The sequence below is a fragment of the Coptis chinensis genome, chromosome 1, assembly GCF_015680905.1.
Source record: "Coptis chinensis isolate HL-2020 chromosome 1, ASM1568090v1, whole genome shotgun sequence".
NCBI classification, from domain to species: Eukaryota; Viridiplantae; Streptophyta; class Magnoliopsida; order Ranunculales; family Ranunculaceae; genus Coptis; species Coptis chinensis.
Genome location: NC_141456.1, coordinates 7,049,600 through 7,121,688, shown reverse-complemented (window position 1 = coordinate 7,121,688; position 72,089 = coordinate 7,049,600). Strand labels below are relative to the sequence as shown.

At 36.8% G+C, this 72,089-nt stretch overlaps 3 protein-coding genes, 3 long non-coding RNA genes and 2 pseudogenes across 12 annotated transcripts; 5 read left to right on the top strand and 3 right to left on the bottom strand.

Moving 5' to 3' along the window:
- Positions 1 to 13,014: 13,014 nt before the first annotated feature.
- LOC147521767 (uncharacterized) lies at positions 13,015 to 14,300 on the bottom strand. Its single transcript, XR_015194513.1, has 3 exons — positions 14,166 to 14,300; positions 13,914 to 14,081; positions 13,015 to 13,831 (listed from the first exon to the last, which is right to left on the bottom strand). It is a non-coding gene; the product is annotated as an uncharacterized LOC147521767 (long non-coding RNA).
- A 2,760-nt stretch (positions 14,301 to 17,060) lies between these two features.
- LOC147521766 (putative pentatricopeptide repeat-containing protein At1g68930 pseudogene) lies at positions 17,061 to 20,093 on the top strand (annotated as a pseudogene).
- A 330-nt stretch (positions 20,094 to 20,423) lies between these two features.
- On the bottom strand, positions 20,424 to 23,229 carry LOC147521765 (uncharacterized). Its single transcript, XM_086586171.1, has 5 exons — positions 22,844 to 23,229; positions 21,696 to 22,321; positions 21,159 to 21,267; positions 20,723 to 21,043; positions 20,424 to 20,648 (listed from the first exon to the last, which is right to left on the bottom strand). The coding sequence occupies exons 1-5, from the start codon at positions 22,994 to 22,996 to the stop codon at positions 20,598 to 20,600; spliced, it is 1,260 nt and encodes a 419-aa protein (XP_086442297.1). The 5' UTR covers positions 22,997 to 23,229; the 3' UTR covers positions 20,424 to 20,597.
- Positions 23,230 to 24,239: 1,010 nt separating this feature from the next.
- On the bottom strand, positions 24,240 to 28,745 carry LOC147521764 (Armadillo/beta-catenin-like repeat family protein). 2 transcript variants are annotated; one of them, XM_086586036.1, is made up of 4 exons: positions 28,410 to 28,745; positions 26,822 to 27,979; positions 26,278 to 26,587; positions 24,240 to 25,969 (listed from the first exon to the last, which is right to left on the bottom strand). In XM_086586036.1, exons 1-4 carry the CDS (start codon positions 28,413 to 28,415, stop codon positions 24,378 to 24,380), a joined length of 3,066 nt encoding a protein of 1,021 aa, XP_086442162.1. In that variant the 5' UTR covers positions 28,416 to 28,745; the 3' UTR covers positions 24,240 to 24,377. The 2 variants fall into 2 exon arrangements, with proteins under 2 accessions (XP_086442162.1, XP_086442189.1); XM_086586063.1 differs by lacking the exon at positions 28,410 to 28,745 and having other exon boundaries at positions 26,822 to 27,702; positions 27,767 to 27,901.
- A 9,908-nt stretch (positions 28,746 to 38,653) lies between these two features.
- Positions 38,654 to 39,241, top strand: LOC147521763 (uncharacterized). The gene is made up of 2 exons (XR_015194508.1): positions 38,654 to 38,822; positions 38,912 to 39,241. It is a non-coding gene; the product is annotated as an uncharacterized LOC147521763 (long non-coding RNA).
- Positions 39,242 to 42,045: 2,804 nt separating this feature from the next.
- On the top strand, positions 42,046 to 47,480 carry LOC147521762 (protein neprosin-like). Its single transcript, XM_086559155.1, has 7 exons — positions 42,046 to 42,222; positions 42,956 to 43,039; positions 43,327 to 43,536; positions 43,677 to 43,844; positions 46,312 to 46,365; positions 46,479 to 46,634; positions 46,733 to 47,480. Exons 1-7 carry the CDS (start codon positions 42,061 to 42,063, stop codon positions 47,111 to 47,113), a joined length of 1,215 nt encoding a protein of 404 aa, XP_086415281.1. The 5' UTR covers positions 42,046 to 42,060; the 3' UTR covers positions 47,114 to 47,480.
- Positions 47,481 to 52,133: 4,653 nt separating this feature from the next.
- LOC147521761 (accelerated cell death 11 pseudogene) lies at positions 52,134 to 53,329 on the top strand (annotated as a pseudogene).
- Positions 53,330 to 65,654: 12,325 nt separating this feature from the next.
- On the top strand, positions 65,655 to 70,733 carry LOC147521760 (uncharacterized). 6 transcript variants are annotated; one of them, XR_015209802.1, is made up of 7 exons: positions 65,655 to 65,923; positions 66,755 to 66,867; positions 68,106 to 68,320; positions 68,864 to 68,934; positions 69,599 to 69,670; positions 69,924 to 70,059; positions 70,160 to 70,733. It is a non-coding gene; the product is annotated as an uncharacterized LOC147521760 (long non-coding RNA). The 6 variants fall into 6 exon arrangements; XR_015209793.1 differs by having other exon boundaries at positions 66,744 to 66,861; XR_015209790.1 differs by having other exon boundaries at positions 66,727 to 66,861.
- Positions 70,734 to 72,089: the final 1,356 nt, after the last annotated feature.

Genomic DNA, 72,089 nt, shown 5'->3' with positions numbered 1-72,089 from the left:
AAACTTTAAAAGCCGCCTTAACCTCTGCACCCATTATACAGCCTCCCGATTGGTCTAAACCTTTCGAACTCATGTGTGATGCTAGTGATTATGTTGTTGGTGCTGTCTTGGGACAGAAACTAGATAATAATTCTACTGTTATTTATTATGCTAGTAAAACTTTAAATGATGCTCAAAAGAATTATACAACTACGGAAAAAGAATTCTTAGCTGTCGTTTATGCTCTAGATAAGTTTCGACCTTATTTGGTTGGTTATAAAACTTTCGTTTACACGACCATGCAGCCGCCTTTAGGGTACCTTCTTGCAAAGAAGGATGCTAAAAATAGAGACTAATCCGATGGATTCTTCTCTCCGCAAGAGTTCACATTAGAAATAAAGGACAAAAGAGGGGTTGAAAACGTTGTTGCCGACCACTTATCTAGACTTACAAATGACGATGATAGTGATTCTGAGTCCATACCTGACGCTTTTCCTGATGAGCACCTGTATGCTATTTTTTCTGCACCATGGTATGCTGATATTGTGAACTATTTAGCTTCTGATATTATTCCTGATAATTGGTCAAGAAATGAACGTAAGAAATTCTTGGCCGAATTAAAACTATATACTTGGGATGAGCCCTACCTTTTTAAGTATTGTGCGGATCAGATTATTCGTCGTTGTATTCCCCAGTGGGAATACAATGAGGTTCTATCATTCTGCCATGATAAAGAGTGTGGTGGCCATTTTAGTGGTATGAAAACAGCTGCTAAAGTTCTTCAATGTGGATTTTATTGGCCTACCCTTTTTAAGGATGCCCAAGTGCATTGCAAAACATGTATTCGTTGCCAACAACTGGGGCGAATTACGAAGCGTAATATGATGCCATTAAATCCAATCATGGTGGTAGAAGTTTTTGATGTATGGGGCATTGATTTCATGGGTTCCTTTCTTGTTTCCCACGGTTTCATTTATATTCTAGTTATCGTGGACTATGTGTCTGAATGGATAGAGGCCATGGCTTGCCGTAGTAATGACCATAAGACAGTTGTGTTTTTTATTAAGGAATATATTTTCTATCATTTTGGCATCCTTAAAGCCATCATTAGTGATGGTGGAACACATTTTTGCAACAGAGTTGTTGCATCCTTAGTGAAAAAGTATGGAGTTACACGCAAAGTAGCAACTCCTTATCATCCACAAACTAGCGGACAAGTAGAAGTTTCTAATAGGAAAATCAAAAAGATTTTAGAAACAACTGTAAATCCTAATAGGAAAGATTGGTCGAAGCGTCTATCGGATGCCTTATGGGCGTATAGGACTGCTTTCAAAACTCCTATAGGTATGTCTCCCTTTAGACTTGTGTTTGGGAAACCTTGTCATTTGCCCATTGAAATAGAGCACCGTGCTCTGTGGGCTATAAAAAGCCTTAATTTTAATATTGATGAGGCGGGTGTCAAACACAAGTTGCAATTGAATGAGCTTGAAGAAATCCGTAGCGATTCTTATGATCTCGCGAAGGATTATAAAGCTAACATGAAACGTGTTCATGATAAGCAAATCTTGCGCAAAGAGTTTGTGGTCGGTCAAAAGGTCTTGCTTTACAACTCCCGTCTACATATTTTCCCAGGAAAACTAAAAACCTGTTGGTTTGGTCCTTTTCTGGTTACTGAAGTCACCCCTTACGGGGCAATCACCTTGGTAAATCCCAAGGACAACAATACCTTTCAAGTCAATGGCCAACGGTTAAAACATTTTCACGAGCTTCTGTCCCCTGATGTAGAGGAAGTCCTTTTACAGGACCCTGTCTATGAGGATTGACCTTTGTCATTTGGTGTACTTCCTTTCACTTCCATATAGTGGTAAGTCCACCATTCAGGTAATCGGACCCTCCCTATGGACTGTGTGGCTGTAAGTACCGAATCCTAAGTCCACGTTTAACATAATTCACGTTTTCCACTCTTGCATGTTTTCTCGGTTTTTGAGTCATGTTCCTCTATGGTGTGAATTATGTACTTATTATTTTTCATTTTTCTTATAATAAACTATAATAAAAAAAAAAAATCAAAACTCATAAAAATAGTATTCTAACAAGTCTCGGGAATCTAACTTTAAAAGACCCACGTTTAAAACAAATTTTCTAAAAACTATTCTGTCTAAAAAATTTGTTTGGGGGTGGGCAGTCAGTCTTTCCATTTGGATTGCTCAAACTTTCCTTTTTATATTGCTCATGCCGGTTAATCGTAGTTCATTCGGGTTGACACCATCTATAAATTAGGATTTCTTTTGTTCGCATAACTTACGTCACACACGCACTTCGAGGTATTTTCCCACCTTCTTATATGTCACCCACGTTTGGAATTAAGTGTTTTATGGATCATTGGATTGGAAATCCTCTCCTGATCATTTCCATCGCTCATTCGCAAAAATCGGACCGGTAACGAAGCGGCAATGTTATTTTGAAGTTACGCGAAAAATCGAAAATTGTCGGAATTCGAATTGGGCTTGGGCCTCAACTCGCGCGCACGTGCGCCCCCTTCCTTCCCAAAACAAATAGTATCGCGATTTCTAATTCCACCACCGCCATTAACAAGTTTTTAACCTAAAAAAAAAAAAACCCCATGCCAAGCATTTAAATCAATTCCAAATCTTCTCCAAACCATTATCACCACCAACCCCAACAATTTTAAAACTCCGAAAACCACCAAAAATCTAAAAATTTGGAGCTGCTGCGCCACTGCCGCGCCACCACCATCGTTTCTTTTTAGTAAAGTTGTCTAAATTCCATCCCCACACTCCATTATACAAACCCGTAGATTGTTTCAATATTTCCCATGGTTATTTTAAGACGTCGGATTTTGCCCGAAAGCACGATTTGCCGCCGACAGCTTAGCCATTTTACTGACGCGAGATGATTAGGAGAAATTGGAATAGACTGTGGTACTCGACAGAGGATTTTTACCACTATGATTTGGTAGAACAATTCTATAGGAAGAGAGAGGTGGAGGGGGATCGAATTTTTGTTAAGGTTGCGGGGAGAAAGAGGGAAGTCTCGCGAGAGTTATTGGCTGAGCTGTTAGGCATTACACCGGAACGCCACCTTGAAGCCACCATTTAGGAATCGCAGTATACTAGAGTTCCTGCTTTAATGAAAGATACTGTCGTGGAGGGTGAATACAATCCGAGTTCTCATTCGTCCCGCCATCAAAACGAGAACCAACCAACCGATCAGTAGCTTCGATTGGATTGGTAGGAACGCCCCTCGAAAAAAAAAAAAGTCGGCGACATCGATGCTGCGCAATGTCCGTTCGCTCGGATTTTGCAAAGCGAATAGGTATAATTTCTGCATCCTCGAAGTTAATTTTAAATGTGATTAGAGGAGTGGGATGAAAGACTGCACCCGCTTCCAATTATTGATCACTAAGATCATCTTTGTCTTTTAGAGTCGTCGCAAAATCTGCTCCTATTATGATCAAATTGCATTCTAATGCATGCAAGTATTTATACGGATTACATCCAAGAGACTTGGCCGTTGTCTGAAGAAAATGTAGTTGAGTCGGAGGATGAAATGGAAGATATGACATGTTTGGATGAAGATGCATTGGATAGTTGTAGTTCTAATTTAGAACGCATGCAAATGCTGCAAACTGGCTTGCGTTGCGTTATGGTATTTGTGAAGATATCCGAGATAGACAGATTGTAGTTCGAAATAAACAAACGAACCTTCAGACGAGAGTTGAAATGCTCGAAAAGGGTCAAGAAGATATCTTGTCTAACATGGAGACTATCCACCAGCGTCACCAAGCCCAGTATACAGTTCTCAGGGCTGAGATGGAAGCACAGTGCTTGTTCCGAATAGAGATGCTACGACACATGCCACCCTTGGAGGGTTCTATTTCAGATGAGTCTGAGAGGCATGAGCGTCGTCGCCGAAGAACGGATGGCGCAGGCATTCATCATTCTAGGACTAATCTCCATCTCCGGGTCCAGCTTCATCACATGGCTAGGTGTTTCGAAGAATGTTGTGTTTCGCTGTTATTTTGTCTTTATTTACTTTATGGTTTTATTAGTTCGGATATTAGTTCAGTAATTAAATTAGAATTTGGTTGTTTTATGTTGTTTGAATTACATTTTTTAATATAATTTTGGTTATGTTCAAATTGTGCGTGTTTTTATCATTAATCCCACCTTCCCGAATTGTTTGGGAGTGGTATTATTTCACCCTAGCACAATTCATTATATGCTCATCTTTTGTAAAATTGTTTTGGAGTGAGGGTTGACAATTTGGCCGATATCGGCATATCTATGATTATATGTGAAGTTATTATTTGGCCGATATCGACATATTTAAGAGAATTTAGAAGTTACTATTCTAGATTCAGCCTAAGATATATTACGTTTATAATAGAATCAAGAATATGGGTTGTTTCCGTTTTCGGTTTGGAAACTTGTTGTTTCTGGCAATTGCCTTAAACTTTTTTGGTAACTTGCCAAATCTGTTTGGGAACCCAAAGCCTATATAAACTTCATTCATTCTCTACACAAAACTCACACCTCCCACATTCAACCATCACCCTTCACTCCCACGTTTTCCCTTCTTTTCCTTCTCACATTCCGCGGTTCAAGAACTTCGGGCCTTTTGCCCCGTGGAGCGCCACTTAGCCTTAAATCTTGCCAAATTCTAGTCGAGGCGCGCTTTGCCCTGACAAAGCGCACCTGCGCTTAGAGTATTGTAACTCGAAAACCATCAGAGCACACCTGCGCCCCAGAGGAGCGCCACCTGCGCCCAAGTGCCTAGAAGTCCAATTCTTTGGGCTACTGCGCCCCATCGGCGCCTGCCTGGCCTACGATTTTAAATGAGCCAGCGCAATTTCTGATTTTTGGGTGAGTTGTTCCAGGATTGTTGCAGCTGTTCCAGAGAGTAGTTTTGAGATGACATCTACTATAGTCATACCTGAACAGTCTTTCGAAGCCTTGATGGGAACCGATACCTATGGAGCATCGTTCCGCGAGCGGATCGTGCAGTTAGGATGGCGACATCTTCTGGTGAGTGATGACAATTCCTTTTCACCTCAGCTAACTGATTTTTCTACAATAATATTACTTTCTATTGTAACCAAGAAGGAGAACAAAAATTTTCCCTTGCAATTAATGACACGACTATGGAATTCAATAAGAATTTGGTAGCTTTGGTTTCGGGATTGCCCTTGCCTGACCCTATGCTCATGTGGGGGTATATGACTGATAACTCATACCTCTATGAATATGCATATTTCCAAGCGTATTATGGAGGAGGGGTATTTCGTGTCATGGACCAAAAGCGATATAACATAGCCCTGAGTAGCCTATCGCTGAATGTAGGCACAACCATGTTATTCATTATGATGAATATTTTAGGGGAACGACAGTTTACTTCTGCCAATAGTACCGCTGGTAACGTGTTTCTCGCTCTAGCTGAGGGACATCGCCAATATGACATTCCCCGAGTTTTAGTGGCTACTCTGAAGAGAGCCCATACCATGAGGCATAAGTATCTTCTTATGCCTGTTTTGGTTTGCCGCATTATGCGCGGTTGCTTACCGGAATTATGTACCCAATTCACGGATTGGAAAAAGGTTGAAATCATGAGACCCACCAATCGCGTGGTCAGATCATTCCGAGCCATGACTTGGCCGGGATGGCAGGTGCAACCTCATTTGGTTGCCCCTTACACCCTATCAGACCAAGTAACACTCGAGAGGTTAGCAATGGTTGATGATACACGATGGAAGGCGTGGCAAGTTGTTATGGCATGGCAGAATGCGAAAGAACCTCGCCCCTTTGAAGAAGAAGATGATGACGAGTAAGCAGGAGAGGAGGTAAGTTTTTAATTTCAGTTAGTGTCTGCTTATGTCCCAAGCAATTTTATTCTTGTTAACCCTATAATGGGTGGAACTCCTATAGAGTTGCGTCAGTTTTATTTCCTATATTAGTATGTTTTAACCTTGTTTTGTAGATGTTCCAAAATTTCACGCATTTCCATGGTATTTTTCCTACCCTCTTTATTTACTTTGAGGACAAAGCATGTTTCTTGTTTGGGGGTGGGCATAGAAACACGTGTAATTAAAGCATCTGTTAGGATATAGATATGTATAATATACACTTGTTTTCTAGTTAAAAATTCAAAAATTTCAAAATTTCAAAAATATAAATAAAAAGTTTATGCTATACACTTAGGAATGTTGGTATTGTTTTCTTTCTCTATGCCCTTAATAATCTAGAAGTCTCACGTAGCTTTTGCATTAGAATAATTTTTAGAAACTTAGGTTAATATGTAGGTAATAATCTTTGCATCTATCTATAAATATATTACATGAGTATCTATGATTGTTTGGCAATAAGTTTCTGAAATCTAGGCTAGAATACTTATTCTACAAATCCTGTGAGAATATAGCCTAAAGCCTTAGATGAGTGAAACATTTGAGAAATGACACAAGGGAGAAGTAAAATCCGGATAGAGAAATCACACGTCCACTTGCTCGATCACTAAACCATATCCTAAGCAAGAATTTAGGCCCTCTTTGGATCGATATAGCCAGAAATTCAAACCTATAAATTATTTTCCGCTAGTCGCCCCTCTGAGCCTTTCTTTAGCCTTTCATAAACCACAATCCTTTACCCTGTTACAAAAACAAAACAAAATAAAAAAATCAACCTACACAATTTAGAATAAGTCTGAGAATAGAATAAGTGAAGAAAGAAGAAGAGAAAAACCTGGTAAACAAAAATTAGTTAGTTGCTTTAGAAAATGAAAGAAAAGAAGTTTCCATCCAAAGAAAAGAAAAATAAAAATAGAAATAAAATAAAAACTCTAAAAATAGAATAAAAGGGAGTCAAAAGCCAAAGAAAAAGAAAAATATGGCTAAGGATGGAAACAAAGTGTAGAAGCAAAAGTAAATAACAAGGTTTTCTCTAGTTACATAATATGAAGACTCTATTATCTCAGACTTGTCCTTTTTGATTATCCATTTCCTTCCTTCTTAAACCATCTCCTAATCCCCGCAACACCTAATAAAGACATCTAGCTCAATTAGGAATAGGTTAGTGTGATAGTAAGTGGTAGATGTGTTTGATCGACTCCGGCTTCCTTGTGTGTCATTGAGATTGTAAGGTAAAGTGTGCCCACTGCACACTGGAGTAGCGAAATTTGAGCGGAAAAATCAGAGTGGTTTTTGTCTTGACGTTTATGTAAGGACCTACTTAAGGACGCTATTCCGAGTTTTCATAAACGGACCTGTTACTGCAATTCATAGTATTACTCATTGTATATATGTTTATTCATAGATAATTGATTATTATGCATGTATTAGTTTAGGGTTCGACTTGATTATTCTTATTTATTGCTAGTGAGAGGTATAGATAATTGAAGCATGAAGAAGGAAACAATAGTTTTATTTCTTAGTCGTTGTAGTATAGATGAAGTTGTGAGTACCTTCACTGGAAAACTCTCACGAGACTATAACTCGTCCACTAGGGAATTCCTAGTGGTTTAATGCCTTGTTGCATATGGTCAATGCAATCGCACTCAGCGAAACGAGATTAGTTAGAACTCCATTTTTGGTCAATGCTAATTTCTCATATTTGCTTGAGGACAAGCAAAATGCTGTTTGGGGGTGGTTTGATAAGAGCCCAAAATTATAGTTTTAACCCCTTAACAATCATACTTTTAGACCAATTATATGAGTAATAAATAAGAGTTAGTACTAGATTACGTGTTTTTATGTATTTCAGGCAGTAAAGTCAATTATGTGCAGAACTGTGCTACCTTTGCGAGATAAAGGAGCAAGGGTTGGTTGCTAAGAAGTTCTATGAGTAAAGGCCAAGATTCGAGGAGAAAAAAGCCTTTCTAAAGCCCGGTCAAAGCTGAAAAGTCAAAGTCAACGCGGGCAGAAACAATACACAAAGTCAGTAGAACTTCCGAAGGCCGTATCTTTGGACTCAGACCTCGGAATTGGGTCTACCTTATGTCAAAACGACCGGCTCGGGAAGAGCTTTCCAATGGTCCAAGCCTTGACCCAATCAGAGAAGTAAAAGTGGATAAAAAGTCTGTTAAAGCCAAATCCAGCTAAAGAGCCCTTTTCGGACTGAAAGAATTGGGTTTTGGGCCTGATTTTTAGGTCCAAAACATGGCTCCAAACCCATGCACAATTTTTGGATCTGAAGCATATAAAAACAAAAGCTTAGCTCTTTGTTAAGGGTAGCTAATTAGACCTAAACTATAGATAATTCTAGATCTAGTTTTAATTGTTTTTAATTAAGTTTAGTTTCATTTCATTCATTTTTTTAGATTAAACCTTTAAATCATTGATCTTCATTGATTAGATAAATAAAATAGTAGATTCTTGTTCATTTCGATTTTGTCATTTACAATTGTTTAGATCTAAATTCCTTTATTACTTGTTATTCATTTCCTAGTTATTACCTGAGATTTCAATTATTGTTTAGATAAATTGCATAAAGATAGAATTTTTATATGATGTCTAGTTTTAAATCAATGGGAAATGATAGTAGTATGAATCAAGGTTAAACCTCCATTAGAGGGGTTGAAGAAGCCTTGATGAAGCTTGATCTTTGTTTAACTTAGAAATCGTCGTGATAGTTATTCCACTCTAGAGGTCGTTGATTCGCCATGAGAATGGGTGGACGACCGCACATGCTAGTTATTGATTGGTAGAGATGTCATGTATAATTAGGGATTAGAATTACTATTTTGATATGCGAAGCATTCAATTTGGATCACGACGAGTCTTTGTTAGTTGATTAAGTCGAGTTAAGGTGGATTCAATTCCCTTTAATTCTTTGTCTAGATTCAAACCCTTAGCATTCTATCATTTCGTTATTCGTAACTTGTTAATTGAATTCACCCCGTAGTATAGAATTCCCCTCGTAAATCTCTCATTAAACTTTGGACTGATTAGTTGACACGAAACCATCGCATGCTAAAGAACTAGGAGTGGAACGAATCATCTACTCCACTATATCTCAATAGGATTGAAAGTAGAATCTTTGATAAAGCATCCCTATTAGCAAAGTAATACTCTAGTTTTACTAGCGTTTTGAGTTCTCGCAAGCTTTATTTATTGGTAAAACTAGCGTTTTACATTTTATCAACCCTCTATGGAACTACATGACTGGGTCGTTTGGACTAAATTTAGTGAGAAATTCATTTTTTTGGTGACTTTAAAATCCCTCATTACCTAAATGCAAATTGTTTGAGACTCTTGTTTTATTCTATATGTAGGATTCTTTGCTGCTATCCGAGAACCAATCCTCTGCAAACTCAAATGACGTGGATTGTCAACCGATTTTAAGTGATACAACAGAAATTTTTATTACGGAAGAGGTATGATGGAGTAGGCATTGATTTCATTTTTTAAAATAATTTTCTAAATATAATTTTATTAGTGTATTAATAATAGTTGTTGTTTTTTATGTGTTTAGGTCTTTCATACACGTAGCGAGGCAATCGGTTGGGCAACCGCTAGAGGAAAACAAGTTAATGTTGTTGTGGTCATTGAAAAGTCGGAGTGTGCTAAGGGAAACCGAGTAGCAAGATTGAATTTGGCTGGTGAATGCTTGGGTGTGTATCGGTCACACAAGAAGGAAGGCGAAGGGAAGGCTAATAAGAGAAGGTCGGGAACCAAAAAATCGGGATGTCCATTTAAGTTAAAAGGTGTTTTCCAACGCGGCACTGTTGATAGTTGGAAAATAGAAGTTAGAAATGGTATTCACAACCATGTATTGGCGAAGACCCCTAAAGGAAATGCATTTGCTACTCGTCTGACCGTTCCAGAGTTCGAGTACTTGTCAGAGATGAGTAAGTGTGGAATAAAGCCTAAACAAATTTTGGATTCTATCAAGAATAGGTATCATGAAAACATATATAGTATATCCCAAGTCTACACTGCAAGGCAGAAGGTGAGGAAATTGGATATGAACGGTCTCACATAATTGCAGAGATTGCGTGAGTTGTTAGCAAAAGAACATTATTTTAAGGAGTTGAGACAGGATGAGAATACCGAGGAGATAACGGGATTGTTATGGGCCCATCCATAAGGTGTTAAGTTGGCTCGGACTTCTTCAACAGTTTTCATGTTAGACGCTACCTACAAAACTAACAGGTATCGGTGGCCTTTCGTACAGTTTGTTGGGGTGAGTTCAACGTGGAAGTCTTTCACCGTGTGTCAGGTGTTGCTTTAGTCTGAAACAATAGTCGACTATAAGTGTGCCCTGTGTCAGTTTAGTGACTTGCTTGGTGACATAAGCCCATCCGTGATCGTGTCTGACAGGGACTTGGCCCTGATGAGTGCCGCTGAACAAAGTTTTCCCTAACGCACACAAGCATCTATGTAGATGGCATATCGCTACGTGCGTCCTTTTAAAATGTTACGATATTTTTCCAACTACAGAACTTGTAGAGAAGGCCCAGTTCTCGTGGAATACTGTAGTCAAATCGAAGATAGAGGTTATTTTCCAGCGTAAATGGGATGCTTTGGAAAAATATTACAGGGTTGAGTTCTCTAATTTTGTTAGTTATTTGCGAGACACTTGGTTTCCTCACAGGGATCGATTCGTATGTTGTTGGACTAACCAACACATTCACTTTGGGAGTACAACGACCAATAGAGTTGAAGGGTCTCGTGCTCAGGTGAAGCGTGTACTAGGAAATGCAAACTGTCATGATTTTTTTAGTATGTTTAGCTTAATCCACCCGATTCTAGAGATCCAGATATCCGAGATTAGAGCTACCTTCGAGAGGAGTATGATTGTAACTCAGCACCATCACCAGATTCATTTGTTTCGTGAACTCAGGCCTTGTCTCACGCAAGTGTTTGGACTTGCTATTTGAAGAAATAGATACCCGCATAAAGCGTGTTAAAGATGGAGAGATCAGGTGTTGGTGTTATTTACGCATGAGCCATGGACTGCCATGTGCTCATGAATTAATTGAGTTTGAAGAGCAAGAGCGATCCATCCCTTTTACTGCTATCGAGCCCTTTTGGAAAACATTGTCTGCTTCTCCCAATGTGTCAGTGGGTGTTGGTCCCGATGTTACACCTTCGATCGACTTGTTCATGAAAAGGTTTGCAATAGTTTCTGAAGAAGAGCAGAGGGTTATGATTAGGAAGCTTAGTCATACCAGAAAGTACATGGCTAGTACCGCCTCGTGAGGAAGCAAAAACCAAAGGTCGGCCAAAAGATAGCTGCAGGAGAAAGCTTCCAACTGGAGATGAGAACTCTTCAAAGCGAGATCCATCTCATTTTGAACATTCTCAACGTGACCATGAGGAGTGGGTCTCGTTACAACCAAACACTACGCCCACCCAAAACACTCACACCACACCAAGAAAGAAGCATTCTCCAAAAATACCAACCCAAAACACCCACACCACACTAAGAAATAAGGCTTCTCCAAAAACAACCACACCAAGAAAGAAGCCTTCTCCAAAAACACCAAAAATAACCACACCAAGAAATAAGGCTTCTCCAAAAATAGTCACACCACGAAATGTGAAAGATGGGTTAGACTTTGGAAAGACGAGGGGTTCTAAGGATTACGGGTTGGATATTCCTGAAGAAATGCATAAATACATTGTTAGAGTCGATGACCCTGTTGGTGATGGCAACTGTGGTTATAGAGCTTTCTGCATTGCATTAGGAAGAACTAAAAAGATTGGGCGCAGATGAGAAAGAACTTGTACCAAGAGCTTATTGACAACCTCCCCCTTTATTGTACTTTGTATAGTCAAAGTGACGTTGTTTATGCGATGAAGGAAATCATATCCTACATGAAGAAGGTTACGCGCCCTTAAATAAGTGGATGAGCTAGCATGCCCTTTGCTGGATAACTATTTGCTTCAAGATATAATATTGTCCTCCTGCATTTAAGAGCTCGTCAATACTTCCTTATCATGCCGCTGAGAACCCAAGAAAATCCTGAGAGAGTGAAAAAAGTGTTGGGTAGCGCACATATTGGTGGAAATCATTTTGTCAATGTTGAACTTGTTGAAGATTGTCCGATTCCTCCAGTAATGCGCCAATGGCTTAGAGCTCGATATGATATTGCTGAAAGTTGGAATTTGGCATTCACAGCAAGGCAATTGCAATTTATAGTATTGAACATTCCCAATCTAATATGGAAAAATGAGCCCGTTGAAAACCCAACAGTACATGTTATCGACTAATTTGTTCGTATGTTGCGATATGATATTTTGATGTAATTTGTAAATTCATTTTGACATGTTATTTTGGTGTAATTTGGAACAAGTGTAATTTAATTTTAATTTTATGTTATTTGGAAATAATGTTAGGGCTTTTATTTGATTTGATTTGGAAATCGAGTGATCGACTAAGTTGATTCGGACAGCAATCGAGTGATTTGGAAATAATATTGTCAATATGATATTTTGATGTAATTTGGAATAAGTGTAATTTGATTTGATTTGATTTTACTTGATTTTACCCCAAACAACATGATCAAGTCGTTTTACCTTTGAACCAAACGATGTGGGCTGGTCGTTTGACCTTTAAACCAAACGCTCTTAGCTGGTCGTTAGAGACAGAGCTCTCTGTTTTTTCATGGAACGGTCTGAGCTGGTCGTTTGGGCTTTATACCAAACGATCTGAACTGGTCGTTTGACCTTTGAGCCAAACGGTCTGAGCTGGTCGTTTGAGATAGAGCTCTCTGTTTTTTCATGAAACGGTCTAATCTGGTCGTTTGGACTTTATACCAAACGATGTTGCTGGGTCGTTTGGCCTTTATACCAAACGACATGGCTGGGTCGTTTGGACAAATTTTTTTTCAAATTTCATTTTGTTTTTACAACACTTTCATATAAAAAAAAACAAACAAATTCCACTTTCAAAACATCAAATTCATATACCAACACATCAAATTCATATACACTTTCAAATTCATTTCAAAACATCAAATTCCACTTCAAATTCAATTCGAATACGCCATCAAATTCAATTTGAATACGCCATCAAATTCAAATAATACATCAATTTCCACATCAAATTCAATTCGAATACGCCATCAAATTCAAATACATCAATTTCCACATCAAATTCAAATCGAATACATCAATTTCCACTTCAAAATACATCAAATTCAAAAATACATAAATTACATCAAAATCGGAAGCCGCACTCAAAAATCAATTATGATAATTGTACCGCCCACCACTATACTTGCACCTAGTCAAGTTGTACGCCTCCTCGAACGAGGACCTTGCTTCTTTGGGAATATTATTCCCACCCAATTGCAGACCTCTCTCTAGCAATTGACTCATTTCATCGATGACGTTGTTATATCGAAATAAGAATACAAAACAATTATTAATTACCGTTTTAAAATACCGTAACCAAAACACAATATTCACAATCGGTGCATAAGATGGAACTGTCTCCAGGGAGAAATAGATAGGAAGCCGCTCGCGATTTACTAATCAAATGTGAGAATGGCTCACATACCACTCCATGTACTTTGGATGACACTCCCATGGATAAGTACAGATGGGTCCTCGATTGTTGGGTTGGATCACGTGATTTTGCCACGACTCCCAATATACAGGCGCAACAGTTATCAATGTCCATTTCACTTCATACCCATATTCGGCTACAGTCCTAGTTATGTAATTTGGTGTTGGAGGAGTTGCAGGTATGAACTGCACATGACCCAACTAACGCATGACCCTTGCAACGCAGTAAATCTCCACAACGTCAAAAAAGCATATCACTCCCTCAAAAAAGGCAATGTCATCGACTGGGCGTATAGCTCTGACATTATCGTATGGACACCAATCAACCTTAAACAAAATAAAATGTCATTAATCACATACTCAAATAATCAATTACTAAAAAAAATTTGAAACAAACTGAAATACTTACATTGAACACCGTCATATCATCAATTATCGCTCAGTAATACTGCAATGCATGACATGGGTTCTCATAGCGCACAACGCTAACTGTGTGTCTAAGAACACGTGACCCAGCCAACTTATACTCCAAGTTTGGGATTGGCCTGAATAACGGGAAGTACTCATAGATCCACGCCTAGATATATACACACACAGTTAACATAATAATAGAATAATATAATTAACATTAAAAAAAATCTGCAAAATATTTAAGTTTTACCTGTAGAAGAGTCAGGAATCCTGAAACACCTTTCACCTTCGCACACGTGGAAGTCCCAAGTCCTCTATACAGAAAGGCCAAAATTGCTGCACCGCACGCATACTCGCCGATCTCTTTGAATTTTAGCAACTTGGTCAAATAATAAACAGGTACTCCAGTCCCAGACTTGTCGATGAAGATGGTACATCCAAAGAAAAATAGTAGATAAGCTCTTACATTCCCATATTTATACTTATCATGGACCTTCCCAGCAAACTGGCTCCGCAGGAATTCCAACCTTACCTTTGAAATAAACCGGCTCGCGTCCATCTCCACTTTAATCACAGGCTACGAGACACTTAGAGCACGGTGTAGGAGACTCTCCGATTGTTCACGGATCAACTCCGTGTTCCCTAGCACTGCTCTGCCTCTAATTGCGATGCCTAGGATTTGGGAGACATCATCCAAAGTCATAGTCATATCCCGAAATGGCATATGGAAGGTGTTGGTCTCTAGATGGCACCTCTCCACAAATGCAGAGACTAACACCGGATCTTGATGTTTGTAACACTCAAATACCAGATCATAAAACCAAGTCCTCTTAAGCTGATTTTCAAATCTGGGAGATTTTTTGAACTCATTCTTGAGATCCCATTGGCTTAACTTGGATAGATGTGGAACACACTTTAACACTCCACGCTCCGCCTGAAACAACAAAGACTCAATGAGGAGAAACAAAAGGTTTTGTAAAGACAAAGGAAAATCAAGATACTAAGTCTATGATAATACCTTATTTTCTCAAACATCGCGAGCCACATGCACCGAATAGTCATACAGAAGCTCTGACTCAGTAGGGCCACCACCATATACACCTCGTGTGTACTCTAAATCATCCTTGGATTTTCTCACATAGTCTACCACTGGAGGTGCTTTGACTTTGACCGGTGCTTCAACTTCCATCAATTCTTCCAAATCATCATCCTCCTCCTCCTCTTCATCACCCTCTTTATCACCAGACTCTTCCCCATCGTCTCCATCCTCACCTAAGTCATCCCCATCATCATCAACTATACTATTCCCACGATCCATTGCTACATTTACATATACATATAAATCTTTATCTACATCATCTAAATCTTTATCTACATTAATATCACCCTTACTCTCACTCTCACTCTCAGTATCTACATTACTCGGAACAACCTCATTGTGGTCCCCTTTACGCACTGAGGCCGAGGTGTCCGCACTCCTTTTTCTCTTCTTCTCTCCTTCTATATCACCTACATTCGTAGGATCATCATCTGCTTTTCTATCGCCTCTATGGATTGAAGCCATTGTTTTCGACCCCCTATCTCTCTTCTTCTCAGGCTCAGGCGCGTCACCGCGACCCGAAGAGGAACCGCCGCCACCAAACAACTTTTTTACACCCTTGAATGTAGTTTTCGCTACATTCTTGACATTCTTTGATCGATGACCCATTACTATAAAGAAAAATAAAACAAGTATTAGTAACTATTACAGTTCCAAAACACTAGCATAAGATGACTACAATCTTTAAGACACTAACAACGGTCACCAACGTATCCGTTGTAACTCTCATTATGCCACAAAATGAAGTACAAACTTTAGTGTATATGCTATATAAAGGTAGTCTTGACAGAGAGAAAAAGGGAGAAGGTCGTTTAGTTAGAACGACCCAAATAACAGCAATCACTCTAGATATTCGCGATAAAAGCCCAATGTGGGCTCCGTTCCAAGTGAGATAGAAAATGACAATCTCATTTTATTCCAACAAACCAACCACAAACATGCAAATTCATCGACGCCTGTAGTATTTGGTATTTGGTTCTAACATTTTACATATCAAGATTGTATTTGGTATTTGGTATTTGGTTCTGTAGTGAGATAGAATACAATAGTTGTATCAATAACTAAAACTTCAACCATACCAAGATTCTTCTAGAAATTGGCCGACTACTCCTTGTGAATCAAAAAAATAAGTAAAGGATAAACTATAGGGACACCGATTATTGTACAACGTTTTAAGGAAAACAAGCAATAAAACTTAGAAATAGTTAGTCAATTTTGGTCTTCAAATTCAACTTTTTTTTTAAACCTTTAGTCTTCATTGAATTTCAACAGGACATAGTAACCAATGCTTTTCAAACTAAGTGATTATAATGATCATCCCTTCAATCACATTATATCTAAGACATTTATAAAAACCTTCTCGGGTGAATGACCTAGATAAATGCATACATTGACAAGGAAAATCAGTTCAACTATAACCCATAATATACATAATCATACCTATCTCATATACAAAAGTCACGCATTGACCCCTTTTTGGGGGGCTCACCCGCGCACTGATTTCCAACTTTATTCTAAAACAATCTATAAGAAATAAGAGTAGGCTTTGAACAAGTAAATAATGCTTTTGCATAAGAGTAGGCATTGAACAAGTAAAGAATGTTTTGCTAGTACTTAGCAGCTCCTGGATAACAAAACAAAGATATACATTGACCAACTTATAAGAAAACTTGATGCAAGCCCAGACAACTAAAAGCTCAAGCTAAGAAAATGTAGTTTGTTGTTTATGAAGGGCAACTTTTCATCCATATATGTGATTCATAGGCTCATAGCTTAATTACCTAACTATTAGGGCCAACATATAGATATACTGGACAAGTTCGAAGTATTATTTTCAATAAATTTTAAAATAATCAGCCATATATATATGTACAATCCATAGAAATGAAGAGGAAGCTGCATCCTGAATTTGAGTAGTTCCTCAATATTCCACAATAATAATCTATGATACCCCAATCTAATTCGGAGGCTGCCCAATACTCTTAGGAATCTTTAATGAATACTTTCCTCCCAGTCGCCCATGTACCATTGTACCAAAGCTACTTGCTCTGAATAAATTCCGGAAGCTATTTCTAGACAAAGGCCCAAAAGCTAAACAACCATAAGATAATTCGTGGGCCCAGTCTACAACTAGTGGGCCAAATGATCCAGCCCATGCAATATTTCTACAAACGTTATAAATAACGTTTAACAAACCCTACCTCTTTTCCCTCCAAGTGTTTCAAAAAAAATGCAACGATGTCTTCTCTTTCAAACCATTACACTTCTCTACTTAAACTTTGCTGCGAAACCCAAAACCATAACCAAGCAAAGAAGCTTCATTGCCATATCCTCAAAACCTTTAAATACCCAGACACATTTTTATCCAACAATCTCATTAACACGTACTCAAAATTCAAAAATCTAACTTATGCTCGCAATGTGTTTGATCAAATTCCTCAACCAAATTTCTTCTCATGGAATACCCTTCTTTCTGCTTATTCTAAATCTGGGTGGGTTTCTGAAATGCAAGAGATTTTCGATAGAATGACTGTTAAAGATGGGGTTTCTTGGAATACTGTTATTTCGGGTTACGCGAATTGTAGAATGGGAGAGGAGTCAGTTAGGTTTTATAAGCTGATGTTGAGAGATGGGTCTGGGAATTTGAATAGGATTACATTTTCGACAATGCTGATATTGTCTTCGAGTTTGTCGTGTATTGTTTTGGGTAAGCAGATTCATGGGCAGATATTGAAACTTGGGTTTCAAGCTTATGTTTTTGTTGGTAGTCCGTTGGTGGATATGTACTCAAAGTCTGGATTAATGGTTGAGGCCAAACGGACTTTTGAAGAAATGTCGGAACGTAATTTGGTTATATATAATACTATGATTAGTGGGCTTTTACGATGCGGGATGGTTGAAGATTCAAAGCATTTGTTTAATGAAATGCCTGAGAAAGATTCGATTTCGTGGACAGCTATGGTTACTGGACTTACTCGGAATGGATTGGTGAGAGAAGCAGTTGATATTTTTAGAGAAATGCGATATGAAAACTTGAATATAGATCAATACACTTTTGGAAGTGTATTGACGGCTTGTGGGGGTCTTTTGGCTTTACAGCATGGCAAACAGATCCATGCTTACATTATTAGAACCGACTATAAGGACAACATATTTGTTGGTAGTGCTCTTGTCGATATGTACTCAAAGTGTGGAAGTATAAGACACGCAGAAAAAGTATTTAAACAAATGGTGCATAAGAATATTGTGTCATGGACATCATTGCTGGTGGGTTATGGTCAAAATGGGTTGAGTGAAGAAGCTATGAGAATTTTCTGTGAGATGCAGAGAAATGGGGTTGAGCCTGATGAGTTTACTTTAGGCAGTGTCATTAGTTCATGTGCTAATCTTGCAAGCTTAGAAGAGTGCGCAGTTTCATAGTCAAGCCCTGGTTTTGGGGTTGATTTCATTTATTACTGTTTCTAATGCAGCAGCATCGAGGACTCCCATAAGTTGTTTAATGAAATGCACATCAAAGATGAAGTTTCTTGGACTGCGTTAGTTTCGGGTTATGCCCAATTTGGAAAAGCGAACCAGACAATTGACTTATTTGAAAGAATGCTGGACAATGACTTGAAACCTGATGGTGTTACCTTCATTGGTGTTCTTTCAGCCTGCAGTAGAGCTGGATTGGTCGAGAAAGGACTCAAGCATTTTCAATCTATGATAAAGGAGCACAGCATTGTACCAATTCACGATCACTTTACATGTATGATTGACCTTTTAAGTCGTGCTGGGAGGTTACAAGAAGCAAAAGAGTTCATAGGACGAATGCCTTTTCAACCTGATGCAATTGGATGGGCAACCTTGCTAAGCTCATGTAGACTTCACTGTAACGTGGAAATTGGGGAATGGGCAGCTGACTCTCTAGTTAAAGTAGAGCCACATAACCCTGCCAGCTATGTGTTGCTCTCAAAGATATATGCTGCTAAAGGGAAATGGGATGATGTAGCTCGTTTGAAATATGACATGAGACGTAGGGGAATGAGGAAAGAACCTGGTTATAGTTGGATCAAGTTTAAGAATAAGGTGTACATTTTCTCAGCTGATGATAGATCAAACCAATATTCAGATCGTATATATGAAGAATTGGAAAGGTTAAACTCCAGAATGATAGATGAAGGTTATGTACCAGATACAAGTTCTATTCTTCATGATGTAGAACAGGCGGAGAAGATTAAGATGCTTGGCCACCACAGCGAGAGGCTTGCAATTGCTTTTGGATTGATTTTCATACCTCCTGGTTTGCCTATAAGAGTAGTTAAAAATCTCAGGGTCTGTGGGGATTGTCATAATGCAACTAAGTTCATTTCTAAGATCGTGCAGCGAGAAATACTCGTCAGAGATGCTGTCCGATTCCATCTGTTTAAAGATGGAACTTGTTCTTGTGAAGATTTCTGGTAATGGAGTCTATCTTGCTAGTTCCTAAGTCTCTGATCTGTGGGTGATGCTAAACCAAGGCTTCATGTGCAACATAGGGAGAATGCTCTCCTTGGAAAAATACACATTTTTTACCATTTTGATATCGGCATTGTTTGGAACGTGTTTTTTCAAGGTCAAAGTGAGAATGGTGATCCCAAATCATCTTTGCCAAGATGGTAGGGAGTGCTTGAAACAAGAACGAACAGAGCATGGTTTGCCGATTCTGGTGGTTGACAGTTAACAATTGAAGCTATTTAAAGAAGAAAGGATGTAAATCCAGTGGATGACCATTATTGCAGATCATTTTTGAAACCATGTTCACAAAATCGTGCTTGACCGAACTCAGTAAAAAAGCTCAGAAACAGAGAAGGGGGAAATATTCTTGCACCAGGGCATTTTAACGAGGGCCAAAGTTGTACTTTATGTAACATAATGTACAAATATCTAGGTTATATGGACACGCCATATTTTGAAAAAAATCTGTCGGATACGTATCCACGTGTCCATGTCCGTATCTGTGTTGGACACACACGGACACATATTGTATTTAATTTACCTCGAATTTATGATTACCATCTAATTTAATAAATTTATAATTATTAAAAAATTAATTAATTATTCCTATCCGTGTCCCTGTGTCGATCTTCAACTGCTCGCCGTATCCGACACCCCGTATCCGTGTCGGACACCGACACGCGTGCCCGTATCAATGTAACCTAGACAAATATGAGATTGAGAGGAGCTCAAATATGCTGTATTGTGTAGCCTTGTTTATCGCTGTGAAAAAGTCAGCCACACTTGAAACTTCCCAGCGGAAAAGTTCATATTTACTATATCTTTTGTCTTGTAGGATACTCTGGGATGTTAGCTATTATTGATTTTCTTCTGGAACCAGCTTTTTGGCAAGTAAAAACGCAATCAAGTATAAAGCACTAACGAGATTGACAGTTAGCTCATGGAAACACAGTTACGTTTATAGTGAGGAGCATACACACAGACAATTACGTATTTAGTATAAGAAATGAGAGGATAGTAAGGTTCTGAAGAGTGCAATATGACTATTATGACTTGGACAGTGGATACCGAACGGAACATGCAGGGCAGCATGCACCAAGGCCATGTTCAGCTTTCTGATGATTCTTCAATAGATCCAATTTGGCCTTGTTCTGGTTTCTGCACAGAGCAAAGCATGATTTATAAAGGGGTATAGAGAGGGTGGGTGTAGGATTTCATGAGCCAACAGGTACCTGTAAGCGAGTACAGATCTCAGTGATTTCAGCAAAAGGTGCCCAATCTCCAAAATTTCGCTCGATAAACTGGTAAGCAATACCACTTTTTCCACTGCCAACTATAAAGAGTCCACCCTTGATTTCACCTTCCCCTTTGAAGTTTTGTTCAAGTCCCATAGCTTTGGCACGCTTGTAATTTGCAAGAGCTCGAGGGTTGAAAACAAATCCTGTTATGAACTTGTCCTTGAGCAACACGCCGCCTCCAAGAGCTTTGAAGAAATCCATATTGCGGTCAAGGACTACGATACCACCCCAGTAACGAGGCCAGAAATCTTTGACCTGAAACCATTAAAAGAAAATGAAAAGAAGATAGAGTTCAGAAAGCAAGCTAGTAAGTTGGAGTTAAGAGAGCAAGATAGTAAGATGGGAAACCTAGAATAGTGCTATTTAGTACCTCAGAGTCTATATGTTCATGAACAACGGCAACTAGCTGAATTCCCAATGCGTCAAAGAATGGTTTTTTAGAATAGAGCTGGTGAGCTTCAGCTCTACACATGATACACCTGTTATCCCAATTATGAGCATGTAAGTAACAAAAATGAATAGCAGACACGACTTTATTTGCAAAGTTGACACCTAATATTTTGATTACTTCCTTTCTTATATTTACTTGGATTCTTATGTGATTTGAAAACTCAACAGAAACATTAGATAGTAAGGAATAGGCGCAAACGATTAATATTGTAGGCTTATAGGGAGGGTGGAATTTTATGTATATCAAGAGGAGGCCTGGGGATAGAACATAAGTGAGAGATACCTAGAAGTGTGAGGGAGAATCTCAAATGAAGAAAACAATTTTCATTAATAATTTGCTATTATTGTAGTATGAACATATTGTTGCATGAGGGCATGAGTGTCCTTGTCCAATGTATTTATATATAAGATCCATAAAAAAACTAAGCTGATGCATTTAAAAGATATCAAATTTTACCCGGGACGTCGAATACAGAGCAGTACTGTTGGTTTATCACGCCATAGTTCTGAAGCTTTCATTGGAGGTGTCTTTGTTTTCACCAAGCGCTCCATCCCAATCTTATACTCTGGAGTTAGTTTTTGAATTGAGATGTTCTCGATTACTGGGTAAGGTGCAACGTCATCAACAATAGGAAGAGGTTGTACGCAGCCACATAATCTTGGCTCAGAAGGTTCTGCTGCAACAATGCCTTTAAAGATATGTCCTTCTCTGATCTTCATTTCTGAAATGGATAACTCAAGGGATCCATTACTTGGATTGTTCCTCAATGGGGATCTTCTCAAGCTTTGCATTCTTTTCGATTTTAGTGAGAGAAGGTCACTTTCATTAACACCTCCACTCATGGAACGGATAGTTGCTCTTTTCCTTGCAGGAATAGCATATGCGGGGGGAATTGGAATCCCACATGCACTTCCTCTATCTGTAAAACGTGCAATGTGGCCCCTCTTAATTCCAAATTGAGAAGAGAGGGTTAATGTGTCAACATTAAGAAGCTCTGGAAGAGATTTCCCACAGACCTCCAGCTTATCTCCATACTTAGTCAGATCACGGTCATGCAGGTATGATCTTAATTCTAAGGCATCCTAAGATAAGATATATATGCAGAGATTGATAAATTAGTTTGTTTCTTTCTTATGGAAAGCACATGTTTAATCAGTACTAGGTGACCAAGCTAGGACAAAAAAGACAATTACTCAACTTCCATAATACTGTTTAATACAGTACATTATTAATGGTACAAAGATAAGAAGTTATTACCTCTGAAATATTGAAATCCACTACGTTTAAAAAAATGGATTTTTTTATTATCAAGGACTCTATAAGAAACAAAGCTAATAAGGTCTACGCGAAACCAGATTTTAGTAAGAAAAAATATATATCGAAGAGAACCATAGAAAGAAAGAACAAACATAAGATGACCTTTCTCCTATATATGATTGAGGTGATTATGGATTTATGGTTCTATTGCTATCACTCTTTGTGAAACTCAGCCTTGAGGTGATTATGGTATTATTGTTATCACTGTTTGTGAAATTTACCCTTAGTACGGGGATAAGCTGAATCATGCTTCTCAGATAGAGAACTCTTCGAAGAAGGTAACTAACCTTTTGGTGTTGTGTCATGCTTAGTTCATCCATATCCTCTGAATTCATCATCTTTAACGTCGGTATATCATCCCAACCTTCTTGCAACAGCTTTGGAACAAGATCTTTCAGAACACCATTTCCAACAAACTCCTCAATCGAGAAAGATGCCATTTCTTCTCCAAGATGAGACACAGTGTGATCCAGCCTTGATAACTACTGCTAAAGGGTAGGGTTTGAAGCAACAAATCCTTGTCTTAAATCTGACATCTTGACAACAACTACTTGAGTGGATTATTTAAGATAGGAAACCAAAACACGGAATCTATGTTTTATAGTGTAACATAGAGAGCTAATATATTTATAATTTTGGCATTGTCAATGATGTAACATGCTGCAGTCCTATTTCCATATTGAAAGTTTCACCCTTCGATAAACTATTAAAGATAATAGGGTACCCAAGATAATATGCTAAACCAAAATTATACAATTCAGTATTGATTCACTTATTTTAGACTTAATTATCTTTATCCAAAAACTCACACAAAAGATTTGCGTCTTTGTTTATTAACTTCGTCACATAGCACTCAATAAGGACAATTTCATTTAAGTTGTAACTACCAATTTTCAACAATATACACAACTCCTGCAGCCCTGCAGGCCATGTCAGGAGTGGAACAATCAAAATGAATATTATTAAGAAGACACCGCTTCCTAGTTGGTTTCTTACTGTCATTTTGAAGATTAAATCAAACAACTATTTGAGAATCGGGACATAAGACAACAGCTAGATACAAGGAGGTGGTTGAGGTAAACAAAGATTATAGTCAGTAGAAAACAGGTTTGGTTTAGTGAGAACGAAATGTTTCGACCAAAAAAATAAACAGTGAGGGTGTTTAGAAATTGGTTACACAGGTGTATTGGAGGCATTGGTGGCCTTGGAAACATAGGGCGTCCATTGTCGCCTAAAGAGGTTTGAAAATTGAAGAAACTAGTGCTTTTATTATTAAAATGCACCTGGGATGGTTTGTATTACAAGAGTCCCTGATTTTTGTAATTGGGAGCCTACAGTAAGATAGTGTGATCAATGTGGCGAAGCCAATTAGTGTACTATCTTAGGTAAGGTGCTTTTGTTTGGATCCGCCAAGGGGAAGAAATAGAGACTGGCATGTTAATTGTAGATGAATATACAACTTACTAAAGAAGAGTGCATTTAGCTTTTAGTTGTGCTGAAAGAAGCAGCACTAATCAAACAATTTATATGTACTTTTAATCCCAACAAGGCAACAAGGAGGTATACAGTGTTTAGATTTAGATTTTACTCAACAGGCCAGTTAATCTATCTATCAATGGAGATTACCATAAATCTTACAATTGAATTACTTTGTTTATACCTTTATAACACTTTCACTTTTAATTTTTAATCAAGAAAAATCATGATGCCTTTATATATTTATCTCAAATTATAGAACTTTCAATATGCCAACCAAATACCGTAACACTTTACTGAAGCATTACAAATTAGATTATATATTCTAGAGAGAGAGAGAGAGAGCTACTGTTGAAACTTCGCAGAGAAATCGGGGATTTTGTTAAGATGTCTCAAAATCTTCTCAGCATTCTGTCTTGTATTCACATCACCATGATGAAAAGCAGTTATTAATGTAGCAGGCAAAAACCTGTCCTGAGAAATATCCGAAGCAGAACTGTCCCCACCTTTCAACAAGAATTTCTCAATCACCCAAAATGATTTCTGCCATAGTGACTCTTCTCTGTGCTCTCTCAACACATTTAAAACATGTTGTATGGCATTCACATCACTTAACACATTCACACTCTTGTCCACATCCACCTTGTCATCCAACAAAGTACAGATAGCTGAGAGTGCAGCCTCAACTACCTGAACATTCTCGTGGTCCAAACAAGCCAACAACCTCTCAACTGCCTTTGCATCTAGTAAACAGAAGGTGGATTGTGAAGAACACACCCCTCTGTGAATTGGGCACAACGCAAGTTTCTTGTTCTTCGATGACTTAGTAGATAAAAATCTTAGTAACCGAAACAACTTAATGAACTTCAATCTCTTTATTTCTGGTGGTTTCGATAGATTTATCGATACTGCTGAGAGATTTTCCAAGCCAATTGCTGATAATTTTTGAACCTCATCGCTTGCTGTTCTCATAAGCAATTCTGTGAAAACTGCTGTAAGATGGTGGTCTCTTGCTAGACGCAGTATTTCGGGTTCATATATTGTAGTTGTGAACCTGACTAGAATACCCACGAGTCCCTCTAGGTATGAACTTGCAAACCTGCTTGTTCTTGTCCCACTTCTTTGGAATTCATTGATTGTTTGTATGACTGTGGGGACTGTCTCTTTGTGGAGCAGAGCTAGATTGAGTGTCAAGTTCTGTGCAGGAAGCTTTGCGAGAAAATTCGCGGAGACAGCATGGTTTTCGGTGATTTGGCAGGTTTCACGTGGACTCTTGATTAAGCTCTCAGGTTGGCCTTTGATCTTGCATAGCCTGTCTGCTAACGAGTGACCCATGTAGGGCGTGAGTGAGATAAGTAGCTTAGTGGCTGCTGTTCTGAGTTCCTCATGTGGAGAATTGATGAGTCCAATGAGAGTGTAGCTTGTTTCAGTTTCTTTCACCACAGAAACAACAATTGATGTCACCTTGGACGATTTCAATAAGCATAAGAAAATATTGATGAGGTTGAATTGGAGTGTTTCCGAGTTTGACTGCTTCAGCATTTCGATGAGGTTGTAGACAATGTACTTTGACCCCATTGTGTGGCCATGGGTGTTGACTTCTAAGTTATCAAGAGTGATCCCTGACTCGAGTATGTTTGCAAGGATTTCAGTAGATTCTTCCGTGGAGTTCATCAGTTCATTGTGAACTCTGGAGACGAACAACTCTTGAATTAAGATTGGTACAATGCCAGCTTCTACTATTGTTCTGTTGTTTTGATGATAGGATGAGATCTGGACAAGGGCTTTGAATGCTGCTTTCCTTGCTGAAGTGTTTCCAGTTTGCAGCAATTTCATCAATGTGGGAGAAGCTCTCTCAGCAACATACCTATTGGTGTCATGCCCCAGAACAATTTCTCCAAGGTAGCTTCCCATCTCCATCTGCGTTTCCTCTGATCCTGTTGCAGTTAGAAAAATCGTTTTAATAGAAGCAAGACTTCGATCACCTTATGCAGTGTTGTTTTGTAAGCTATTATAAATGCGTAAGCCAGATTTTTCAAAATTCGAGGTCCCAGAAATGCTGATAAATGCTAACTATAAAGCGATTTCTGTGTAAATTTATGATTAACCAGTACCATACATGTAACATGTCTATACCTCTTAACTCTAACTAATTATTTGCTTCATTTTTAGCTTGTGCACGTGCGTGTGCAGAACATTAAGTCCTTTTCAATATTGTGCTGGAGCCTGAGTACAGAGGACTTGCCTTCAATAAGATGGTTCAGAAGGGGTTCCAAGAAACCATTTCCTGCCATACACTTGATGTTCTTTGGAGACCTTTCCAAGTTCTTTAAAATGTTATCTGCTTTCTCTGAGGAGAATGCATCATACGACTTGTTAAATTTCATAGTAATGAGCAACAAAATCGCACCCGTAATGGAACCAATTTTCTCACAGAGTAATTCAGATACTGAAAGAACTAGCAGGAATGTCAAGGATGCGTGGCTTTCTGGGATGTAGTTACTAGACAGCATCTTGATTGTTGTTGTAATGGCTTTTGTTTTTGCAATCATCTCCTGCACACCCATTGAATTAAAAGTTGTATTTGCTCGCCAAATTATAGATGAGATACTATAGACTAGAGGAGATTGAGAACTATATACTAAAAATCTGCCACAATTATGAACCTAATACGCAAACAGTGAACATAACATCTGTAACGTGCTTAATTATTGTCATACTTAGGAAGCGAAGTGAGAGTGTGGAAGCGTAAAAGACATGTTGCAAGTCAGGGAAAAAGATAGGAAAACCTTTCCATCATCGCTTTCCTTCGCTAAGAACTGCAGTATTTCCAGAGATGCACACCTTACTTTTCTGTCTTTGTACTCCAGGCATTGAGCTAATAAACTTATCATTCCAATGTTACGCATCTGTACGCTGTTGGATTGTTTCTTTTGGCATATATTCTGCAAGTCCTTTAGTGCTTCTAGAATCATACTGTCTGAGCTGGCTAACGACAATGCGGTCCTTGCAGCCTTTATTCTTGATGCTTCATTTCTCTCCTTCCATGCTTCTATTGTTGTCTTTAATGCGATATTAGTGTTCAAAACCCTGCTAGTCAGTTTCTTCCATGTGATTGGACACAGCACATCTTCTGAACTGTCCTCAGAGTTGTTTAACCACACTGTTATGGCTCTCCTCTCATAGGTTACACCACTCGAAACAGTGACAGGATCTTCCATGACCCTCTTAGTTAATGGGCAGTAGAATGTCTCATATATAGGTTCCATGTACTCAGCTACTTGTGTGAATGTCTTCAGTGATCTATCATCACTGCTTCCGTCGTTCCATTGTTCTATGGTGTTCACTCCTTTGAGGAAATCAATCAGTTGTGGCTTTTTTGAAGAACAAGGATCCTCATAGGAAAGTTCGACGGAGTAAAGGTCTGTTTCTATTATTGCTGCTTCTCCCTGTAGCAATTCCTCTGAAGATGTGATTTCTAGTTTTCGCTCTTTTACTCGAGTTTTACTAATCTCAAAGTGAGCATCTTGCATCTCCCTTGACAGAGCTCGCACCGCGGTTTCTACGTACTGTTCGTCCCCAAAAGTTGACGATGGTATTGACATTAGGCTGTCCCCTATATTTCGTATCACACCTTCTAAACCTTCTATGATGTGTCTGAGTTCAGAGTCTGTAATGCAATGGACTGTGTTAAGGAATTTCTCTATTAGACGCTTGGCAAGATTGACACTTACCAATATAGGCTGTAGAGTTTCTGTTGCATTTGGCAGGGTATTTTGCGTTGTTTGCAACTCCATTATGACCGGCGTAACACGCTCGAGATAGCATGCAATTTCCATGAAAGTATCTCGTTCTGTTGTAAGGCATACAATAAAGCCTGTTATCTCCGAAATTGATCCTACTATGGATGTGTACAGAACTGTGAGTGGAATATGTTCTTCCACCAGCTACAAGAAAAGAAAAAAAGAAGTTTAGTTCAGTTGTATAACCGGATTAGGTGTAACCTTGTAACTGTCAGGCAGGCAGTGTTACTGTGTACACCACAATATCTGATTGTTATTCTTACTCAACTCTTATGGTTTATAATGAGGCAGATCAAGGGAATTCCATGTTGCAGCCAATTCATTAAGAACTAGTTAATAAGAGCTAATTTATTTATACCTATTTTAATTTACTGGACAGCTTGTGTCTTAAGAACTAGAAATGATATTATATGCTGAAACAATCTGAAATGTTTAAGGAGAATTTTGACTGTTACCGCCAAGATTGCTTTTTAGCTATGTTTTATGAGCTTGAAAACTATATCTATCCAAGGTAATTACTTAATGAAAATTAAGAAAATCATCATAAGCTTAAAAGTAAAACAGGAAAACTTACAGACATCAAACCCTGCCGGAATTGAGTTCTTTGTTAATCGAACCTGTGATTATCTTTCACCTACTAAGTAAGTATATAGCTCATATTGATGACACCACACTGAATATGTCAACCATATTGATGAAAAACAGAAACACTAACAAAAAAAAAAAGATAATTCATTGCAAGTTGTATTCTTTATTTTAATTTTAACTGAAAGTGAAAGTGAAGTTCTATTTTCATAAGTAATATCCTTGGACCTGTTCAGCCTGACTTGGACAAGATCGAGGCACAAAGTTCAACAGCTAAAATCTATTTCAGTTACAATATTAAGGATTATTCTTGTTAGAAGTTCATACTACATAGTGCATAACCAGGTTTTTGCAAAAACTCGTTTTGGAGGCGCTGGTACATCCACAGAATTGATAAATGTTTATTAGCTAGCTCCTACATACATTATTGAATACGTTAGTAACTCAGGAAATGGGAGCCTCTTTAAAGATACATATTCTCATTTTATTGGATCGTTAAATGAAATCTTATTGGATGCAATTTTCCTCTCAAACATATTGACCCAACAAATTAATTAATCTGCATGTTCGTTTACTTTATTTATTTGGAATTTTACTAGACGCCCGCTCCCTCAACTCGATGGGTTACTGTTTAGGGCCGGCTCAACTCCCTAGCAAAATAGGCAGCTGTTTAGGGCCCCGCAGCCCAAGGGTCCCCAATATAATTCAGCCCAATGCTTTCTTTTCAGCCTACAATCGTTTTTCTGGCCCTTATTTAAGGGTTAGATAACGTACATTGGAATCTATGAAATAACGTTAGATAACCATTTGTTTCTCTCACCTTCTCCAACGTTTCTGTCGCGTTCTCTGACCAAAAAAATTCCTCGCATCCATTGGCATTTGAACTTTGCCTAGGGCCCCCCTGATTGTCTTGAGCCGCCCCTGAGTCGCACTTATCAGCGTACAAAATTATAAAGGAAGTTTACGTGGTTTTCAGAACTATCACTAAATAAGTGTTAGTGCTATCAGCTATAATCAGCAAGAGAAAGTGGCCATCCCAATCAGCAAAATATTCTTTTTGTTTTCATACGTACGCTCTATTTAAAATGTCCCTGTTTTTTTTGTTTCATTCACTTCATCGATCAGCTCTATTGCATTGCCTCTGTGCCATCCATTCTCTTTTATTTGGATTTTGTTTGGTGTTGGCCTGTTGGGTTGTGCGAAAGATTGAAGCAACTGGTGATCCTTGCTCAGGTATATATTCACTACGTACTCATCTTCCTGTCTTTTCTTTTCTTCCAAGTTCATTTAACACCATGCATTCTACACATTTCAGACTTTGGTATTTTGTTATTGCTTATTTAGATATTAACGTTCACCATGTGTATCTAATATGCTCTTTGTAATGTGGGTATGTACTGCTCTCTTTTTCTTCTAGCTACATTAGTTACTTTGCAATAATTATCTCCATCTTAGAACTTTGACCGTTGCCATCAAGATTGATTTTTAGCTATGTTTTATGAGCTTGAAACTATATGCCATCAAGGAAATTACTTAATGAAAATTAAGAAAATCACCGTAAGTTTAAAAGTGAACAAGGAAAAGTTACAGACATCAAACCAGAGGCCCTGTCTGAATTAAGTTCTGTGTCAATCGAACCTGTGCACTTATTAAGTAAATATATATGCAGCTCGATCATATTGATGATAACACGCTGAATATGTCAACCATATTGATGAAAAGGGATTTTTCTTTGTAATTTGTACACTTTTGTTTTCAACTGAAAGTGAAGTTATATTTTCTTAAGTATTTTGGACCTGTTCAGCAATTCAGCTTGACTTAGACAAGATGCACATAGCTCAACTGCTGAAATCTATTTCACGATGGTCCAAAATATATGATTTTTTTTAGTATTTGGTATAGTTGGCGCCTTGGTGGTACCGCGTTGCACAAGTTGGCATAAACATGAAGAGATTATCACCATGTGTCCAGTGTTTAGAAAACCGGACCGGACCGGTGGTTGAACCGGGATCCGACCGGAACCGGTAAATTTTCGGTTCGGTTCAGTTAAAATTTGAGTTTATGGTCGGACCCTCGGTCTAAGGTTAAACCGTGGTTGAGTTGAACTTAACACCTAAACAAGATAATCCAAACTCCAAACCAACATACTACTATGTATTTCTTGTATAAGAAATTTATTTTGATACATAATACCAATTAATATTGAATTAAAACATGTATTTATTCATTTTATTATTGTAATTATTAAAAAATTTACTAAATAAACATAAATCGGTCCGACCGAGTCGAACCATGGTTGAATCTGGTTGAACCATTTTAACAAAAAATCGGTTCAATTATCGGTTCGGTTTTCAAAACATTGCATGTGTCTAATGCTAGCTTCAGTATATCAATTGGCATTAAACAAACTTGTTGAAGTGTGTTCTTGAAGAAATGTGAGTCTTTTACTAAGTCTTTTTAGGGTAAAGTTGGGAACAACACCCACAAGTCACAACACACATTCTCTCTCCATAATTGGAAATCTGATAGCCATATGAACTATGAAATTGAATGGGTCCTGTATTGGGCGCCACCAGAATTGGATTGGGCAGCCTCCAGTCCAAGCCCAAATCGCAAAGCCCAACAAAAAGCCCATATACACCCCCCACCTAATCGCGAAACCGGGAAAACTTGTTGTAACCGGTCATCTCTCTTGCGATTTCTCACCCAAAACCCTCGACAAAATCCCTCTTGCGATCCTTCAATCCAACAAAGCATTGTGATCAAATCAGCTTCAACCCCTCTCGCGATCCTTCAATCCCTCTCGTGAGTTGCTGGGCGTGTTGGTTCTCAAGTTCTTCAACTTCTTTGTCTTCAATCAGCTTCAAGTAAGTCACCTTAATTTATGATCAAATGTTTTTGATGGATGGTTGTGAATTCGATAATAGTTACATCAGTAATTCGATAATTGTTTTGGTGTCTCTGTAATTGTTTTGTGTTTTATGTTGATTTAATGTTGTTTTGAAGATTTTCAATGTGTAAGGTTAATATTAAAAGCTGTAATAAAAATGGGGAATCTTTTTGATGTGTATAGAAGTATAGTTTAAGACGGTTTAATTTTCAGCACTTTGATAAATAAAGAGTACATTGAATTTCAACATTCAGCTGTAAATTTGGTACTGAATGCTTAATGGGACACAAAAAAGTTTCTAAATGCTAAATTATCTATATTCAACACTGATGAATGCTGAAAAGTAAACAACCAAGCATCGAGAAAAAATACTCTTAAAAGTCATGTAAACAATTTAATAGTTAACTTTATAATATTAAATATACAGTGAAATATTCAAAGCAGTTTTTGTGAAAGCTTGTACAATGACACTGTCTGTCAGCCTAAAAATTGAATCATGAAAGAACCTGCCTAGAGTTAATTAGAAATGATGTGAGTAAAGTTAACAATACAATGGTACTGAATAAAGAAGATTCAAAGAAGATCTTACACTATAACTAAGCCTATTCCTTCACCAAACAAATATCTCAAAATAGAGAATACCATCAAACTGCATAGACAAACACAAATATGCGGCACCCACACAAAAAGTTCTCCCTACTGCATTTAAGCTTCTTCCCATGATTGTGAAATAAGCTCATGAAAATGTCAGATGTTATAATCAACAATGTGAGGGCACTGAATACATTATGTGGTCACGGCTAAAATGTTCATGAAAACATTATGATAATGTCAAAAGGTATTGTGAGTAAAAACTAGAAGATGGATAATTGAGCTGTTAGCAAACTTAGTATGTGAGAAAATAGTCTCATACAAACTCCCCTAACATAATGCCAACGAACGGACATAGTTTGCTTACAAGAAACTAAAGGATAACCTGAAAAAACTAAAGAGAGTGAATAAAGTTATAGCACTTCTACTGGGAAGGAAAAATATCTCAAGAAACAGAGTGGGCAAGGGTTTTCACCGCCAAAATCCTATTAAAAAAAAAGAGAGACCAAACTTTGCTGCCATTCCAAGCTGCAAAAGTTTTACAAGAAAAATACATTTTAGTGGTGGAAACACCTATCCAACTCCTTGATCTTGACTAATTATAAATGGAGGGGGTAAAAACAATCACAGTGTACATGAAAAATATTATAATTTTGGCTAGGAAGCGCACCTACAGTAGAGGCAAGGAGTCAAGTTGGAACTAAGCACAAGAGAGAGTACTAGTTCAGAGGAACGATATTGATAGGTGGCAGGAAGAATGGTTAAGCGCCGATCGGGGTTCTGGGTTCTTCCTTCGAACTCTCCGAATGTAATACTCACTATATGTTTGTTCATCCACCAATTGCACTTCCTGAACGAGCTCATTTATACAAAAAAAAAAAAACAAAATACCTCCTTCTTTTATTCTTTTTCATCATGCTTAGCTTTGAGATCGAAGAGAAGAAAATAGTCTTCTTCTAAAATAGTCATTACTATCCATTTTGTACAACCGGCGCCTTCTAGTACAAATTTAAATGCCGCCTTTCCTTTTTCTCTTGGCTATATATATATATAAAAAACAAAACATTTGTGGAGGTTCGGTACCAAGGCAAAAAGAATATAATATGGGTGTTTGTATTGAAACACTAAAATTAGATCGGGCGACCTCTAGTCCAAGCCCAAACAACAAAGCCCAATACACCCCCACCCACCAAATCGCTGAAACCGGGAAAACCCAAACTAACCGGTCATCTCTATCGCCATCGCGAGTCTAAACCCAAAAAAAAAAAAAAAAAAAAAAGTTGCCCGATGGTTTCATGAAGCGGATTCTAGATTGAGGCTTGTTGTTGAGGAAAATGTGAGAAAAGTTCGGTTTTTTTTTTTTGGAATTTGGGGGTTTTGGGAATTGAGTTTTTCTGATGTTGGGTTGGTTTTTTCGTAGGTTAAATTGTCAAAAGAACGGGATTCGTTGAATGTTACTGTGAAGAAATTGAACCGGGATTTGTCAAAGGTAATCGTGCTTTGCTTTAAGTTTTATTTTGAATATATTGGTTTAGAATACATTTAGAGTGCCAGACTAGTATTGAGTATAACAAATGTTTTAAGTTTTAGAAGTTGAACAAATTTGTATGCAGCGTTATTTCATTGTGTTTATCCAAGATCAAGAGTTGTTATTGTAAGGCTCACCATAACGATGTCGGGGAGGACACTACTGAAATGATTTTTCATATCCATTCTTGTCGATAGTAGTGCTTACATTTGAAACGACCATTCCCCGCTTCATTTTGGGGCCATGAGTCCCGAGATCTTTGCAAAGTCCGATTATCGAAACTTAAAACCATTATCACATTGCAATGTTTTGATTCAACCATTAGATAAATAGACCTTCAAATTCGAGGAGTTGACAAATAAATGCGTATATGGCATTAGCCTAGAATTTCATCATTGTTTAGCCCTTTACATGTTTGTTCATGTGGTGTTTGGTCCAATAGTGATATGGTCCGTAATTTAACAATATTCATCGTCAACAATCCTAAGTACACTAAAAAGGTGTTCCAATGGATGAAATGAGGCTATAGCCAAGAAGGAAAGAGGCGACCTCAATACCGCCATGTTAAATAACAAAAATCACCACATAAATCGGCTGCATTGCGAAAAGTTACAACTTACTTTTCGATGTAGAATAAGGATTCCGGTTCTAACCCAATTTTTCCAAATCTTTTATTTTTTGGGTCAATAAAATAACATTTTTACTATAATATGAGTGTGAGAGGTTCACAAGAATAACCATAATAAGCTACATCAAAGTTGTACTATAGGTCCCAATCCATTACAACTTAATCAAAACTCTAAAAAAGAGTCTCACCTCATTTCCAAGTACAGCCATACTTATGATTAACAACCCTACAATGAACACCACAACCTTAAAGCATGTAGTCATAACTTATGAAGCACGTGCCATAAACTAGGATGGTCGAAAGTGTTTTTCTAACTCCAAATGGCGACAAAGTTAGGAACTTCCCCTGTGAGAGTATTGAATGAGAGATCAAGTGTAGCATTTGAAAGTATTGAATGAGAGATCAAGAAACTTTCTTGGTGCAATACCAGGGCCAGGGTGCGTCATGGGTTCGCAACGACTTTAGGATAGGTCTTGGACATAGCTTCGGTTGAGCCCGACTACTTGATCCGGTTTGGGGTAGCGAGGTTTCCTAAGACAAAGTTCTAGCGTTTCACGCTATGCATATTGGCATATTGTCTGAACTCCTTATATAGGTGGAAAACTAGATTTCCACTATAAACTTAAAGGGAACACTGGAAATTCTTCTTCAGAGACTGAGTATAGAAACTAGTCTTGGTCATATCCGTGACACCGTAGCTCAAATGACTGAAAAATTCATTGCTTTGAGTTCAATGACTTCTAGATCGCCTAAAGTATTCAAATTGCACCAGCTGACTCTTGAAGGCTTTTTTTTTTTTTCTGGCATAATCCTTCTTCGGAGATGATTCTCATCAATCTTTTCTTTGTGATATTTGTAGTCGGTGGCCGGGGAGCTTTAACTCACGTTAAACTATGTTAGCCAGAGTCTATACTTAGTAAGAACAAGGCTCATAATATTTCATGTAAACTTACGAGTTCTTGTCGACAAAAAGGAAATAAGTAGCAAAGAGAAGATATACTATGTCAAACTGTACTTTAGAAAATTCATTTTCTTGTAAACTTGTCAGTTGGATAGTAAAGTGAAAGAGGTCATTTGCTAGTGTAGCAAGTATCATTATAAAATAAAGGCGATGTAAAAATTTTATTTTTCTCTTTGTTTGGCAATCACTAGTTTAGTTATATAAAAAACATCATGTAACTAAGTTGGCATCGAAGAAGGTCAGTTGAAGGTGATAGTTCAAGTGAAATTTGAAAACTGAAGACATTATTTTGAGCAAAAAAATAAAAAATAAAATAAAAATTGTTGTTAGTTATCTCCTATGATCGATTTGCTTGTTAGAATCATATCATTTCATTTCGCATATCTGGTAAAGTGTTTTGGATGTGTTAGGAGTGTCAATTTGAACTATCCATTTGCGCGATGGTATGGAACTTCATTTGAACTATCCGACCGGTAACCGTGCTTTGTTGTTCTGTATGTGTTGTGTAAAGTGAGATATTAGTGTCGAATCATATTGGTGCAAAGTGTTTAAATGTAAACCACAAAATGTAGGATTCCCAAATTGACATTATGGATTAAGTAAATCATAAGATATTTGAATTGTATAAAGACATACCTGAAATTGGTATTTTTTACCTTTTCACGCACGACTTCGACAAAAGTATATCGGTTTGACATGAAAACTTATAGTATAACTAAATACCGATTAGTAATTTGTACCGAAAGTTCAAATGTGATTTTTTATAACCCTTTAGAGTAATGTTTATGTTCTTGAAGTCTTGACTAATGAGTAATGACCTTGATCACATGCGCTTTTACGAAGTACTTGCATAAGGTCCGGATACAGGGGAACAAAACCGAAGCGAAAGCATTATAGGTGAGAAGCTCTTTCTTTGGTTATCAAACTTATTCAATGTATGTTATCAAGGTGATTTTTTTTTGGGTGGTTTCCTACGCTGCTTGACGAGGGACGAGTCAAGTTCATTTTGTTGTAGAGAGTCCGGTTATTTTGTTGTAATACTTGATGTACATAAATGACGGTTCATACGTAAAACGATTTGTATATATATACATTTTCACTGTTGTGTAAAAATTAGGTTATATGTACATATGGTTGTTCGATCTCACATGTCAGTAAAGAATCAATTGTTCGATCAATGTATTCATAATATTTACTCTTTGACATCTGTTAATAGTTTCTTGTAACTTGTAGTGGTTGTCCTTTCTTAATACTGTTAATATTGTTAACAAGTTACAAGACATATAACCATGGTGTTTTGAAAGAACAAAAACTTTTCTTTTGGAAGTCTATCTTTTCCTTCTACTTGCGTCCACCTATTATGCGGCTAGAAATTGTATTGTGGGTTGAATATTTTATAGGGTGTTATGTACATATGGTTGTTGGAAGGATGTCATTATTGATTTCCAGGTTATGACAGGTTTAAGTATACGAAATGTTGACTAAACAAAGGAAACTCTGCCCAAAATTCGATAGAATTTGGATAGTGTAACGCCTCATTCTATTTCTTCATATATACTTGGAGTTATCATAGCAAGCTTATAAGTATATTAGTTTTACGACTGGGATGATCTCTTTTTTCTAGTGGTTTTCTTTGTACATTGTTTATTTAAATATGGTTTACTAATACTTGTTTTATTTTTCTTTGTAGCGATGGGTCCTCGATCAAAGAATGTGAAAAATGTAGCGAAAACTACATTCAAGGGTGTTAAGAAATTGTTTGGTGGCGGTTCCTCTAGTGGTGACGCGGTTGGAAGAAAAAGATAAAGCGGCGGATGGCTTAATCCAAGATCGCGGTAGCGTAGGGACCATTTAGAAAAAGAGGTTCCTGAGGTTGATTCGTCTAGTGAAGATAGTGTAGATAGTATAGATAGTGATACTAATGTAGGTTTAGATGTAAATATGGACAAAGGGAAAGTATAGTAGTAAGAGGAGAGTGAGGAGAGTGAGGGAGGAGGGTGAGGAGAGGGATGAGGAGGAGGATGAGCGTAATGATGATGTGGAAGAATATGTGGTAGAAGACGCACCACCAAAGGGAAGAAGCACCTCCGGTATTGATTTCGTAAGAAAATCCAATGATGATTTGGAGTTTCAAAGAGGTGTGTATGGGGGAGGCCGTGATGAGTCGAGTTGTTGTATGACTACGGTGCATGTCGCCGCGATGTTTGGGGAGAGAAGGGTAATATTTTGTTTTTCTTGTGTACTTTGATTTTCTTTTACAAAATATTTTGGTTCTATTCATATATATCTAATGTGTGCTCGGTTGTTTCAGGAGGATCGCAGAGCGTTGAAGTGTGTTTCACACTTAGCGGGTTATCCCAATGGGATTTCAAAATGAATGTGAAAGGTCTCCGATTTTTGCCGCAAATTGAAGGATCGAAGTTGTTTGATCTCATAGAAGGTTATTACGAGCATATGGATCCACTATTGATCTCTGCGTTTGTGGAGAGATGGCATCCGGAGACCAACACCTTCCATATGCCAGTTGGGGAGATGATCGCGGACTTTGGGCGATGTTGTCCAAATCTGTGGAGTCACGCTTAGGGAAAAGCGGCAAGGGGACAATTGAGTCAACTTATAACAATCGATAAATCTCCTACATCTTGGTCCGGGGCTCCCTATTTATTTGATTTGATTAGCGTAGATGGAATCTAGTAGGTTCACTTCAAAAAGTAAGGCTAGAATTCATCCCGAAGCATTTTGCGAACAAGGTTCATGATAGCCCTATATGTGACGCTGGGAAGGAAGGTGGAGGAAGGCCTCGAAGTTTCCGGGATGTTCAACTGATCGCTAAAAGCTTTTATCCCGTTTTTCTTTGGATGTGCCGCTTTTTACTAACAAGTCCGGGACCGGAGTGCCTATATGTTATCCGGAGGTTTGTTAAACTTCAAACAGATAGAAGAGTATGCATGGGGTGCGCAATTTTTGGCGTTTTTGTATAGAGGTCTCGAGGTTGCCACACGTATGCGAAGGTGAAAGGGGTTACGTGCTATATGACTCTTATATAGGTAAAACTTGAGTATTTTAGAGTTTATTTTTTAATGTTAATTTTATTACTCTATCAATATGTTAACTATTTGTGTATATCTAGGCGGATCTATGAGTATTTTCCCAGATTCATGACAAATTCCAAACTTCAACTTTACCTCGTCTCACCCGCGCTCATAGATACATCCCGTCGCTCCACACTATTACGATACAACGATGATTTGCAGCTTTATCGGCGATAATTGATGATTTGAATGAGTTCAATGTAAGTATTAAATTCAATGTATGTAAGTATTTAAGTTTGTTTATATATTTTTTAGTAATTGATCATTGGAGTTGTTAATGACACATTTGATTTTGTTTCAGTTGTTTGGCATCCCTACAAAATGTCGAGATACAAACCCGATTGATGACATTGCATTTTTTGAGGATTGCTATGTTTTTCAATATTGTCGAGCTTTTACCGCCGCAAGGGTGGTCGCGTCGGTTGGGTCACGTGCAACTTGTACCTAAAAGATCCTCCAATACCAAATCGAGAACAAGAACCGCGGGATGCGGATATGAGGTGAGTTTGGACCAATATTGGGTCACTTTTATCGAGTCGCGGCGAATCACGTGATCCAACCCCGCAACCGAGAACCTATCTCGTCTTATCCATGGGATTGTCATCAAAACTACATGACTTGGTATGCGAGGAATTCTCATGTAGTTTTGGTGAACCCTGAGCTTCTTCCTATTCATCCCTCCCTGGAGACACTGCCTAACTGTTCACCGATTGTAAGTATTGTGATTTTTAATTGAGTTTCTCTAACTGTGATTTTTTGAATTCGATTGGTAACTTATCTTGATTTTTCTTTTTTCGACAGAATGACGTCATCGATGAAACCAGTCGTTTGCTAGAGAGGGGTCTGCAATTGGCTGGGAATGATATACCAGAGGAAGCAAGGTCCTCCTTCGAACAGGCGTACAACTTGACTAGGTGCAAGTACATTGGTGGGCGCTATAGTTCATGATTTGTTTCAGTTTAGGATTTAATTTGTAACTTTGTAATTTGTTTGATGGATGGATTATTTGAAACTTTGTGTCAGTTTTAGTTTGATGGATGTAATTTGTTTCAGTTTAGGGTTTATAATTTTGTTAACTTCGAATGAATGGATGGATATGATATTTGAATGAATGTTGGATGTTTGAATGGATGAATGATGTTTAATGTTTGAATGAAATTTGATGAATGGGTGTTTGATATTTGATGTTTGAATGAAATTAAGTGGAATTTGATGAATATGAAAGTGTTGTAAAAACAAAATGAATTTTGAAAATTTTTTTTTCTAAACAACCCAGCCGCATCATTTGGCATAAAGGCCAAACGACCTCATCAGATACTCTAGATCAAGTTGTAAGTGTCGTAACCAATTCTAGTTCTCAAAACGTGGAATGGAAGAATGTGCGCTCTAGGCTAAGGACATTAAAAGATGCCTACACAGTTGCTAGCCCAGAGTGGCTTCTCCTTTAACCATCAAACTAAGTACATTTAGGCTGATGCCGATGTATGGGAGAGGTATATTCAGGTAAATGATCTTGATTTAGCCATTTTGTATATATTTCGCTTTAATATATTTGTCATTAAAGGGAAGCTAGCTTCCTAGAGGACTTACAGTGAGTGATAAAAAAACCACGCATAGATGTGAACGACGAGAAGATAGCTGAGACATTCGAACATCTTGCAGAAGCTGCTAAGGCAATGGCGGACAATTTGAAGCGACCTCCTAGCATGATGCAAAAAGTTCATGATGCTTTGAAAGGTCTCGAGTTGTCTAAAGAAAATTTTAAGCGTGGAATGACATTCCTTGGAAATAACCCAAACATGGGTGAAATCTTTTTGAGTTTTGATGATGAAGATCTTAGGGGGGAGTGGCTTTTGGACAACCTTCCAAAGGCTTAAGGCATTTCTTTTGGATTTTGCTATTATGGTACATGTGATCGCGCGACTTGTCCGGTTTTAAGGCATTTCTTTTGGATTTTTTGTAAAACACCGGATCTTGTACTACGGTTGATTTATAAAAGTCCGACATGCCCTCAGATAAATTGTATATTATACAATTGCTTAATGATCACCAGTTGCTTTTGTTATGCGATTCCATTTTATGTGTTTGCGATTCCATTTTATTTCAAAATACTTGAATTTGATGTTAAGCGATTCCATTTTATGTGTTTGCGATTCCATTTTATTTCAAAATACTTGAATTTGATGTTATGTGATTCCATTTTATGTGTTTGGTTTTGAATTTGGAAGTGTTAGAATTGTTGGAAGTTGAATATGGAAGTTAAGAAAAAAAGAAATCGAGGTTCGGCAAATTTTAGTCCCAAACGACATTGCCACACCGTTTAGACTAGGTCCCAAACGGTGTGGCCATGTCGTTTGGGACTAAGTCCAAACAGTGTGGCCACACCGGTCAAGAGGCAAAAAAAATAGACAAGTTCATTTTTATCCAAGTTTAAATCCAAAGGATATGGCCACACCGTTTGGAATTAGTCCCAAACGGTGCGGCCATGCCGTTTGGGACTAAGTCCATATGGTGTGGCCATATCGTTTGGATTTGAACTTGGATAAAAATGACTTAATGCGTTTTTTTTTTGACCATTGACCACCGTTGATTAGTCCCAAACGACATTGCCACACCGTTTGGGACTAATTCCAAACGGTGTGGCCATATCGTTTGGGACTAAGTTCAAACGGTGTGGCCACACCGGTCAAGGGGCAAAAAAACAGACAAGTCATTTTTTATCCAAGTTCAAATCCAAACAATATGGCCACACCGTATGGACTTACACCGTTTGGGACTAATTCCAAACGGTGTGGCCATATCGTTTGGATTTGATGTGGCAAATCAGGCCTTAGTCGATCATTCGATTTCCAAATCACTCGATTGCCATCCGAATCAACTTAGTCGATCGCTCGATTTTCAAATCACTCGATTACCATCCGAATATGATGCCTTACATCTATACTAGTTTAAATGGAGCTATAAAGGTGAGGATATTTTCACATGTCAATACGCCGATTATATTAACGTTAGCATCAAATTGTTTTTGTATTTTTTTCAACTAGAGTTTAGGAGGTTTTTTTTTTTTGATTTTTCTATTCCCCTTTTCTCAGGTACTATTTTGTATGTTCTGGGTTTATTTGATGCCAATGTTAGTCAACTGTGAGCTTTCCCATCAGTCTATTAACGCGACGATCCTGGCTAAGCATCAAAACCCCTCCCCATTTCGCCACGTGGAAAATAGTATCAATTACACTGGGCACTTTCTCACTGACAGTTGGGTTATGTCTAAAATGCTTTCTCTGGTGTCATCGTCGCTGCTGTTGCATTCGTGTTGTACCAGTCAATAGTCAATTTTGACTTACGGAGACTCTCCAAAATTTTACATGTACATCCTAGTTAGTTACGAACAAATAAAATTACATTATAGTTACCTGAAGTTGCTTGAATTTACGGTACAAAATCAAAGAAATATTGCTTTCATCAAAGAAATAATGCTTTACTACTTTACTAGTATTGTGCACGTGCAAGTTCATCCACGGCATCGGCTGGCAAATGCAAGAATGGCATGTAGGCACTCCAAATCTTCTGAAATCAAAATTTTTTTGTTGGTAAGTCGGTCACTTAATTTGACAATTTTACACAGACTTTCTATAGTTGATGCAATATATTAAATGACAATTAATAGGATTTACTTTGACACCCCAATGTATTACTTTAAAAGGGCTAACCACAAATTATCTTCTAACCTAAGCATAAAATCAAGGCACAAAGATATAATGCCTATGGTTTTGAAGGTCCTTATTACAGTTTTGTTTAATTTGACAATTTTACACAGACTTTCTATAGTTGATGCAATATATTAAATGACAATTAATAGGATTTACTTTGACACTCCAATGTATTACTTTAAAAGGGCTAACCACAAATTATCTTCTAACCTAAGCATAAAATCAAGACCCAAAGAAATAATGGCTATGGTTTCGAAGGTCCTTATCACAGTTTTGTTTTTGGTTTGCTTTGGTCGGTCTAACTATGGAGTGCATGGAGGCAGAAGTATACCAGGAGAAGAAGATTTGGAATTAGAAAACCAACTCAAAGTTCTAAACAAACCACCGATTAAAACCATCAAGGTAATAACAGATTGGGAACGTTATTTCAAAAATTAGGGGTTTTGACTTGTTTGAGAAATATTTCATTTTCTTTGTAACTTAGCAGTCACAGGAATAAGATAATCATTTTAAAGGTATAATTTTTTTTTTTGAAGAATAAATTTTAAAAAGTAAGGTCCAATAAATCTATATCTTTATCTTTCCATGCATGCGACCTCTGTATTACCGGAAAAAAAAATACATTCGAGACCTTTGTGTTACCAAGTTATACAATATATGATATGGGTGATTATATATCAAGATCAAACAAGACTGGAAAAAAGAGTAAAATTATTTGGAAATATTCAAACTTTCGGCGGAAGTTTTCAATTATTTCATTGAGGAACTATAAATATTCTTGTACCTTATGTTATCTAATGTTAATTATGAGTTGTTTTTAAATAATTGATTTAATCAAATATGCGAAATCTTTTGTTGTAGCTCACTAGTACTCAATTATATCGTTATATGAAATGGGTATGAGAAATATCAAAATGAAAGGGATATAGAACTTAACAAAATTAGTTTAATTCGAGTTAGTGGGGGCGGCACATTTTATTTTATTTTACTATTAGGCCAAGTAATTTAGAAGACAATTATTAAATTGGGGATATGCCCACAATCGAGTTTGCTATTGTGGTGAGTTATTGTTTCTTTGGGTGTGATACGATCACTCCTTATAGTCCATACAGTGATCTTTTTTTCTTTTGCACAGATTAACCAGGCCATATATGACTGCATTGACGTCCATAGACAACCTGCACTTGATCATCCTTTGCTTAAAAATCATAAAATTCAGGTTCAATTCTTATTCTTATTATTCACATATTACTTTATTCTTTATCTCTCGTAACTAATCACTTAGATTGGAACAAAGACATTTGGAGAAAAAAAAAAAAATTAGTATCACGCACATAGATAAAGAGTTTTGAGTTGAAATATAGAGAATCAAGCTACAAGATTGTTTGAGCTTAATTTGGTTTAAAACCCCCTGCAATCCTCTTTGACGGCTCTTGTATGGTTTCAGGCTGAAAGAATAAATTATCTAACCTGTCTCTCACTCAATTTTTGTGTGTGTTTTTTTAGAGGAGACCAACTTTTTTTCCAGAGAAGTTGGAGCTCAAACCTTTGGCACCTGCGAAGCATAAAACGATTCTACCAGTAGCTATAAATTGTCCGGCGCGAACTGTACCCATTCGAAGAACTCAAAAAGAAGATTTAACCAGGGCTAAGTTTTTCTCTGAAATGTTTACAACAGATACTCATCCACTCACCTGGATTACACCTGGTAAACATGTACGTGCTGGACTATAATTATTTTAGAAAAAAGTTAAAAATTGTCTTTTCCTTGCTTCAGTGGATATTGATTTTGCAATTATACATTAGTTGGGTTTTGTCTATTTAAACTCAATTTTCTTGTTTTTCTACTATTCCAGCTTGCCGTTCACAGATCAATTCCTAATCCAAACATAACATACAAAGGAATCGAAGCACACATCAATGTATACGCTCCAACTGCTAAAAAAGGTCAAACTAGCTCTGCTCAAATGTGGATTGAAAATGGTGCACCACAAATTCGTAATAGTTTACAAGCTGGATGGATGGTAAGTTTTGTATGCTTATGCTAATGTTTTTTTTTCCCATTCATTTTATAATTTATTTATAACTACGTGCATAGTACAAAATCTCGCGGAATTTTGCAAAATATCACAAAATCTTTCGGTTTTTTGGTCTAATCGTCGTAATTATAAATTGCCAAATGTAGTTAGCAATTTACAAAATTTGGCTAATTGTAGACCGTTTATTTTCACCATTTTTTATACTATATTTGGCAAGTTTTGAAATTTTTGATTTTTTTGATTATTTGTGACAATGTTTAGAATAGTTAGGAAATCACATCTACAAAAAATTAGCCTAATCCAAAACTTATAAATGACACAACGATTTTGAGTTTGTTTACGTATTAAGATAAAATATGTCCCTAGAAGATTTTGAGTTTGTTTATGTATTAAGATAAAATATGTCCCTAGAACCCCTCCCTCCCTACTGATATATATTGGAATTTGGGTAGACATAGATTGCCCGACTTTGATATTTTAATCCTTGCTCTCATCATCCAATCTAAACTTAGCATGTGTTCCTAATGTCATGTCTCTTCCAATGCTCGTGATTCCGAACGAAACCTCAGAATTCCGCTCAATATTTCAGTTTTTCAAAAAAATCAGAATTCCGAATATAGAGTCGAAATATTGATTATTCTGAAATCAATCGAAATTCCAAATATGATAGGGGTCGAAATTTAATGAATTTCGGTTTTTGGATTTGTCGGATTTCCGAGAATTCCGAAATCCCGAACTATGGTCTCTTCTAATATATTTTTCTACATTGTCCTCAAATTGTTCCAAGGACACATGACCTTAGAACATCTCTAGATGGTAGTAGTATCACCTATATGTTTGAGACCGAAATTTGAGGTAAGTATCTGCAAAATTTGACCAACTCTAGATGGAGTCAAATAATAGTCGCAAATTTAGAATATGGTTTACCTTGCACGACATTGATACTGTCGCGCGACATTACCACTGTTGCCCTAGGTTGAAAAAAGTGGAAAAAAAAACTCATGTGATATTTCCACTGTCGCGGCAAATTGAAAAAGTCAAAAAAAGAACCCATGCGACATTGTCATTGATGCGCCGCATCCGCATTCGAAACTGCAAATTTGCATCCACGGATGCGGCTAAACAGGTGATACCTCCACATTTGGCTCCACCTAGAGATGGTTTTTCGCGAAATTCCGAATGGTTGAGGCAAATATACAGGTGATACCTCCACGCTCCACCTAGAGATGCTCTTAGGTACATGATAGAGTCCACGTACTACTCACATTTCAAATTGTTAGGGCATCTCCAATGGGGGGTGTAAAATTACACCTCCACATAGGCTCCACTTAGGTGCCATTAGGATTTTACAACTCCAATTACAAATTATTGTATATCCCATAAATATTCACTCTCTATTATTCCCAATGGAGAAATGTAAAAAAGTTTAATTTTAAATTCGGATGACACTTGAAGTGACGTCCCTTTTTAGTTGATACAGAGGGGGAGGGATTCCCAATCTCGCTATCAGTTGATAAATAGCCCGGGCGACACTTGAACACACATCTAAACAAAAGAAACGTTCGGGAGTCACTTGGAGTGTCGTCTCTATCTATTTCTAAAGTCACAATTTGAAAATTTAAACTCGGACGACACTTGAAGTGACATCCCCCTTTAATGATACAGGGGGTGGGGAATTCCCCATCTCGCTATTAGTTGCTAAATAGCCCGGGCGACACTTGAACACACATCTAAACAAAAGAAACGTTTGGACGTCATTTGGAGTGTCGTCCCTATCTATTTCTAAAGTCACAATTTGAAAATTTAAACTCTGACGACATTTGAAGTGACGTCCCTCTTTAAATTTCAAGGGTTGAGGAATTCCCCATCTCACTATCAGTTGATAAATAGTCCGGGCGACACTTGAACACACGTCTAAACAAAAGAAACGTTCGGACATCACTTGGAGTGTCGTCCCTATCTATTTCTAAAGTCACAATTTGAAATTTTAAACTCGAACGACACTTGAAGTGACGTCCGAACGTTTCTTTTGTTTAGACGTATGTTCAAGTGTCGCCCGGACTATTTATCAATTGATAGTGAGATGGGAAATCCCCACCCCCTTAATAGTCTATTGCCTACGGTTTAGCACTCCAATTGGATAGAGTTTTTTGACATTTAGAGTGTAAATTTTCCACTCTATACGGTTTACACTTCCCTTTGGAGATGCTCTTAGAACTTAATTAAGGTAATTAAATTTTTAGTTATTTTCTTTCATTTTTTTATAAAAATGAGAAAAAAAAAATACATTTAAGAGTAAACACACTATATATTATTCTAAATATTTCGTGGAAGACACGAGCAACCATCGTGCACGTCGGCTAGTATGAGTTGATCTTTTCAATAAAATGAGATTTCTTATTAAAGCATTTTCAAAGTAATAAAGTTAACACATATATGTTGTGATTAACAGGTAGCACCAGATCTATTTGGGGACGCACGGGCTCATCTATTTGGGTATTGGAGTGTACGTAAGATCAAGCTAATAGCTCGTCCCATATGACAAATTCCATCTTATAAAATATGGTGGTATGATGGTATCATAGGTATCATATTATAGGTTCACTTGCACATCCACAGGTACAGGTACCCAATGGGGTTCAGCGAGGTTGCTTTAATCATCTATGCCAAGGCTTCGTACAAACTAATCAGCAATATTCCCTTGGAGTTCCTTTCAATAATGGATCTACATATGGGGACAACAATCAAATGGAAATCCACTTAATGATATATCAGGTAACACCAAATTCATGTTGTTTACTTTCAATTTTTCCTTTTACTCTGACTACTAGATAGAGATTCGTTATCTCTTTATTACTTTTTATTCATTGCAGGATCCCATAAATTGGAACTGGTGGTTAACTATTCCAGAGAGAAATGTTACTATAGGTTATTGGCCCGCCGAAATAATACCAAACCTGCGACAAGGTGCTTCAATAATTGCTTGGGGAGGTCAAGCAATTGGTCTTCCGAATGGCTTTAGTCCGGAAATGGGAAGTGGGCATTTCCCGGATGGAAATTATCGCCATGGATGTTACTTTAGGCAAATCCATTTTGTGAACGCTACTAATGTCCTGGAAAAACCATATTTGAACATGGCTACATTTGTAGACAACAATAACTGCTATGATGTAAAATACGACGGGATTGCACTAAACCCAGATTTTAATTACGGGTTTGTGTTTGGTGGACCTGGAGGGTGGTGTGGGAGATAAACAAACCACAGTTCAAGTATATAAGAAATAATAAAACTTTAGTGATGTATTTTTTTTAAAAAAATAAGACTAGTCTTCTAGCACGGGCAACGATGCGGTACCATTCTGAATTTCACCAAAAACCATTTCTAGTGGATGCAAATGTGGAGGTATCAACTGTATAGCGACATCCATAAAGGCAGATTTACAGTTTCGGATGCAGATGTACAGTGCGGTAGTGTCGCGTGGATTACTTTTTGAACTTTTCAACGGTATGCGCAAGTAGGAGTGTCGCACGGATTATTTTTTGACTTTTTCAACTATATGCGTGGTAGTGGTAATGTTGCGCAATTGTCGTAATGTCAGAGTAATACTACATTGACACAGAAAAAAATGACACAGTCAGTATACAGGGACGTGGTATATTGTAACATTAATGTTGCAGTGGTGAAAATATGAACCAAAAATCTCTTTTCTCTATCTCAAAACACTTATTCTATTCCAATATCATCTTTCCATTCTCTTTTTTCTATTCTCATCTTTTCTTCATAACAAACAATTCATTCCATTGATTTTTCATGGTGCAACAATGATGTTGCAGTGGTTTTTGTGATGCAACATTGATGTTGCAGTTTTATTTCTCGGTGCAACATTAATGTTGCAGTGGTTTTCATGGTGCCACATTGATGTTGCAGTGATTTTCATAATGTAACATTGATGTTGCAGTGTTATTTTTCGGTGCAGTATTGATGTTGTAGTGGTAGTTTTTCATAGTGCAACATTGATGTTGCAATACCACGTCACTGTGTCGATCAACTGTCAGTTTTTCTGTGTCAGTGTAGAATTATTGATACCTCTTAGCACTAACTAATTATGCACATCATTTTTTGCTTGTGCACGTGCATGAGCAGAACATTTAGTCCTTTTCAATATTGTGTTGGATCCTGAATACAGAGGGCTTGCCTTCAATGAGATGGTTCAGAAGGGGTTCAAGAAAGGATAAAACGTGCGAAGTTGATTCTGATTGGCTGTGAGCATTAAAATAACGAGTCAAACTCTCTCTCTCCTCTTTTCTCTCTCTTAACCAGCCAATCACAACCGACTTCGAAAATGATTTTTTGTGCTAGGTCATGTGTTGTAGTTGCCCTCTTCAAGAGACTATTTCCTACCACATTTGATATTATTTAGAGCAAGGCCTAAAATTTTGAAGTTGGACAATATTTCGTGTACCCAAAAACTGATATATTTCAAAAATATCGGAGATATATATCATTTTGTTGACAGGTCAAAATTATTTTGTGTATGTCAATATATACTGATACATATCGGAAATATTAATAAGAAATGGGTCAAAATCAACAAAGTCAATATCGGATATGTTGGTCGATATGTATCGATATCTCAGGAAATCCAATATATATCAGTTCAAAATTATATCAATATATCCATCCGATAAATCATAATATATTCATATCGTGTACCCAAATTTCGATATATATTGTTGATATTTCTGATATTTTCGGCCCTGCTTTGGAGACCATTCCAAGTTCTTTAAAAAGTTAGTTGCTATTTCCAAGGAGAGTGTGTTGTACGACTTGTTAAATATTTACTACGTAATAAAGAGGCTTTGCCGAGCCAGCCGGATAAGCTGTCATGGTGTCCGCATTTTTTGTTTTGTTTCTTTTGTCTTTTTCAGTTTTAATATTGATTTTGTCTCTCTGGCCCACATGTGTAACACGTGCTAAATGCTAGTTTCATAGTAATGAGGCATCAAAATCGCCACCCATAATGGAACAAATTTTCTCACAGAGTAATTCAAATACTGAAAGTGCTAGCACGAATTATGTCAAGGATGCATGCCTCTACGGGAGGTAGTTACTAGACAACATCTTGATTGTTGTTGTAATGGCTTTTGTTTTTGCAATCATCTCCTGCACACCCATTTAATTAAAATTAGAATTTTCTCGCCATATTATTGAGATATTGTAGAGTAGAGGAAAGTGAGAACTGCATGCTAAAATTCTTCCACAAGTATGTACATACTGTACATAATATGCAAACATTGAATAAAACATCTGTAATGTGTTTAAACGTCATACTTAGAGCATTTCTAGGTGGTGGTAGCATACTCTTCATATTTGAAGAAAAAGTTTGGAGAATCAGATTGCAAATTTTGACAAACTCTAGGTGGCCGCAAATATCATTCGCAAATTTGGAATAGGGCTACCTTGCGCGACATTGATACTGTCGCGCGACATTACCACTGTCGCCCCCAAGTTGAAAAAAAAATTCACGCGACATTCCCAATGTCGCACCAAATTGAAAAAGTAAAAAAAAAATAACTCGCGCGACATTAGTAGTGGCGCGGGACAGTACTACTGGCGCGTGGTGCGGTCAAAGTCAAAAAAAAAATTGGGGCTACATTTGCAATGGCGCGCGACATTACCAATGTCGCTCCGCATCCGCATCCAAATTGCCAAATTTGCGAACAAGAATACGAACGAACATGTTATACGACCGAATTTACTACCACCTAGAGTTGAAATTCCGGAAAATTCCGAATTATTCCTTCAAATTTGAAGGATTTGACAGGTTATACTACCACCTAGAGATGCTCTTAGGAAGCAAAGTGAGAGTGTGGAAGCTTAAAATAAATGTTGCAAGTAAGGGAAAAAGATAGGAAAACCTTTCCATCATCGCTTTCCTTCACTTAAGAACTGTAGTATTTCCAGAGGTGCACACCTTACATTTCTGTCTTTGTACTCCAGGCATTGAGCTAAATAGCTAATAATAAACTTATCATTCCAATGTTATGCATCTGTACGTTGTTGGATTCTTTCCTTTGGCATATATTCTACAAGTCCTTCAATGCTTCTAAAATCATATTGTCTGAGCTCGCTAACGATTTAAAAACACGCAAACCCTAGACATGCATGCTTCTCGGTCTTATACATTTATAATTTTATGTTTTTGCCTAGGGTTTGTGTGCTTTTGTTTAGGGTTTGCGTGTTTTCTTATACATGTATCTTATACACACTATTGGTAACATCAATTTTGTAATTGATTTGATGGACATAAAACAGGTTGAATCAAATGTATATGATTCTCAATATTCAATTTAAATCCTGGAGAAAAACATAAAATGAAATCACTTAGATTGAAAATTGAAACTGGGAGGCAAATCCCAAAAGTTTATTATTTTCATTATTTTGGCTACTCTTTTAGCTATATTTGATGACAGTCGTGGTCACGTGTTCCGAGTCTTCTCACTCGGACTCTTAATTTGTGAAGTTTTATTAATTATTCCTTTAATTTGTGAAGTTTCAGATAAAATTGATTATATTAACATTATCAGCACCACATTGTTCTTCTATTTTCTTACACACAAATTATGAATTCTAGTCAATTTTGGGACATTACTCAACATTTATATATAACTTTGGGACAACATTACTCAACATTTATAAGATGTTGAGGATTTCTTGATTTTGTGATGTTACATCTTAGTTGAAAATTATGAGTTTTTTTTTTTAAATTATTTTATGATGATTTCTCATGAACTATTTTTAGTATTTTGGCTTTGTTTGATGACAATTGTAGTCATGTATTTTGAGCCTTCTCACTCGATTTGACTCTTAATTTGTGAAGTTTTATTAATTATCTCAATTAGTAGAGTACACCATAATTAACATGAGCTTTTAAATTGGACCAACTTTTTTTCTACCACTAAATATCTTTGATAAAATATTCAAACAAATTATTCAATGCCTTTAAAAAGGACTATTTCGTCATTTCAATTTTTACTACCGTTTATACCCTTAACTTAGCATAAGAAAAAGAGGGCATTTGTGTAAATTCAAGTCGAAAACCAAATACCCGCAATATATGAATTATATACCCCTATATTAATTATTCATAAATTAGACTTTAATTACCATACATACACTCTGCTTCTTTCCTCTTCCGTCTCCCCTCTTTCCGAAAAAAAAAAAAAAAAAAAAAGTTTTGCAACAAACTTTATTACCATTAATATCGACTTTATTGCAGGAAACCCATCATTCTCGCCTTCTTCTCCCTTTCTCTCTCTCAAATCTCCCCTCACAATGAAAACATTCTTCAAAACAAAAACAAAAAGAAAGTCTGGATAAGAAAAACATAATTTTCTTCTCTAGATCAGGTATGACTCTCAATTTCAAATCTAAAAATTAAAAGACCTGAGATTTTCAATACCGTTTCGTTGGACAGCAAGTGAACGTAACTTCTTTAGAGGATGTGTTTCTCGATATTCTTCGCAACAGCTCCAAATTGGAAGCATTATATGCAATAAGTCATCTTTCCTACTCACCAGTTACTTGATTAGTTTTAATTTGCAATTGCATGTCTGAAGTGGTGCACATGTCGTCTCTTAGTTGAATAACTCATTATCATATTGAATATAAGATCTGAAAACTGTATGCTACCCCAACCACCAAGATTGGAAAATATTTTGTGTGCGATATAAATTTTCTCCCTAATCAATTTTATATGCAATGATAGTTTTCGGGTTATGCCTAATGGTTACTAGAACTTTTGCACAGACGGTTTCATTTGGATTTACGAGGAATTTTAGAATCATCGTCGACAAGTACATTAAGCGCATCTTTGGGGGATTTAAAGCCCCCAAATGTTTTGGTTGTGAGTTTGCCAATTAGTTCTGTTGAGAACACAAGAAGATCAAAATGCAACCATAAAGATTGGTGACCTAGGTTTGATACCCTCTGTGTGCTGCACTCTTGAAGTGTTTAATTATAATGTTAGCCCGATAAGTGGCATTATCATAATTTATTAAGGTTTTATTTGCGTGAATTGAGGGAATGGTGCTACTTTGGTTTCTTACTGTAGCAAAAATACTGAAAATTTGTTGGTCTGCTAATCTCAGTCATGTTGGTGGTTCTTTTCCGTGGGCTATTCATAATGAAATCAAAATCAGCTAGAATAATTGTTTACCTCATTCACTAGGTGGTTAATCTCAATTGTGGAAATTGTTTTGTTCCCCTGGATAATGACCCTATATGTACTGCTTCAGAGGCGTAGCTGTCGTGCAGTATCCACCTGTATCAACACAAATTCTACGCCTCCTTTCCTAGAGTAGGGAAGATGATACATGCTTCTAATGTATCCCTGGTCCTTGGATGCATGTTTTGGTCATAGGATGTTGATTTGCAGATGATATTATGTAGAGAAATCAGCAGACTCCTTGGTAGTAATCATTTGGTTTTATGTGTCAGGGATAATTCTCTTAAGGGTCTAGCATCTACGGCTTATGCTCAGGTCTTTGCACCCCACCATGGATAGGCTATCAGGAAAGCTGTCGCTGCAGGGATGTATGCCCTTCCTACAAAGGCACAACTCTTGAAGAAGCTTAATGAAGATGGTAAGTGCATTCCTGTAGTTAGTCAATTACTACGTCACACACAAACAAATCATAAGTACCATGAGTCTGTGATATAAATGTTATAAGTGCATCTACCTGAAGATACATGTACTTTAGATTTCTTTCGAATTTCTTAGCCTATGAGATTGACCATATGCTTGAATGATGGGTTGTGCTACCTCAGGCTTCAGTTGTCGTACACGTTAACTTAGTGAGTTCTTACTTTGAATATAATCTGTAGCCATTTCATGATTTATGGTTCAAATCAGTAGAGTTAAAACACTCAATTGTGTTATTTGAAATACGTAACTAACGTTGAAGTCACTTTAGACTTGATATTTATTGCCTGTTTGTTACAGTTTCTAACATTCGTTTAGACTGGTCACTGGGAAGGTGGTTCAATTGATGTTGTTTGATGTTTTCATAAGCATCAGCAAAGGTACAGATGCAAAGTTATGTTGTTGCATCGGCTCCCGCCATTGCATACACTGACAAACTATTTCATTCAAAAGAACCGGGTGTTGACTGGTGAAACATGAATTGACTTGATGCCTCAGACTGAATGGGCTGGGTTGTTCACATCTTTGCTGATAAGCTGGATTTGTCTCTGAACCCTTACTGGTCCTGTTAATCAACAGGAATCATAAGCAGTTATTTCTAATGTTAACTTCTTGGTTGTAATACGATGCACTCTAATTTATACTCTGCATTTGATGTAGTGCTTTTTGGTATACGTACAAGTGTTTATGAATGCAAGTGGAAGTCAGCACCAGCTAAGGAAGTTGGATATTCGTCTTAGTGCCTTTAGAAATGCCACCGGTACTCATGGGGAGGGGTTTACGTACATGTACAGTAATCAACAAGGCTGTGACAGTGGTCACCTTTATTATGGTATTCAACTTAATCTTTCGTCGAGAAGGTTATTGAATCTAACATTTAAGTTATGGTGATCTTGATCATATGTATGACGGGAAGTTTAATATTGGTAGATGGATGTTGCTGCGTCGTTATAAATGGAGATGTGGTTGCTAAAGGATCACAATTTTTTGTGAAAGATGTGGAGGTTGTGGTCGCTCAAGTAGACCTAGACATTGTAAGCTTTTATTTCACTTTCTCAATCTTCTGTTGCGCTTATGTTATGAATCTAGGCACCTTTCTTCGTTAGTTTTTCATATCTACTTTTAGGTTAATTAAATAGAGTCAAAACAGAACTGTCTTTGAAGAGAAAAGCTAATCATTTTAATTTCATGTCATTTAGTTTTTCTTCGGTTTCGTTCTTATTTGTAATTGGTCGTTGTTATTGTTATCATAGCTGGGTGTAATTATTACAGGACAAAAAAATAAGTTATTATTCTCTAGGAATGAAATATATCTTTTATCGATGAAAAAAAAAATCAAATTGGTAGGTTTGAAATATTGTGTAACTGATTACTTTTTAGAAGTATATTTATCAGAATAGTTACAATAGTTTATGTTACCTGCTTAATTAATAACTTGGATGCCTACTATTAATAGCAGGGACTTATCTACTCATTAAATGCAATGTAAGCTGATTTATTGATCTGTTTGCCATATTCTTATAATTTTATATTCCCATGGTCATTGAGCATGCCCTGACATTGTTAGGATCTCATATGAAGCTAGAGTACTGTTGAAGGCAAGAGTGTAATTGCATATATACCACTAAATCTTACTTTTACTTGCAAGAGGTCTCAGGGAACTTAAAACTTAAACATATGCACCAACTTGCAAGAGTATTTCAGTTTAGGACTTTAGGTGACATTGATGCAAACATTCAAAAATGATTGTTGTGTTGAATGTAGTTTTGGGTTTCCAGGCAACTTTGTTCCTCACATACTTTGACAGTTGTGTAATACATTATCGTCTAACACTCTAACCTACTGATTTGTTACATATATCAAGGAGACTTGGCCTGGTGCTATAGGTAGCTCCGACACTATTGGCAGGAACAACTTTTTCTTACGACTTTTAGGTTCTTGAAATAGAATCTAAGTTTTGTAGCCTATGACTCTATGTTATAATGGTGCTAAATAACTTGAGCATACTTATCTGAGATTTCTCTCATGGTGCTTGATATAGATTCGTATAACTTTAGCTATGGAGTTCTACTGATCTTGATCTGATGGAATTTTTCGCTGCTAATAATCATTTTGAGGGTACTCTTCCAGTTGATATTGGTAATGCAGTTAGGCCTCACTACTAAAATAAGGGCTTTTTGTGTCACTTTTTAAGTGACACAAGAAGTCACTTGTGTCACTTTTGAAACTAATTCTGAAGTGACCCATAAGCCCCCGACACATAAAGTTCTACCAAAAGTGACACAAAAGCCTTACTAAATGTGTCACTTTTTGTTAATAAAAGTGACACTTAAAAATAACCTCTTGTGTCACTTTTAAGAAAGAGTGTCACAATGTTTGTCAAAAGTGACATTAGTTGTATCAGTTTTGGACCAGAGTAGGACATAATTTCGTCAAAAGTGGCACATTAAGTATACTAGTTGTGTCAATTTTGAACCAGAGTGAGACATAAGTAAGTCAAAAGTGACACATTAAGTATACTAGTTGTGCCACTTTTGGACCAGAGCGAGATATAAGTACGTCAAAAGTGACACATTAAATACACTAATAGTTGTGTCACTTTGGACCAGAGCGAGACATAAGTACGTCAAAATTGACACATTAAGTATACTAGTTGTGTCACTTTTGGACCAGAGCGAGACATAAGTACGTCAAAAGTGACACATTAAGTATACTAGTTGTGTCATTTTTGGACCAGAGCGAGACATAAGTACGTCAAAAGTGACACATTAAGTATACTAGTTATGTCACTTTTGGACCAGAGCGAGACATAAGTATGTCAAAAGTGACACATTAAGTATACTAGTTGTGTCACTTTTCGGCCAGAGCGAGACATAAGTACGTCAAAAGTGACACATTAAGTATACTAGTTGTGTCACTTTTGGACCAGAGCGAGACATAAATACGTCAAAAGTGACACATTAAGTATGTTAGTTGTGTTACTTTTGGACCAGAGCATGACATAAGTACGTCAAAAGCGACACATAAGAGTGGTCAGTTGTGTCACTTTTATTAGATATTATGTCACTTTTTCTAAAAGTGAGACAAATGAAAATAATTTGTTTTTTAAAATATTTTCTCATTTTTGTATTTGATCGTATTCATTTTTCAACCTGCATCCTATACATCATAACCAAAATCCCATTAACCTGCTTTGTGACAGAAACAACATCCGCATACATTTATCAAAACATCACAACCAAAATCACTTTAACTTGTTTTATAATATGGAAACAACATCCACTTGGGAAAAAAGAAACAACATTCACAACAATTAACTTCTATTGATTTCATGGATCAAACCTAGTATCTATTATCCAATTTGACTCCCAACAAAATAAGTCATTCCAATACCAAAATAATCACAATAAATTAAAGCAAAAAAAAAAAAAAAAAACCTACATGACGCCAATGCTATCCTAGCAATATCTTAGCTTGTTGCGCGCACTTCCAACACCAAAAAACCTACCTGTCATCTATTCATCTGTTAATCGATCCATGCACCTGCATCATATCATGAGGTCGTCATTCCATTATGACTAGTATATAAAATTAAAAAGCAAGTGAATCAAGAAGGGTATATTGCACAAGAAAGAAAAAAAAATTGATAAGAAAAGTAAATATACATAAAGAAAGGGAAAATATGGAAGCCCACTTACCCAAATTAACTACTCAGATAAATTGTTGGATAAAGTCGATGAATTCAAGACAAAATTCATCTATTTCAGTGGTGTAACTCTTCTTGCTAGAGAACTCCAATACCTGTTCGACGAAAAATATATTATAAATATTATGAAAATGAATAATGCAGACAATGCATTGCCTACTAGCCATATTTACACATGCACCAATTTATAAGCTAGCTAAGACTATATGAAAAATAATGCTACTAGATTTTCTATCGATGAAACAACATTCTGCTTACTAGCATTTCTAGTTCATTCGGAGTTTAAGAAAGAGCCAATATAGAGAACCTAAGTTGTGTAGCATATGTCAGCCAGCTTCATTGACCATCCGGCAAGAATGTTGTCATGACTTGTGTCTTTAGTGTCAGCTGAAAAATTAAATCAACGTTTACTAATAATTAGAATTTCCTTGGCTTTATTAGTGTTGGCAAGATTCTCTCATGAGCATTCACTTGCAGTATAAAAAAGTAAACCTTTAATCCTGCCATGTATGTCTATGCTCGTGAGAGGCAAACTTTAAATCTGCTACTATACAATCAAAGCGCATTACACTGTAGTCATTAGAGCAGATTTAATTGCGGTGGTGACCAATCATGGTGAGAGCTGATTTGAGAAGAGCAACTACTCCATACATGGGGGCATGACATTGATGTCCCCGACTGAAAAAATTCCAATTCATAGAGCGACGATCGATTGGTAACAAGGTTGGAGGCGTTTTTGGAGGCCATCTTTGCTAAAATGTTGATTCCGTGCACTTATATCCGGCTACACTAGAAAAGTAACATAAAACTTACAACTAACATTATGTCTTTCCTTTTTTCAGTTAAATAAATTTGGATGTTCAACAATACCTTGAGAATATCGAGTCCAAGTGAGCTTGGTCCTCTAGAAGAGAAGTATGCAACAAAGAGGGTCTTTGATGATTGCCCAATTGTTGTTTTACTTGGTTGCACCACCACCATTGGGTCTCTTGAAAATCACAAACGAAAAATTTGACAATATTACATTAAGAAAGCTAAAAGCAATTACAAATAGTGAGATTGGGAATGCATATACTGTTAGGGTGCAAATATAGTTAGAGTTCAAGGACATTGTCGGCAGTGAAGCCTTCCCATCTAATGCAACCACTATGCAAGGAACATTGGTTCAAGATGTGCAGGACAGATGAAAATAATGTAGATAACAACATGTAATTTCCAACTCTACAAAATTGTTTTCAGTATACTACAAAGATGAAGAAATAGACAAGTTCGATCATGCACAACTACAACCTGCAAAAAAATGTTTTGCATGGGGACTTGTAAAGAAGAAAAATTAGCTAGTAATCAAGGACTTCCGTGGGATGATATCAATAAGAATGGTTGGGATGATATCAACATCTGGGATTTGTTTTGTCATTGACTCAACAAAGATCAAACCAGATGCATGTTAGAATAGTTGTATGAACACAAAGAACTAAAGTAGAACGAAAGAAACGATAGGCGATGATGCTTGATGAAGAGACAAGGACACAAAGAATCGGCGAGAATAACCAAGGCGCGGATTAGGCTGTCCTTAAGGAAAGATTTTGCCCCTTCCAATGGTACAGAAAGGCAACTATGGCGTCTTCCTCATAGGATTCAATGGTTAACAGCAGCCTGACTTTGCACTAGAACAGACTACCCTCTAGAACAGCAATATAACTCTCTCTGGTGGCTGACAGTAAGAAGAGAATAAGAAAAGAAATGGTTTGAGTTTCTGTTTCTCTGAGTTGAGTTTCTGATCAAGTCTGTACTCTCTATGGACTCACAGTCCTATTTATAGAGGTTAGGAGGAAGAGAGACCAACTCCTAATAGAACACTGAAACTTGCTGCTCAATAAAAAGGCAAAACAAGTTTAGGCTATTGGTCAAACCACTACCCACAACAGTAAGCCCAAGCCCAGGCCCGAACCCTACCCGATGTGGTGGATAACCAATGTGGGACTATCTACTATGCACTAAAGTGGAGAGAACACCATCTGTTCATCTCTTCCACTTTGCACACACACACACACACACTAATATTTAGAAATACACAAGAGATTCCAACAATCCCCCACTATTTCAAAATACTAATAGTCCCCCACTATTTTGGAATAGGATATTACAAGAGAAATGGGTTAACGAAATGCCAGAGAGAATCGAAAAAACAATGCATAAGATACTGGTGCTTTACGGGCTTGAACCAATCATAGGGTAACATGTCTTATAATACGTGAAAGTGGTGGATTAAAAAATCTTTGAACCAACATTCCCTTGTAGTAAAATAGAGGACATGCACCCACATTGCTCTTTCATTACATGCCTGTTCTGTGGTGTTGCGCTTTTTGGCCCTTGCGCTGCCTGTGTTCCATGAATGCTCTAGAGTACTTGCTTGAATACTCATAAGAACCGACCCAGTTCTACATTCACGTAGGTGGATATCCATCAAGTGTACATTGCAGTTAAAATACATTATCTCATTATAAAAAAATGGACTATGGATTCCAATAAGAGTAAAATAACTCATCCTTTCTCATTGCAATTCAAGTTATACTAAGTATACAAAAAATGCTATCTAGTCATAAGGTGGGACGTCTCAAAGAAAGACAATAGCATACCAGAGCAACGAGGTGACTTGTTTTTCCCTTTGAACCTAATTCATGGGATCTCCAATCACATAGGGGGGGGTTGCCCGTCGGTGTAAGCCCTCTATCTAAGGCAAAAGTCTCATCCCCTCGACGATAACCACTTGCCTCCAAAGAAGTGGTGCGGTTAGACATGTGGCCAAACTAAGTCCAACCTAACATAATCTCTAGCAAATGCTTGATTAAGTTATATCTCAACTTACATGTATTCTTTTCCCATTGCACATAAGATAACATGTCTTAGCTATTGCAATGAGACAGTTGCAAAGCATATACACATCAGGAGCCTGTTTAGAGCCAATGGGAAGATTTGCCAAGAGGTTGCTAACCCACTCAGCATCATCACATGCCTTTTCTAAATGATTAGCTTGGATGATATCCAAGATACTCAATTTCCACCAAAGGTAAACACATAAACATTACTGGATCCAGTTTATAACATATTACCCTTCAAACAATGATGGAAATCTACTAAATATCAGTCCATAATCAATGGCTCTACTATAGTACTTGGATAATCTAACAATATACATCAAAGTTCCTTATAAGGACACAATGGGTTATCAGCTCAGTATGCCATTAATGTAGGCAATGTCATGTCTCACATACATTATCCATCAAGTACAATTGGCTACCAATGATATTGACATATTTAGTATGAGAAAACACAAGGAGATTATTTTTCATAAGATGGATATTTCCCACAAAAGATGTTAACACATGCTTACTATCATAATACCCATACTTTTCAATGAAAAATATTTCTACTAAGTGCTATAACAATATAATGAGACCAACATGAGTTTTAATTCCTATATTCACCAGTCATTCAATTTTATAGTGCCCGTAATTCCCCTATACCATCCGGCCGGTTTGGTTTAAGGTACGCTGTGGCCTTCAACCATATTCAAACGTCAACATCTTGACAACTGAATATAGCAGTTACAGAAATGAGTTTAACAACATAATAAACTATCATTTTCAATGATGGTTTATGATGTGTTTCAAATAGGAATTTCTCTGTCTCATGCACATTCTCAATGCTAGCACTCATGATATTAAATCATCTAAATAAAGAGAGATTAACACATATGTCTTGCTTTACTCTAAAGAAAGTACACATTTTTTTTTATCAACAACGGTACTTTGACATCCATATGACACTAATATATTGTTGAATTGCTCATGCCATTTATAGGCGCTTGAATCAACTCATACAAAGATTTAACTAAATTGTATACCTTCAGCTCATCACCTGGTACTACTTGGTATTGTAGTTCCGCACAACTACTCAACTAGAGTCTTTAGAATTCTGTAGAAGAAATTCTAGTTATATGAGCAAGGTTTCAAAATAGTATAAATCTTGTCTCTGATTGAAACCCCTTGGCTATTATTATTAGCATTGTATTTTGCAATACAACTATCACGTTTTAGTTTTCTCTTGAAGATCCAATTCAACCTATAGATCCCCCAATAAATCAAGAGTCCAGTTTAGAGGAGTTGTATCCTTCAAAAAGGACACTTCTCATAGACAGACAACTTCCTTATAGGTTAATGAATCTTCCTCAAGAAACATATAAACATCATCACCGTGAATGGTGGAAATACTCATTGATAGTCTTCCAAATTTCTTGTGCAGAAATAATGGGATTATCTTATGTAGTTCATTATGAACATTCAACCACTCTATGCCAATTTTTCAAAAAGCACAACCTCAAATAAAATTAGCATATAAGACATTCAATAATAGTGTGGTATCTACAAAATTGTTATCACGCATGACAACTAAAACAAACATCACTATTATGAGTTTCACCAATGAACATCTACTAGATAGTTCTAGGTCTAAAAAAAAAAAAAATCTTTTAGATTCATTCACAATAGCCTTGGCAAGACACCCCCCACATTTTCAAACATTTTTAGATAGGCCAAAGACCTTTCCATACTTTGTAGTTCAGTGTCTTTCCAATTATCTTGTGAGATGAACTATGGTAAAATAGTGTCATGCATATGGGTCACCACCCCCCACAGTTCAATGGTTACTCAACCTAATCAAACTTACATGCAAAACACATTATACAGCTACAAACACTAAAAGAAACAACAACAATAATATGCACTCTTATGACAAGAATATACTTTACTCAAGTCTATGATTATGGATCATATTAAACATAGCTATATTATGTTCATGCTATCTATATGAAAGGAAATCCATAAGTGGTTCAAATGAATTTTAAAGAATAGAAGAATTAGATGAAAAAGGTTTTACCCAAGATAATATCATTATCATTCTTTTTTTCATCATTCAACATTCCAACTTGTATAGAGAGACAATCCACGCACTTGTACATCACATTGGCTATTTATTCATAGTCATAGGAGGATAATGCCTAATAAGACAATCCACAAGCGTTACACCTCCTTGTCTAAAATAGTCACTGGAGGATATTGTCTAAGAAGACAATCCATAACCTTACATCTCCTTGACTAAATTAGGTTTAGAAGGGTATGATTGTTTCTCATATTGTTTCCTCTCATAGACAACGATGCTCATTACTTAATAATATATGACACGGTTAAACTTCATGTCAATGTTAAATAATGCATTCATGCCAAACATGGTAAATATCATATCATAGGTTCAGGAAAAGTAAGCTTTAACTGTACCCCTCACAACAAAAAGTATACGATATTTAAGCAAATCTAGCCACTAAATATGCAAAACAACTGAGGACTCCACTTCCTCTTTTTACATGAGCTCAAGTAAGATAGAATACCCTATCAACAAGACCTCAAGTACTACCACAACATCTAATGGCTCAACCCATTAATGTCTTCAACTAGAAAAATTTACTAATAAACTATTATCAAGTTTAAAGTAAATCCACGATGATTAATATCCAAAACTAGCATGCTACACAACTTTAACATATGCTATATTGGATATAAGCTACAAGTTACTTCATCTAACATGTATTTTCACAACAGTACAATTATAACCATCGTCTAACAACACGTTCACTCAATAAAGGTAAGCAATTATGCATTGAATACATTATAATTACTATCCAAGATTTGAGTGTGGTTGATATTAACTATCTTAAGGTCTCTCTTAGACCATCTACATACATCTACATATGTACAAAGAAAATTAATATCAAACTACTTCTAGTCAAACCAATTAATTCCTCAGTGATAAACACGTATAATTTGTTGACTAGGTTATTAAAGAAGTTTAAGCTTAGGGATTTCCCTCCTAAGAAAACTAGCATGCAACTCAAGGCAAGAATATCACCATATAACTAAACCAAAAGAATTGCAAAGAGTGAAAGAATACAATACATAACCGATTGAAAAACCGGATTACCATATTTTCCTCCTTCTAGAAAAACAGTTCAAAAGAACTGTGATTCTAAACCAGCTCAGGACGAATTGGGTATCAAGCCTTATACCACTGGAAAGCTCTTTGAATCAGCTATCCAACACAAGAAGCGGATTGCAAAACTGAGCTTTGAGCTAAAAGTTATAGCAGTTTCTGTAACGAGTGATGAAGCTGTCAAAAAGACGAACTTTGACGTTTTTCTTGATAGAAATCTCATATTTGACTCCCACAAACGTAGGAGAAAGGTCTACAACCATATAGGGTTTGATAAACCACAAAAGATCAATAAATATTCAATCTTTAATTGGTTTCCCTACCAAAAACGAAATTATTAGAAAATTTCTAAAGTCATAACCCAATAACACAAACAATAACTCAAAATAAAAGACTTATCTTTTGATTGTCGTATTAAAGCACTCTCCTTTGTTCTACTACAAAAATTCTTTCCTTAAGATTGTTAGAATATTTGTATGAACACAACAACTAAAAAGTAGAAACGAAGGAACGATGAGCCGAAGAATGATGAAGAGACAAGGACGCAAGAATCGAGAATAACCAAAGCGCGGATTAAGGTCACGTCCTTAAGGAAAGATTTTGCCCCTTCCAATAGTGCAGAAAGGCAACTATGGCGTCTTCCTCACAGGATTCAATGGTTAACAGCAGCCTGACTTTGCACTAGAACAGACTACCCTCTAGAACAACAATATAACTCTCTCTAGCGGCTGACAGTAAGAAGAGAATAAGAAAAGAACTGGTTTGAGTTTTTGTTTCTTTGAGTTGAGTTTCTGATCAAGTCTGTACTCTCTATGGACTCACAGTCCTATTTATAGAGGTTAGGAGGAAGAGAGACCAACTCCTAATAGAACACTGAAACTTGCTGCTCAATAAAAAGGCAAAACAAGTTTAGGCTATTGGTCAAACCACTACCCACAACAGTAAGGCCAAGCCCAGGCCCGAACCCTACCCGATGTGGTGGATAACCAATGTGGGACTATCTACTATGCACTAAAGTGGAGAGAACACCATTTGTTCATCTCCTCCACTTTGTACACACACACACACTAGTATTTAGAAATACACAAGAGATTCCAACAATGCATTGGCAGTAAATGCTACTAGTGTGCTTCGCTTCTCAATACTGATCCAACAGTAGAGAAACATAGAATCAGTCTCCCAGAAGCATATCTTTTATTCCATGTATCGATACTGCAAATCCCTCCACTAAAATATCTCCTCATCTTGCTGTCATCCTTTTCACATTGAAACCCTCTCCCTGGTATTTTGAAGACAGAAAAAAATGTGTCATGTTGAAAAGTGCTTCAAATTGAAATCTTAGACATTTTAATTGGGCCACATAGTTTGTAATCACAGTTTCTACTATTTTTCACCAGCAGAGGCTCGAAGGATAACTAATGACTATATAGCCATAATTGGGTCTAGAGAAAGCAGACACGAAATCGTTACCACCGCACCAACGTTATAGAGGCTCAAGGCGATCCGAAATTTTTTCGGGGGTGGGTCAGATGAATTGTAGTCTTGCGAATGACGCATATCACAATATATCAACCATAGGAAATTCTACATAAAGCATAGACGTATTGATATTTGTTGATGTTTTACAAGTGAAGTATGTTTTTTTTTTTTTTTTTTTTTTTTTTTCGTACAAACGAAAGCTTTTTAATTCAATTATTATTTAAGATTAAGAGTGAATTTATTGTGTTTGCAATAACAAGTGTTTTAATTAGGAAACTTTAGTAGTTCGATAATTGAACAAAAAGTCAGAGAGAGTGAGCTAAAACTTGTCAAACACTACTCAAACATATCTTAAACAGCTTATGGGTTATATTTTTCTTTATTTAGTGTTACTGTTTAGTACAAGTGTACAACACTACAACTAGTACTTTTTGTTTATGCACCATGCATGAAGGGTTCCCAACCATTGACCGCCAGGCCCCTGTGCAATCAGAGTGGGTGCTGAGAAAGCTATTTTTATAGTTTATACTGAAAGTTAGACTAATTCTTTCAGGGTCAAAATCAACGAAAACATGTACAAATCGGCTTATCATCGAGAGTAGTAGAAAAGTCTTACCATGATTGTCATGTTGCTGTCAACCACCAGTAGAGTTGGAAATGTCCGATCAATTGATGAAGCAGCAATGCACAGGCTCCACGGAGCAACATTTGTACTAAAGTGGGTTTGATACCATCATTTCCACCATAAAATACCACACTAATGCTGCCTATCATCACACTCTGGCTTTAGCATCTACCGAGCACATCTAACCGCAAATAGAAAACAGTGCTTGGATTTCAATTGGATACCCTTATTCTCTGTTCTAGGTACAAATCAAGTTGAATTTACAAATTAGAATTCAGTGTGAGAAGTATTCAAATCCATAAATTCACTACGAAACAAGGCCGGAACCAAGCCATAAATTTGAGACTTTTGAAAACTGCAAATATAATAGTAAACTGTAACTATCAATCATATTAATATTACATCCATCTCCACATAGAAGTGTTGGAAAAGAAGGCTATCTGAGAGGCAGAGGTTGACTATAAACTTCATCTCTCTCTGGACTTCCCTTTGCTATTCATTCTAAAGCCAACCCAGCTACAATCGTAAAACACGGCATAGCAACAGCGGCTAGCTACTCCTTCAGTTAGGAGCAGAGCTCAACATTAAGGTAGAACTTGCTCAATGAAATTAAATAAAAACGAAAAAAAATATTACCTTTATTTTCTTGCTCGCGAGAGAGAGAGACAGCTGGAAAGGGAACTGGGACGGAGAACGAGGGATGAACGAGAGACTGCTGGGTGGGAGAGAGCGCGTGGTGTTAGAACGCCGGTGAGAATTAGTTAGGAGAAAGAGCGGTGAGGTCTCTTCAGCATTTTTGCGAGACATAGGTTTTTCTTTTCTATTTTTTTTCTTATGTTTTTTTATCTTTTTTAACCTGAAGTGTTCTTTTGCTGTTAGGTTTAGTTAAGTTTTAATTCTTTTGGGAGGGATCCTAAAAATATAGCTACGTGCCCAAATCACGAATTTGAGTTTCATTTACTAGTGTCGCTTATGTATTTCAATAATTTGTTAATTTTGTTTTCGATTTTTTTACACCCAGAAGTGACACAACAAGGCAAACCACTAGTGTCACGTTCACATAATGGGACACAAAAAATAAAATTACTCGTGTCACTTTTCCTAGAAACAACACATCAGCCCTCGTTCTATAAAAAAGTGACACATCAAAACTCTCTGTGACACATCAGCCCTAGTAAGTGACACGAGCCAAAAAAAAAAGTGACACAAAAAGCCCTTCTTTTAGTAATGCCTGCAGAGGCTTATTCTTAGTAGCAATCAGTTATATGGGACCTTGCCCAAGGAGATTGAATTGGAAGCTCACTTGACTTTCGGTTCTGTCATTGAGTTCGAATTCTTTCGAAGGGGTGGTTGGTGATACAAGCTGAGCTTGTTGATTGCATTACATTGACAGAACCGCTGTGTTTGGTTCTTTCACACAATGAGCTCTGGAACAATTCCGTCCAATTCATTTTCGTTATGCGGAATGGAGGGTTCTAAGTGCAAACCCTACTTTTCAATCTAGGTATTATTTGTTTTATCAATTTTGTTCTCACCTATACTACTTTTCCTTGCTTAACTTTCTTTTGTGTGCAAGTATCATTATATATTGCATGAGATTTTATTTTTTCTTTTCTAAATGCATGATTTATGAAGTCGGTACATGGACTGAATTTCAAGGTTCATCTGTGTACGTAGGTGTATATTAGATATTGCGTGTTAATGTGGTTCAATGGTTTCATATGTTGATGTTGTACAATAACTGATTGGTTTTCAATATTGTTAGTGTTAAAAAAAAACACATTTTATCAAGAGTGGTCTCCATGCCGAAAAACACGTTTTAGCTCACATAAAGGGTTCACATTTAAGATTAGCTTATCAATTTGCAAATCCCATGAAGGGTTCACAGTTTCAGACGAGTTGTGGACTTAATATTCTTATATAGGTCATCTGCTATCGTGGGTTAACTTGGTTTAGAGAGGAGGAGTTCATTTGTTACCCAATTAGGAAAAGGTGTGTGATTCACTTTAGCTTCAACTTGATATCTTTGTGATCATCATACTTTCTGTGGCTCTCTTGATACCATTTTTCGGTATATAATTCTTCCTTCTAGAGCAGTAAATTTATTCTATCAAAATAATTGTTTTCTAAGTCACTTTTTTTTTTTTGGATTATTGTATTTCTTAAATCCTTAATTTTTGGATATAATTTTGGTTTGGGGCCCTTACACATGAATTGATTAATGGTTGTACATTGTTAAAAGGTTTCTTCCTTCTCTTTTTTCTTCCTCCCATTGACAATTTGTTTGAACTGAATTTTTCAAAATAGGTTTTTGGCTGCTATAGTGTGTTTACAGTTACTATTCCCTCCAAATGCGAGACCTCATAATGGAGGATGACTTGGAGTGATCTTATGGTGGTCTATTGGTAACGTTACTTGAAGAAGTTGCTATCACCTTTCAAGGTATAGGTATGGATTCCTTGCTTTTCATGTGAAGTTTGCAATCTCTTTGTCACTTGTGATGATCAACCTATTTGCAAAGAGTATGCATTATTACAATGATATCCTTCTTCTAGCATACGTAACCGCCTTATAGACCATCCTTTTTCGCTTTGCCATATTAAGGTTTTTAATATTAGGCGTTGGGGTTGGCTGTCGATCAACTCTATACATGTCAAACCAGTTGAGAGTAATCACCATATATATGAGGGTACGTATCCTTGGCTCAAGCAGCACAAATTTTATAGGTTTGACAATACTTTTGAATCGATAATTCTTTTCTACCTACAATTATTTGTCAATGTTAATGGTATTGGGGTTTTTATTAATATTTGGTGTTAGGTTTGTTGCCGATCAACAAAGGAACGAAAGGTGGAGTGATTTGAAATATCAAATTGTTACTGGAAATAAAAGACCATGTGGTTACTAGAATTGCCCATATTTAACTTGAAACTTTAGATTTAGTACTAAATTTTACTGATGCATCAATGTTGCTTGAAGTTTTGTGGCTGGTGTGCTGTGTGTGGAATCTTTTCAGTGCAATTATGCAGTACATATATGGATTGGACGTTCATGATAGAAAGAGAAAACTATAAGTATGCGAACATATAGTTTACCTTCTAACTCTTCCGTGTCTGTATTTTGAGCTTAATACCATGTGGAACTCGATAGTGTTGGTCGTATATTAGTAGTAGACTATAATAAAAAATAATAATAAAATGAAGCTGGGAGGGACTAGATCAATGGTTGGGGCCTGTTTCACTGAAAACAAAAGTTTGTCCTGGAATCTTTGTCACCACTGTGCAAAGTGCATCATTTGCCGAATGGACAACATATTGTGTTCGAGTTATCTACACTCTTTTTTATTTCTTTGAAAAATAGAATTGAGTCAATTGACATTTACCTTGCAGTTCTAAAGTTTTTCATGCTTAGATGTTAGGCTAAGGTATTGGCATTGGTTGTTTTTAGTTTTTGCTATCCAACCCTTCTAACGTGAGTTGGTATGCAATGCTTACAGTGTTAACATAGGCAGCTATGATAGTGTTATTTAAATTATCTGTAACATCACTAGTTAAATAGTTAATTTGTCGGATGCTTGAAGTTGTGCTCAACTTTTATAAGTCTTCTATTCAAGTGACCTTGAATCACCAATGAACTTTATTTTAGTTTGAGTTGGATATGATATGGCATCACTCTTAGTAATGCAGCATATAGGTTGAATGTTCGGCCTCTGCTAAGGTTGCCTTGCAGCTCTGTTTTTGGGTCTGCCATAGGCTTCACTGATATGCTGGTTAAGCATATCCCTTCTGCCAAGGAAGCTGTGTCTAAAAAGCTTGAGCGTATATACTCAAGACCTCAGCAAGACTTTTCAGTTTTTAAGGGAGTGAAAAATTGTAATCCTTTTGGTCATCCCATGGTTAAGGTAACCAAACTTTATCCCAAGTCTGCCTGTAGCATATTTGACGCTTTAGGTAGAGTTTGTATAGGTGAGATTCAAACTATACAGAATGTGTGTGTACATAGTGATCGGAAGACAAATAAGACATGATTGTAAAAGAAGTAACAATGTTGTGGGTTTATCAAGCCCGTTACCGCGTTCCTGTACCTAAAGCTCAGCTCCTTCTACTTTATGGGTACTGATTGAAGGCATTGAGGCTCCAATAGTGAAAACTGCTACACCATAAAATGTGAAGTATGACAAATAGGCTTACATAATCAGGCCTTTGCTTTTCGATGCTCTTCCGTTTGTCAAGACAACAACAAAGCCTTTGAACCCGACCAAGTGACCAAAAAATGGTTGAGTATTTTAGGTGTTAGTTGGGGAGTTATATTGGGTTGTATAACGAAGGACCTTAGGGAACTCTATTCTAAACTGAGGCTCAACTTTATATCATTGTGTATTTGTGTTTTATAGATCGACATGATTTTTTAACTTGAAGTTGACAACTATACAGTGTTTTTCTAGGTGCCTGATCCAGTGATGTATTTTGGAGAGTGATATCTGAGTAATGTTTGAATGTTAATAGAGTCTTAAAGGTATTTCTCTTCTACCATCTTCGACAAATTGGCAATTTAGATTACCTATTCTCATGTTTATGAATATTTTGTCACCATGTTTCTGGACTCACAACCATGCATCTATGGCCGTTTGTACTGACCATATATTAATGTCAGTTATGATAAAAGCTCTAAAAGTTGACACCCCATAAACAACTTTCTACAACAAAGATGAAAGCATAAGATTGTTTCCCTTGTTGTGCACCTTTTTCAAATTGTTTAGTGGTAGAGGGAAAAATGGGGATTCTATTTAGTGGTTTTTAATCAATTAGTCATTGTTTTTGTGATCTCTTATTGGAATTGATCTTTTGTGTTCTGGTTGTTTTTGGTATATGTTGATCAGCTTACCGGTTAAATAAGATAATTATGATATTGGGGTAAATTGAGTCTTAGCCTCAAATATAAGCAGCATATAAGACAAGATGTGAAAAAGTCTTCTTGATAGGGTAGGGATGACTATCTACAAAATCAACGCTGCGTATGTTGTCTTGCCTGCTGTGTAGATTCTCAAGATTGATTATTTAGTTTACATTTCCTATAGTATATAATTTTGCAAATAAAATAGTGAATATGCAATATAAGTTTAAGTTTACTTTCGTAGCATTACTTCTCAAGATTTAAAAGAGTTGCTTTTCTGTTTCAGATTATGTGGACTCCTTGACGTACTCATGAATGGGAAGGTTCTACTATTGTCATTGATCATGTAACACCAAAGGCAATTCACGAGAACCATTTTTCTTTAGCGCTTAAGACTGATTAGATTTTTTTTTTCTTTGATATGGACTATGCTTTCCATATTTATTAGTAATGCAAGCACATAAAATTGAGCTGGAAATTATCCGACCAGGGATTGACATGAGCATAGACCATTGAGACAAAGTATTGTTTTCATGAGAATAACAATTCCATCCCTGTAGTTTTCTTGCTTAATGCGTTTGATATATGAGCCCTATCAATCTTAATTTCAGGATGAGGACACAAGGCCACCTAGCATAGTGAGTCATGGGAGATATGAAGCATACAATTCCTATATGACATTGGCAACTAGATATGTTGCATTAGGTGCTCCTACATTATATGACCACCCAGCAACAGCTTATGGTAGTAAGCCTGATTGCTACTCTGTTTATGTGAATGCTTGGAGTAACTTCAAATGTATCGAATAGCAAATTCAATTAATTTGTTGACTTTGTTAATGGTGTAGGAGTACTGTTTGAACCAGTTAGAGGATTGGGCGAAAAAATATCTTTGTTGGCAGGCTCCCGCAGGAGGCTAACGTTGATGATATTCGTTAGTATTTTGGCAGATTTGGTCGTATTGCAGATGTTTATGTTCCAAAGGTTTGTGCATATATTTAACATTTCTAATATTGAATTGGCACTCAACTCCCGTTGCCTATTAGTCACCTTGGGAGGTTGGGCCCAAGGTATTGGGTTCAATTCACACCTTCACCGTTATGGGAAAGGGCTTAAGTTCTAATGATGAAAAAATATGATAAATAATCCCACTTATCTAATTACCCATTTATTGCATGACCCAAAGAGAACTGGTCATCGGGGTTTTGGTTTTGTAATTTTTACTAAGAATGTTGTGCAAGGCGTGTTTCTCGAAGGTCTCATTGAGATTTGTGGACGATATCCCTTGCTCTCTATTATTTTGCAGATTATGTCAAGGAAAGTTAGGAATCTATAGAATAAGAACTGTGTGTACTTTTACCATAATGTATCATATACCATCAACAAAAAAAATATAACAAGCCATCTATGCTAGCTCTTCAAGGGAGGGTCCATTTCAAGTTCTACCAACGACACTATTAAACGGACACAACTTTCTCTCTAAATTTTGTAGTATCAAATTTTATCTTCATTACTTATTTTAGATTTTAAGCTATATATTGTTCTTACGTTGTGTGTGTGTGTGTGTGTGTTTTTTTTTTTGTTAACAACATTTTCAAATCTGATTTTGAATTGAACAAAAGGCGGAGCTGGTTAACATCATTTTGTAAAGGATTTGTTGATAATTTTGTGAAGTGAATAAATCAATGCGCTTTCTTTTGCAGTGACATTTATAGGATTTGAGTTTCTTGCTAAATATTTTGTGAATTGTCTCCTTCAATTTAAGCCAGTTGTAAGCTAACTTTCTTCATAGAAATTTGACAACATTTAAATAGTGTACACTCTATCTCTATCCGTGTCTAATAAATTTTGTTTTGTGCTTTGTTATCACTTTGTATTGCGTATGTTCATATATACTCTGCGGTAACTTTTATTTGTAATTCACGTGCTTTGGCACGTGCACTTTTGCTAGTTTATTTAATTTGTGAAATTCCAGCTAAAGTCAATTATATTAACATTATTGGCACCACATTGTTTTTTCTATTTTCTTAATTTTTTTTATAAAGAATATTTTATTAATCTAAATAATAAAAGAACATAGAAAATAGGGATCGATCTATTTTCTTATACTTTATGAATTCTAGTAGATTTTGGGACATTATTAGTCAACAATAATAAGATCGATGCTAGAATATAGGAGAACTATCCCCTTACTTTTTGGGAGGTGTTTTGAATAATGATCTTAAACATGTATGTATTGAACGTATTGTATGTCTGTAAAGTTTATAAGAGAAATATCTTATAAAAAAAAAATGCCACATATGTAGTTGTATTTAAATGTTTTTTTTTTCATATTTATATTTATTTATTTTAATAAGTATAGTGGTCAACATGTTTAATTGAGTGTCCATATAAGCTAATGTTAACTATTTGATACAAAAGTTAGCATAAGCCCTATATTGTGAAACTTGGAGACCACGATGCCCAAAGTGCTATAAAAAAAAATGTGTTGCCTATTATGTGAATTTGGCCATAATTCATTCCCCAAAAATTCATTTAATTTTTTTTCCTTGTTTAGAAGTATAGCTTCACCATCGACGATGATTGCTTTGCAAGTTATTTTTATTTTTTGTATTTCTTTCAATACGGGGTCGCCTGTCTTTTATCTAATGTTTTGTTTTTGTTGTAAGAAATATGTGAAGTTTTAGAAGCTAGAACCAATTTAAAGAAACTGGAATCTACTGTATATGGTGACAGTTCAAGCTAGGTTTCTTATGACCACTCTATGGTCAAAATTGA

Excerpts from the sequence above, each read along its gene's own strand:
- LOC147521764 (XM_086586036.1), bottom strand. Across the intron at positions 26,588-26,821 it reads AGGAAAGCGATGATGGAAAG|GAGATGATTGCAAAAACAAA; the intron begins GTTTTCCTATCT and ends ATGGGTGTGCAG. Across the intron at positions 25,970-26,277 it reads TCTGAACCATCTTATTGAAG|GATCAGAGGAAACGCAGATG; the intron begins GCAAGTCCTCTG and ends TAACTGCAACAG.
- LOC147521762 (XM_086559155.1), top strand. The coding sequence starts at position 42,061 with ATGGCTATGGTTTCGAAGGTCCTTATCACAGTTTTGTTTTTGGTTTGC. Across the intron at positions 42,223-42,955 it reads CACCGATTAAAACCATCAAG|ATTAACCAGGCCATATATGA; the intron begins GTAATAACAGAT and ends TCTTTTGCACAG. Across the intron at positions 46,635-46,732 it reads TCCACTTAATGATATATCAG|GATCCCATAAATTGGAACTG; the intron begins GTAACACCAAAT and ends TATTCATTGCAG.
- LOC147521765 (XM_086586171.1), bottom strand. The coding sequence starts at position 22,996 with ATGGCATCTTTCTCGATTGAGGAGTTTGTTGGAAATGGTGTTCTGAAA. Across the intron at positions 22,322-22,843 it reads GCATGACACAACACCAAAAG|GATGCCTTAGAATTAAGATC; the intron begins GTTAGTTACCTT and ends ATCTTATCTTAG. Across the intron at positions 21,268-21,695 it reads CTCTGTATTCGACGTCCCGG|GTGTATCATGTGTAGAGCTG; the intron begins GTAAAATTTGAT and ends TTGGGATAACAG.